Source organism: Rhinoderma darwinii, chromosome 4, assembly GCF_050947455.1.
Source record: "Rhinoderma darwinii isolate aRhiDar2 chromosome 4, aRhiDar2.hap1, whole genome shotgun sequence".
Lineage (NCBI taxonomy): Eukaryota > Metazoa > Chordata > Amphibia > Anura > Rhinodermatidae > Rhinoderma > Rhinoderma darwinii.
The window spans coordinates 360,473,541-360,545,629 of record NC_134690.1 but is presented as its reverse complement, the minus strand read 5'-3'; the positions used below and the strand labels follow the sequence as shown (position 1 = coordinate 360,545,629).

Below are 72,089 nucleotides of genomic sequence, written 5' to 3'. Positions count from 1 at the left end.
GTAGGTAATGCCACCCAGCCCCCTGTAGGTAATGCCACCCAGCCCCCTGCAGGTAATGCCACACAGCCCCCTGTAGGTAATGCCACCCAGCCCCCTGTAGGTAATGCCACCCAGCACCCTGGTAGGTAATGCCACACAGCCCCCCGTAGGTAATGCCACCCAGCCCCCTGTAGGTAATGCCACCCAGCCCCCTGCAGGTAATGCCACACAGCCCCCTGTAGGTAATGCCACACAGCCCCCTGTAGGCTGCACCCATCCACCCCCTTCCAGGAGAAGTCACTGACTTTAATGTCCATATATGGACAGTGTAGTCACTGACTTCTCCTGGAGAGGAATCCCCGGCCACAGGGTCGGGGATTCCGCTTCAGAAGTGAGTGACGTCACTGTGTCCATATATGGACAGTGTGGTCACTCACTTCTTCTGTAGTGGAATCTCCGCCCACAGGGTCGGGGATTCCGCTTCACAAGTGAGTGACGTCACTGTGTCCATATATGGACAGTGTAGTCACTCACTTCTCCTGTAGCGGAATCCCCGGCCACAGGGTCGGGGATTCTGCTTCAGAAGTGAGTGACATCGACATGTCCATATATGAACTCCTACAGGGAGCAAAAAAAGACCCTCCTCCTCACATGCACTCTGCACTGTGAGGAGGAGAAGGAGAGAGAGCGCGAGCGACGGAAGACACGGCCGTGACTTGGGACACATTCCGGTGATGGCCCAAGTCTATGGGAGACGGGCGGCCGGGTAAACGGCCGAAAATAGGGCATGTCCCATTTTTTTAGGTAAAAAAATCGGTCATGTGAATAGCCCCATTAGGGGTCTATTGTTCCTACTGCAGCCGTGTGACAGCCGTTTTATGAACGGCCGTCATCTGGCCGGGAAACCCTGTCGTGTGAATAAGGGCTTAGCCGGCCCTACTGCTGCCACTCTCCGCTCTGCTTTGACGTCACTCACCATCAGAAGAAGGCAGGAGTCCTGCAGCGGCGTTCTCACTGGTGTCGACGCCGGCCCGGGAGTGAACCAGTCCAGTCACGTGACCGGTGAGGTCAGATGACAGGTCAGGTGACAGGTCAGGTGACTGGACTGGTAGACTCACGGGCCGGCATCGATCCCAGTGAGAACACCGCCGCAAGACTCCTGCCTTCTTCTGATCGCTGCTGCAGTCAGCAGCGATCAGCTGTTCTGATGCAGCGCCCAGCGGGACATTTACAGACCGCCCGGGACGGTGAGACAGCGGTGAGAAACTGGGACTGTCCCACCGGATCCGGGACGGTTGGGAGGTATGGGTATCACCTGTATACAGCATCAGGGGAGAATTGTACATTTAACCCTGTATCCTAGGCCTTAGGGACAGAGAACACTCTCTGTATAGGGGGCATGGAATAACGCTGAAGATCTTTGTTTACATAGCCTTTAACTCATAACCACCATGAATAATGTACATCAATATTAACCCCTTCTTCACCTTAAACCACCAGAGATATTAGGTATTAACCACTAAACCATCACGAGTATGACAGGAGTACTATCACTAACCCTGAAACCACCCCGTGAAAAAGTGTATGATGTCATTTATGTAGAAAGTCGGCAAAGTCCAACAGTCGTGGGCATTTTGCTATCTCCATTCTGGGCATCAACGCAATTGAAATCCCCCACTTTAAAAATCCATATAGAGTTAATCATCCTGCTCTAGAAACAAGGAAGATAATCATTCTCCAATCTTTCTATAAATAATTATGTAAATTGTCCTTTTTATTCAGGGACGTAAACTATGAAACAGTATACCAGCTTCCAATTGATCTTCACACATAACCAGCAATACTCAATGCTTGATCTGTTCCAATACTAGACCCACTGACAAGACTTGACCCACATATTAATGAGGCTCTGGTTAAAACCTCATATTGATGTTATAGGATAGAACTTTTTTTCTGTAGTTTGAAATAAAAAAAATTCAACTAGAGCAATATGTTTATATAAAAACAACATAAATGTTTTTCATACTCCCCATTCATAGGAGAAACTAAAACAGACAGCAATAATGTCAGATATATCAGTTTAGAACCAGATGTAAGTTGACATATTTTTGAATATTTAAGTCTATGCATTTATTACATTTTATAGTCAATGCATATATTTTGTCATACCTCCAATGACACTAAATTAAATGTGAAAGCTGCAATTTAATATTTTCATGGGTAATGCTTTGGCAGGAATCAGATTTGAATTGTGAAAACAGTATTGTACAGAATTTACTGATGTAGCAGAGCTAAGGCTCTTTTCACATTGCATTTGAGGGATACAGTTGATGCACATACGTATACTTTGAAAAACATGTAATTTACCTTTTTCATAGCTGTATAGAATGGAATGCATTTGGGCAGGGGTATAGCCAAATGCTCATGGGCCCCGAAGCAAAGATTCTTCTTGGACCCCCACCCCCAAACTCTCATGGCCGATGGCCCGCAGCTTTCAGCTGCTCCGCTTGGTCTTCTAAGTGATCCAACAATGCAGCACTAGCAGCAGCCAGGGACGTCACTAAGGACTTAAAACATCAGGGGGAATAGCCCCAATACACATTCCCCCCCCCCCAAAAAAAATGTGTGCGTGTATGTATATGTGTGTACATATATATATATATATATATATATATATATATATATATGACAGTATATCTATAGCAATATGACCCTATAGTTATGGATAGGATTAGATACAGCAGCTCAGCAGACGGTATTACACATGGTAGGATTAGATATAGGGTCCAGCAGACTGTATCACACATGATAGGATTAGATACAGTGGTTCAGCAGACAGTATTACACATGATAGGATTAGATATGGGGTCCAGCTCGCTGATATTGCAGCTCCAGTACTGGACCCAGGGAAGGTAAGTATAAGATTTTTTTTCCTTTTTTATGTGTTACTAATTATTTTTGTGTGTTAGTGTTTTTTTACACGTTCGGTTGTTGGACTACTTCAGATTTGAGGACTACTTAGATAATGGTGTTTTTTTTATTCTCAATAAAATAGTTAATGAGGGTTGTGTGTAGGATTTTTATTTCAATAAACTATTTTATCTATGTCTTTGTATTTGTTTAAACTTTATTACTACCGCCTTATTAATAGTTGCTGCCTGATTGACAGTGTCCATTACTAAGGCGAGACTTAATGTTAGACGTGAAGAGGCTAACACTAACACACATTATTACCCTGGTACCCACCACCACCAGGTGTACCGGGAAGAGCCGGGTACGATCCAGTACCCGACCATCTGTAGTGACGGAGGGGCACGGAGGCGGCCACAGGCTGTTATTATTAGGCTGGGAAAGCCCAAAAACAGTGGCCCTTCCCACCGTGGTAATGCTAGCCTGCTGCTGTGTTGTATTTAGCTGGTTATAAAAATGGGGTAACCCCACATCGTGCTGTCCAATTATTAATTTTTTTTAAATGACGTGGGGTCCCCCCCATTTTCATAACCAGCCAGATACAGCGCAGCAGCAGCAGCCTAGCATTACCAGAGTGGGAAGGGCCATGGTTTTTTCACTACAGATGGTCGGGTACTGGATCGTACCCGACTCTTCCTGCCACCCCTTGGTAATAATGGGGGTTAGTGTTAGCCTTTTCACAGGCTAACACTAAGCCCCGCCTTTGTAATGAACCCTGCCAATCAGTCAGCGGCCATTAGTAAGGTGGTAGCGATAAAGTTTAAAAAAAATAGAAAAGACATAGAAAAAATAGATTTATTGAAATAAAACACCCCCACACAACCCTCATTAACCATTTTATTGGGAATAAAAAAAGCAGTCATCGAAGTAGTCATCGAATCCGACGTAGTCCAATGACCGAACCTGTAAAAAAACACAAAAAACATTAGTAAGGGCCTGTTCACATCACCGCTGCCCTTCCGTTGAGGGGTTCCGTCGGGTAACCCCTCAATAGAAAGGCAAACTGAAACCTCCGCTTCCGTTTCCCTCACCATTGATCTCAATGGTGACGGAAACGTTGATAAAGGTTTCCGTTTGTCACCATTGTGACAGGATTCAGTTGTTTTGCATTGTTGACTGTGCTATTGATTCCCCCAAAACAAAGGAACCTGTTCAGAATGGTGACAAACGGAAACCATTAGCAAAGTTTCCATCACCATTGAGATCAATGGTGATGCAAACGGAAGCTAAGGTTTCCGTTTGCTTTTTCGTTGAGGGGCTAACCCGACGGAAACCTCAGACGGAAACCCTCAACGGAAAAGCAGCGGTGATGTGAACAGGGCCTTAGATACAGGGCCATGTGCATGTGTGATACTGTTTGTTGGACCCTGTATCTAAGCCTAAGGTAGGCTTAGATACATGATCCAGGAGACAGTAATCCTAAACAGTATAAGATTACTGTCTGCTGGGGCCCTGTATCTAAGCCTAACACATGGTAGGCTTTAAATGGGTTGGGGTCCGACTCCCGGGACCCCCGCCAATCAGCTGTTTTGAAGGGGGTGCAGCACTTGTACGAGCACTACTTCCCCTTCATTTACTTTACTTGCTCACACTGTGAATCGCTCACACGTCCGTGTCGGCGATTCAGTGTGAGAAAGTGACCGAAATGAATGGGAAGTAGCGCTCGTATGAGCGGCTGCACCCCCTTCAAAACAGTTGATTGGCGGGGGTCCCGGGAGTCGGACCCCAACCCATCAGCTTCAGCAAGACAGTAATATTAAACTTACCCTCCTTTTCGGCCGCAGCAGAGGTCCTCACTCCAAGTGTCGGGATGTTGTGCGCAGCGCACAGTGTCGTGATGTTATCCGTTGCGCACAGCGCTGTGACGTCAGAACCTCCGCTGCGCTCTGGAAAGAGGAAGGGTAAGTACCGTCAGTTACTATAGTAACAGGAGCCCGTGTAGTTTATTAGATAGGCCCCAGTAAATAATAGTAACTTTTCATTAATGTAGTGCGGGGGGCCGTAGGCCCCACTGGATTCGGGGGCTCAGTCACAATTGCGACCGATGCGACCCCTATAGTTATTCCACTGCTTTTGGGCATTTAGGTGCTAGCTGCAGACAACTTTTGATTGTATCTTTTTATGATAGTGACATGGTGGTGAGGCATAATTTGAAACTCCTGGGCCCTATTGCAAAATCTATAACAGGCCCTCCGATTTACCAAGAGACATTTATAATACTGTTGCCTTTTTATATGTCAGAGGGGCCTTTGGACCCCTTCAAGCACCTGGTCCCGGGTGCGACTGCTACATCTGCACCACCCTCTATAGCAAACCCACTGGGTGTTGACTTATTATTTAAATAAGTGAAAATTTTGCTGGATTAATTTATATGGGTTGGAGTTCCATTTTTATGTAACAGAGCTGCAAAGTCCATGTTTCAATTCACACAGCCATATACCTAAATGATAATAATCTGGCCATCTTCATGACGTCACTACATTGCGCCTGTCTGCGCTGGGCCGGTCACGGCCGGCGTTACACAGTAAATGCTGCAGCAAGGAGTCGTTAGCTCCCTGCTCCAGCATTGGATTAAACTTTATCTGAATTTCTAGGATGCAGATATAGTTGAAACCGAGACATGCCAACGCTGGGAAACCGGCCCTGAGTCCCACCCCCTGCCCTCTTGCTAGCTACGCCTCTGGCAACCGCAGTCCTGCACAGCATATCGGCGAATAGCTCACAGAGTTCTTCACACGACCACAAGGGGGTCGCGACCCATAGTTTGGGAAACACTGCTCTTGAAGATGGATCTCTTCCAAAGTCCATGTGTCAAGCAAAAATCATTCTTATACTCAAGCCAGAAAAAGACGAGCTTGATAAAATCAAATTTTGTTCAATATCACTGATCAATAATGATGTTAAAATTCTTGCTAAGATATTGGCGAAGAGGTTGGGCAAGGTTGTATCGTTAGTAGTGGGGGAGGACCAATATTCATACTGGCGGAATTTGTTAAAACTGTTCGCCAATGAACAGACACAAGAAGGTGAGGGCCAGCTCTCAATACTGTCACTGGATACAGTTAGAGAATTCGACAGTGTGGTGTATAGGTATTTATTGGTGATATTGGAGACATTTGGGCACGAGTTGAGATTTATTAGATGGATTAGGGTATTGTATGATCATGCCAAGATATGAATCTGCATTACTGGCTGCAGTTAGGGATACTTTAATTTAAAACGCAGTACCAGACAGAGTTGTCTTCTTTCCCTCCTACTCTTCGCCCTCGATAAAACCTTTAGCAATTACTATCAGAAACTTTAACTTGATGGATGGGTTTGTAGTGGGGGTGGAAAGGACAAGACTGTGCTGTATGCAGAAGATCTATTACTGTTTATGAGTATCCCGCAGATAAGTTTTGATTATACTATTCAGTTCATACCGGAATTCAGCAGCTATTAAGGGCTAAGAATAAATTGGCAAAAATCAATATTACTTCCTCTCAATAATGAAATAATAATAAAAAAAAACAACAAACTGAAGATATTAGGACATATAGAGAGTTTCAAATACATATGGGTAATGGTATCAGCCGATACAAAGTGTAACAGCTGGCAGGTATGTGGACCCACTGGGCCACTGCGCAGTAACGAAGCAGCTGCTGATCAACAGAATCTGTGAGAGTCAGTAATGATAAAGTACCTGGAAGGTCAGAAGTTGGTATATGCAAGACAGTCAGGGGGGAAGCAGGCCTGTGCAGGATTATGAAGTTTGGCTAGAACAGCAGACTGGAGTAGTGTAGTCATCTCGGACACTAAACTTGGCAAGGAGACCGGACTGGGGTATTGCAGTAGTCTCGGACATGGGACTTGGCTAGAACACCGGACTGGAGTAGTGCAATCGTCTCGGACACTGGACCTGGCTAGGAGAGCGGACTGGATTAGTGCAGTTGTCTTGGACACTGGACTTGACTAGGACACTGGACTGGAGTAGTGCAATCATCTCGGACACTGGACTTGGCTAGGACACCAGACTGGAGTAGTGCAGTCGTCTCAGACACTGGACTTAGCTAGGACACCGGACTGGAGTAGTGCAATCGTCTCGGACACTGGACTTAGCTAGGACACCGGACTGGAGTAGTGCAGTCGTCTCAGACACCGGGCTTGGCACGGGTACCAGACAAAGATGGTGAAGTCGCCTCGGACACTCGGCTTGGCATTGGCACCAGACACAGATGGTGAAGTCATCTCGGACACTCGACTTAGGCACTAGTACAAGACACAGATACCAGAAATGGGATTCAGGATACGGGATACAGGATACAGCTAAGGAACATTTGCAAGACAAACATAGGAAAGACACAGCATTGCTCAGGCACTGGGGAAGAGGGCAGGCCAGATTATAATATATCCCAGGGTGTACAGGGATAGGCTAGGGAAACTTTTAGTGATGCACACGCTGGCCCCTTAAGAGACCACCAGAGCATAACCACACCCTACGGGAGCAGTGACCAGGGAGCAACAGACACCTGCGTCCCGGGGAGGAGGAAGACGCAGGCATTGAGGTGAGAAACTCGGGCGGCCGCCAAGGGAGGTAGGATGGAGGTGGTCGACGGCCGTCAGCATTACTTAAAGTGGTTTGGAAAACTGAATGTACAACCACTAATTGATAAACTAAAAAGAAAGGCCTCAATCTGGAAAGAATTTCCATCAACAAGTTCTGAATCTATGGAATTAATAAAAATGATCTTCTTACCATAATTTGCATACATAATGGGGAATTCACTGATATGGTTGGAGGACATTTGGTTCTCAATGATCGAAAAATACACCAATGAGTTCATTTGGGTGAACAACAAAGTACGGATAAAACCAATTTATCCAGCCATACTAGAAAGATTGGTGAGGATTAGCTTTCCACACGGGCATGTTTACTTCATGACCACACAGTTTGCTCCCTTATTGACTGAAGAAATATATAATTTATAGGAAAATAATTTTAAAAAAAGTCAAAGACCAACGGAGGACATTTTCCCTTTATTAGAATCAAAGCAAATAACACCTAAGAAAACTCCTGTTTTAGAACTATCGGTAAAGGTATGGTCTAGATCAGGGATCTCAAGCACGCGGCCCGCGGGCCGCATGCGACCCCTGGGGCTGTCATCTGCGGCCCGCGGGACACAGAGCCGCTAGTATCGGCTCTGCTCCGAGACTCTGGAATTCCCTGACATCGCTGTCCACATATGAACAGCGATGTCTGGGGCTTCCCCAGAGCCGGAGTCCCGAGCAGAGCGCTGGTGTCGGCTCTGCTCCGGGACTCTGTGGAATTCCCTGACATCGCTGCCCATATATGGACAGTGTGTCAGGGTCTTGCCCAGAGCGGAGCAGAGCGCTGGTGTCGGCTCTGCTCCTGGACTCTGTGGAATTCCCTGACATCGCTGTCCACATATGAACAGCGATGTCTGGTGCTTCCCCAGAGCCGGAGTCCCGAGCAGAGCGCTGGTATAGGCTCTGCTCCGGGACTCTGTGGAATTTCCTGACATTGCTGCCCATATATGGACAGTGTGTCAGGGTCTTCCCCAGAGCGGAGTCCCGGGCAGAGCGCTATTATCGGCTCTGCTCCGGGACTCTGGGGAAGCCTCTGACATCGCTGTCCATACATCGACAATGATGTCAGGGGCTTCCCCAGAGCAGGAGTCCCAGTGATGTCAGGAGCACAGCTGGAGTCCCAGGAAGAGCCTACTAGCGCTCTGCCTGGGACTCCAGCTCTGGGCAAGCCCCTGACATCACTGGGGCAGCCTCTACAGAGGGCACTGGGGCAGCCTCTACAGAGGGCACTGGGGCAGCCTCTACAGAGGGCACTGGGGCAGACTCTACAGAGGGCACTGGGGCAGACTCTACAGAGGGCACTTTGGCAGCCTCTACAGAGGGCACTTTGGCAGCCTCTACAGAGGGCACTGTGGCAGCCTCTACAGAGGGCACTGTGGCAGCCTTTACAGAGGGCACTGAGGCAGCCTCTACAGAGGGCACTGTGGCGTTATCTACAAGTGGGTGTGTGACAGTATCTGAAGAGAACACTGGCATTATCTAGGGGTGTGTTGCATTATCTACAGAGGGCACTGTGGCCTTATCTACAGAGGGCACTGTGGCCTTATCTACAGAGGGCACTGTGGCCTTATCTACAGAGGGCACTGTGGCCTTATCTACAGAGGGGAATGTGGCCTTATCTACAGAGGGCACTGTGGCCTTATCTACAGAGGGCACTGTAGCCTTATCTACAGAGGGCACTGTGGCCTTATCTAGGGGTGTGTTGCATTATCCACAGAGGGCACTGCGGCAGCATCCACAGAGGGCACTGCGGCAGCATCCACAGAGGGCACTGCGGCACTATCTAAAAAGGGGCTGCCCAATCTTGACATGTGTGCTAACTGAGCCGCCGGACTGCATTTAGCGACACTTAAACTGGAAAGCTGGATTGTTGAAATAAGCACGTGGAGAAATATCTCAAATTTTAAACCTAGCGCTATTATTATAGTAATGTAGTATTATTATTCTAGTAATATAGTATTATAGTAGTTCAAATAACTAATTGATTAACAATAATTTTGTATTGTATCAAATTTGAAAGTAATGCGGCCCGTCAACTTCCCATTTTTTCTATATGCGGCCCACTTACCCGGCCGAGTTTGAGACCCCTGGTCTAGATAAAAGAAGACATTAGGTATGGATGGCACTTTAGAATTCACACCACAGTTTTGTAATAAATATTTCATGAATTTAATTTAATTACAGATATTATATTCTGGAGAAATAAAGGTTTGACTGAAGGCACACGATTTTACACAGAAGGGAAACTTAGATCACTTGAAAATAAGATGTAAGCAGACACAATTAGAGATAACTATACATATATGCAATTCAAAAATGCAGATTGGTTCACTAAGGATAAAAGCTTTCTTTCTATTGAAACATCTGAAATTATAGCACAAAGAACTAACTCACAAGAGGAAAAAAAATAGTGTCAAAAAGTCTATCAAGCGATAATAAGGGATTATAGGTAGGAAAAATAAATTCAAAAGTATAGCACAGTGGGATAATAAGATAATGTATATACTAATGCTTCTAGGTACTTGAAAAAGCTTCACATAAGGTTTCACAGCTTTATAGGCCATAGGCTATAGTTATACCATACCACCTGGAGACTAAAACATTTTAGTATTAGATCTTCAGCAGAATGCCCAAGATGAAGGGGCAGGTTCACACCTGCAATGGTCTTTACGTTGTTGTTGTTCTTCTTCTTCTTCTTCTTCTTCTTCTTCTTCTTCTTCTTCTTCTTCTCTGTCAGAGAAGAACAATGAAAATACAACGGACACCATCAACGCCCGACAGAACCCGTTGTCTTTAATTGAAGTGAATAGGAGTTACGGAAACAGCATAGCATAGTGAGCTACGCTGTTTCTGTAGCTCCTGAGTTCTGGAAATAGAGTAGCTTGCCGCGATACGCTGCTGTCTTAACTCACATTAACTTCTATGGGAGTTCCCAGAAATAGCATAGTGAAACGCGCTCGGCTGTTTCCATAATCCCGGCCAGCTCATCAGACAGTGGCCGGAGAGTAGCGATGGCAGGGCTACGTAGGACTGGGGTCAGGGGTGGGACCCGCATCTATCGGAGATTTATGGCATATCCTGTGGACGCTGAACAAACCTTCCATGTGTTGTCTCTGCTACCTAGTCCATCAGAATAAACACCGGAATAAAAGAAAACGTAACCGGAGCACTTTATGGACTCTAGCGTACATGGGTGATATGCCTTTTTTTTGTATTCACTTTATAAAATGCTTTTAAATATGCTGTTTTACAAACGGAAAATACACATTACTCAACAACAAATTGCCTGTCATTTCTGATCCGTGCTTCACTATACATACAACGATATCCTGTGGATATGCCATAAATGTCCAAGATAAGAATACACCTTTAAGAAAATAATACATTTTGAAATAAATAAAACTTAGAGCAAACTCCCTTAATAGATCTGACATAGCTAATGGTGACATTTTCTAATGGAAATTGTCAAAATGTGAGAAACACTTCATGGAGGTCAATGTAACACTCAATAGGGAATCACATTTTTAGATTTTACACAGAGAGAAAGCAGCACTACTTGTACTAATGTTAAAAAGGATCAGTCATATATACATGCTGCACTATCTGAGATCAGCATAAAGTACTGACAGAAACGCTGATTTCAGCAGTCTGTCACCTATCAGGTAATTTGCCGTAAATTCTGAGAATTTAGCAGTTATACTTGCAGCTTGTGGTATATTCATATATTAATCCTGCCGCTGCCTCCCTCCACCTCCAGCCGCTAATTGACACTTTCTCCCAAGTACTGTACATATAGAGAAAATAGGCTAGAGGGCGGGGGGAGGCGGTGGCGGCATAAATATTTAAATATACTTGGAATAACGCTTTCAGCGGTAGTCGCAAGCCGCAAGAATAACTACTAAATTCTCAGAAACTACTTAACATTACCTAATAATTGACAGACCGCTGAAATCAGAATGTCTGTCACTACTTTATGCTGCCCTCAGACAGGACAGCATAAATATACTGTATGACAGATCTGCTTTAAAGGGAGTTCTTCACTACTTTTGTCACCGATAGATAGGTGTGGAGGATACAAGTTTTATCAGACCTATGTTGGCGATCATACTGCAAGCAGCTCTAGGACAATTAACTTTTAGTCCTCAAGCGCCATATACTAATGAATGTGAAGTTTCCCCAACCCCTTCCCTCTGCTCTTGAGTGACAGCTCTAGGGGATAGCACGTTATGAGTCAGGAGACCGCTAGAGCTGTCACTCCATAGCTGAGAGCATGGGTTGGGGAGCTGTTACCGTGGAGAAGTCGGACACTTCACATTCTTTAGTATACGGCGCATGAGGATTCAAATTAAATTTTCCTAGCGCTGCTTGCAGTATGATCGCCAACATAGGCATGACAAAACTTGTCGCCTCTATCCCTATCTAGCAGTGGGGGAGGGTAAAAGTGGTGACAAACTCTCTTTAATGTAATTTCAGTTTATTAAAAAAATAGCAATATTCTTGAACAATTCAACATTTTATGTCATGAAGGTAAGCAAAATCCGTAAACAATATCATGTATATGTTTTCAAAATAATTGTTGTTAATATTAATTAGATTACTATTAATAATCACAGCACTGATTAAGTACTTAAAATTTTTAGAAATAGAGTAAAACATTTTATTTCAGATGTCAGATTAAATGAAGTTCATTGTGTTATATTTACTAACATATTTACTAACATAGTAACATGATTTGTAAGGCTGATAAAAGACATAAATTTATCCAGCTCAGCCTATTATTCTGCAAAAGCCTCTAAGAGTCAAAAGCCAATTTTCCTCATCTCAGGGAAAAAATATCTTCCCGACTCCAAATATGAGATCAAAATAAATTCCTGGATTAACGTCCCATCTCCAGTAATCTAGTAACCAGAACTTGTCATATTATTACACTCCAAAAACTCTTTCAGTGAATTTACCATGACAACTTACTATGGCTGAATCTCACTGCTCTTACAGTGAAGAATCCCTCTCGATGTTGGTGTATCTTCCTCACCAATGGATGCAACGAATGCCTGCTTGCTAAAGTTACAGTTTTGTATATAAATAGGTCATGAGAGAGTTCTTTTTCTTGACCATTGATACAGTATATTTGTACATAGTTCTTAGGTTACCCCACAGCCATCTTTTTTTCTGAACTAAATAATAATATTTTGACAATTTTTTTGTGTACTGTAGTCCACCCATTCCATTCCGCCTTTGATCCCGCTCAATCTCTATTTCATTATTGTGTACTGGTACCCTATACTGTGCACAATATTCAATTTCGGTCTTATTAGAGATTTATAAAGTGGTAGAACTATGTTCTTGTCATGTGCATCTATGCTCCTTTTTATGCACCCCATGATCTCATTTGCCTTAGCAGCAGCTGCCTGACGCTTGTTGCTTTAGTGTGCTTTACTGTTAGCAAAAAAAAATTCTAATTCCTTTTCTATGTTAGTATGACCCAGTGTTTTCACATTTAGTATGTAATGGTGACATGTATTTTCCCTTCCGAAATATATAACCTCACATGTATCAGTATTAAACCTCTTTTGCCACTTCACTGCCCAGGCCCCCGGCATCCACAGATCAATTTGTAACAGAAAACTGTCCTCATTTGTGTTATTTACATTACACTGTTTAGTATCATCTGCAAACATTTATATTTTACTGTTCGATCCCGCTACATCAGTGATCCCCAACCACCGGGCCGTGGACCAATACCAGGCAGTGGATCATTTGGTACCGGGCAACGGTATCTGGTATCCGTCCCGGTGGCCCCAGGGAATTCCTGCTTAAAAAACGCCCCAAATTGTGGTGCAGTTTTTTGCCTGGAATGTCCGCTGCAGAAAACTGCTGAGCATTCAGCCAGCCTGCTAGCAGGCCAGTCTCCTGGGATGACGTTTTATCCCAGGAGACAGCTGCAGCCTGTGATTGGCTGCAGAAGTCATATGGGATGAATCATCATCCTAGGAGGCCGGCCTGGAGGAAGAAACAGACTTCTGAGTAAGTATAAGATTTATTTTTTTTGTATGAGTTGCATTTTTTGCAGCAGAATCGCTGCGATTCCGCCACAATAAACGCAACAACTGTTATTTGTTGTGGGTTTTACCTCCTTATTGAATTCAATGGGGAAAACCCGCAACAAATAAGAAGCGTTTTTATGCAAATACAATTGACATGCTGCGGAATAAAACTCTGCACAGCATGTCAATTTCTGAGCAGTTTTTCCGCTCACTATTTACGCAGCGTATTGATGAAATTTGTTCTATCACATTCACTTTGCTGCTACTGTATTATGCTGCTGAGTCTCCGCAACGAACTCCGTTGCGGAAAATCCCCAGTATTTAAATCCTAAACCCCGGTTCATGGAAAAATTGTACTGCATGAAACTGGTCCTTGGTTAAAAAAAGGTTGGGGATCCTGCTCTACATGATCATTATTAAATATATTAAACAGTGTAGGGCCCAATACTGACCGCTGTTGTACCCCACTAGTACCAGTGACTTAGTCTGAGTATAAACCGTTAATAACCACCCTCTGTTTTCTATTACGGAGTCAGTTACTTACCCACTTACATGCATTGAACTAGTCATTAGGCACTTGAATGTCATTTTTGTAACTGCTGAGGTAATGCCCCATCTCACCCATATTATATAGGTCTTGTGTCGTTTTCTTGCCTTTGCAACTTTATTTACTGTTGGGTATGTATACATACATTTTTTCTAAACTATTCTTATGTTGATATGTAGCTATCTAATAAAGATTGTAACAATTTTTTTAAAGTATGTTCCAAGTGCATTTTTCAAACTTTGTTTTTTGTATAGGTTGTAGTCATATGTTACACATGCCTGCTATTGAAATCATGTCAAGGGGTCCGTGGGGAGAGTCTTTTCTTGGCTATAAAGGGTCCTCCTTTTTCTATTCTCATTGCCAGACAATTTGGTTCTTCTAGTGTTCGCAGTGTTCCTAGAGTTCCCCGGCTTTCTCGTTTATTGGAGTGGGTAAGTATAGAGCGGGGAGAAGGGAACATTACAAATCATAGGACATCTGTTTTGACACCTCCTTGTACTACTCATGACTGTGTGGGTTTGCTGGCTTCTATATCTCTCTATGTCCTTCTTGTAAGTTACTGTATGTTCACTCAAGAATACTCAGCTGAGCAGCTGTTAGTTGTTCACTCATATGGGGTCCATTAACATCCCCATTCTTGGTCGCAGGTTGCATGTATCCCTTGATTCCCAGTTTCAGTTTACAGACATCCTTTTTCATAGCTGCTTATGTTCTACCACAGAGGTCTTAATCTATAATGTTGATGGGATGGTGGCATCATTACATGTGGACCAGTTCTGTTACTCAGTCCACATTTCCAGTGAGCTTAAACCTCAACCTCAGGCACAGACGGTTTACGCAGATGGAGGCAGCTTTATGGATATGCTGGCCGTTCCATTCTGAGGGGTTCTCCTAAAATCTTCCTTCCAGGGCAGGTTTCCCAACATAGATAGATAAAGTAGTAACATAGTAATGTAAAGTGTAATCTTTACATGCTTTTGTATTTCAGGCCCTCAATGGCATTGTAAATAGATTGCATTGTGCCTTTAACAATGCGATATTGTGTCCTCTTGTGTGCTTTTATTCCCCAGGTAAAGTATCCAGAGGGAGAGTGTAGTACTGTATATATATCTATATATATATATATATATAGATATATATATACGCAGTCGAGTCACATTAGTATGACTACCAGCTAATATCCAGAGCAACCGCCATGTGCAGCACGGACTTCAGCAAGACGGGCTGGGAGTAACTCAATAAGGTGCTGGTAGGTTGTCTGAGGTATCTGGAGCCATGCTGACGGCAGTGTATCCCACATTTGCTGAAGGGTGCCTGGCGGAGGATCCATAGAGCGAACATGACAATTGAGGTGGTCCCACAGATGCTCAATTGGGTTCAAGTCTGGCGAATTAGGGAATCAGGGAAGTACTTGGAAATCTTGGTCATGCTCTTCCAACCACTGTTGGACATTTATAGCCGTCTGACATGTCGCATTGTCTTGCTGGAAGATTCCATCTGCCCCAGGGAAGACAAACAGCATGTATGGGTGGACATGATATGCAACAATAGATTCATACCCAAGAAGTGACCATCCGCCTGCTTCGGAGCCCCATACACGGTAGGGTTTGCTGAACTGTTGTTTTAGACACAAGTCTGGTAGCCCCCTGGTTGATTTTCACGGTGAGCTGCACCAATGGAGCGTGTAGTTCGGCCCTCACACACCTCCATAGCCGACGTACACCTCTCACATGGCACGTGGCGCTCCACTGTTTCGACATCGATTATTTCCAATGGTGCCATTTGCCCACTCACGATACACTTTCACCACAGCAGCAAGTGAACAGTTCACAAACTGCGGTATTTGGGAAATACTGACAACCTTGGCTCGAAAGCCAATAATCATCCCTTTTTGCAACTCTGATAAATTGCCCCTTTTACCCATGGCAACAATGAGTGATATGTGTTCAAACAGCCTATAGCACAGCTTGTATAACCACCAGGCCAGCCCACAACACATCACTTCCTTAATGGGCTACATACTGCCAACGTCGAAAGTAGTAGGTGGTCAATCGACTGTGCATAATTATTCTCTGAGTTAGGTGATATAGACATGCACAATCTAAAGACTATAGTGGGGATGAGGAGCCAATATTTGTGTATGTTATGTTGTGCTTTTGTTATGCATTGTAATATTAATGTAAAGTATTGTACCTCCCATATTGGGAAGAACTGAGTAAACGCGTGACCATGTGCGCATCAGTGTTAACCTGAAAACACAATTTAAAGAGTAACAATGCTTTCGCAAAACTTTTATTATGTTGCGCTCTGCAACTTCGGCTGTGATCGGCACTCCTCATTAGGCTTATGACAGGCTCATAGCCTGTGTGAGCCAGTTTTGAGCCTGACAAGAAGCGCCGATCAAAGCCGAAGATGCAGAGCACTTAGTTTCTTCACCTTAGCTATAGCGACGGTGGGGGTCTCAGCACCTGGACACCCACCGATCTAAACTACTGATATGTTTCCAACATGATGCATTTCCATCATGTCGGCAGCATATATCCCTGTTTATAAACAATCCATCTACCTCAACCTATTATTATGTATTGTTATCCAGAGGAAGGCAAAAACAAACCCCTATGGAGTAGTTGTCAATTTCCCTTATGTAAGGAAAAAACCTTTCTAAGTTCCAATAATAGAAGATTAAATTCAATGATCAATGACCCAACTGAAGCATAAAATACAGGTAACTTATAATAGTACATATTTCCAGAAAGATATCCAAACTACACAACAACCTCTGTCCTATTGTGGAAAATGGCCCGTAATAGAACCCCCTTTATAAGCCAGAGGCACAAACAAGCAGCAATCATCATTCTGGTGGACTCAGGCCATCTATGTCTCACATGGACAGCCATTCAATACTAAATTTCTGTTGCGGCCACTTTAAGGGAAATATGCAGCCAACGTCCTTTTGCCGGTGGTCTCTGGGTCAGGGGTTGTATTTAATGGGTTGTCTGCCATTCTTAGCTCTAGTACCTGGTATTGCTGCTTTTGGCATAAAAAACTTAGATTTTTACCACAACTCCCAGTCGATTTTAGGGACTGGTAGACAGGTATAACTGATTACCAATCTCCATTGATTGGGAGTTGTGGTAAAAATGCAGGGTAAGCCACAGTAATGTCACAAGTTTCCCACGAATCGCAGGTGTCGCTGTGGGAAACTGAAAGAAAGGTGGTGTTCCAGGTACTCATCATATTTGCACTAGCCCTGAGAGGGACTGGACCCAATGTGGGGGAGGATTGAAAGTGGGCATCTCATTCATCATTGCAGCAAGATAGTGTGAAGAGCTCTCCTGCGCAATCGTCCTGTTTTTCTTTTAGTTAGTACATATTGATACCTAGTATACACGTCAACTAGCACTCTTGTTTATTTACATGATTTAAGTGGTGCCCGCTATTCTTTATGATACATTATTTTTACCTTTTTATGTATCAACTTTCAAAGAATAACTACGTGGAGAACTGGAAAAGGTCACCTTTCTGATTACCTGCCAAGTATACTTTTTTCTTTACAATTTAGTTATCCTCAAAAGACCATGGTGATTGATATTTCATATTTCCTGTCAAATGATCCCAATGTATTTTTTTATTGGAATGATTTATGTTCGGCAGGTCACACAGCTGGGTTTTTTGGAGGCTGCTTGAAGGAACTCAAAGTCAGATCTGTCATGGGAACAAAAAGGAAAGGTCACTAAAGTTAAACAAAATGAGTCAAAATGAAAATGCAAACGTTCTCATTAAAATAAATGATTTATTAATATTTTAGCAGTATCTCTAGTTACTTCCCTGAATAATAAACCAATGCATTACCCCTTAGGGTATGTGCACACGATAGCAGGCTTTTACGTCTGAAAAGACAGACTGTTTTCAGGAGAAAACAGCTGCCTCGTTTCAGACGTAAATGCTCCTCCTCGCATTTTGCGAGGCTTCTCTGACAGCCGTAAATTTTGAGCTGTGCTTCATTGAGTTCAATGAAGAACGGCTCAAATTACGTCTGAAAGAAGTGTCCTGCACTTCTTTTGACGAGGCTGTATTTTTACGCGTCGTCGTTTGACAGCTGTCAAACGACGACGCGTAAATGACAGGTTGTTTGCCGACTTATTGTAGCCCTATTTTCAGACGTAAAACGAGGCATAATACGCCTCGTTTACGTCTGAAAATAGGTCGTGTGAACCCAGCCTTAGTGAAAAGATTCAGTGCAGTTTTTCTGAATGTCAGTAATAACAATAATCTGTATATAAATTAGTTCATTTTACAAGGATTTTTCACAGTGTCAAGGGAAGAAATGGAGAGAGAGGTTAGGCACTATGTTGACATTCATTGTACTTTTAATTTTGTTATTATGGCATTTTAATTAGCATTGTATGATATTATTAGGGAGATTTATCAGAATTGGTGCAACACAAAATTGTAGCAGTTGCCCATAGCAAAAAATTAGCCTTTTTGAAAATGAAAGAAAGGATCTGATTGGTTGCTATGGGTAACTGCTTCACTTTTTCTTTGCACCAGTTTTGCACCAGTTTTGTTAAATCTTCCTCAATGCCTTCAGCCTGGTCTTAGAATCTCTACTGTGAAACCAGGCAGATGTTTAGACCTTTTTTACATGGCCGTATTTTGGTCAGTATTTGTAGGCCAAATCCAGGAGTGGAACCCACACAAAGAAAATGTGAAAAAGTAAAAGGCTGGGTTCCCAGAATTCTGTGCGGATATTCCGCGGAATTTACAGTAGCAGCAAAGTTAATGAGATCTAGAAACTCTCATGCCCACGCTGCGGGAAAAAAACTCAGAAAATTTATGTGGAATGTGTTCTGTGGTGCGACTTTCAAATCCGCAGCATGTCAATTTATGCTGCGGGTTCTCTTAGTCCTTAGACTTCAATGGCGATCATAAATTCTGCTACAGATTTGTTTGTTGCGGTTTTTACACCATGTACGCAGTAAAAAAACGCTGGAAATCCACAGGTGCACCTATACTTTGCTATAATCAATGTTTAACGCTAAATCCTCAGAGACATCAGGGGCTCCCTGATGTTGGCAACGCTCTGACCTGGAATTCCGCTCCTAGAGGGAGCTTCAGTGGCGCGATCTACAGCGGGTGTCGCTACCTACAGGGGGGTCGCTCTATCTACATGGGGGTTGGCGCTATCTACACGGGGGCGTGGTGCTATCTACAAGGGGGTGTGGCGCTATCTACATATGCACTGTGGTGCTATATGGGCACTATCTACATGGGACACTGTGGTGCTATCAACATGGGCACTGTGTGTGGCTATCTACAGTGGGCACTTTGGCACTATGTGGGCACTGTGGCACTATATAGAGTGGGCACTGTCGCACTATCTACAGGGGCACTGCGGCGCTATCTGCATGGGTACTGCAGTGTTTTTAGGGGGTTGGGACAAAAAAAACGAATGAAATTCATCCATTTTGTTTTTTTAATAGCGATGAAAAACGGATGGCAAACGGCGGTTAAAAACGGTCAGATGGCCAGTAAATGGTGAAAATTTTGAGACACATTGATGCAAAACGACCATGAAAAATTGAGAGTTGATCCGTTTTTAACATCTGTTTTTTTCCAGTCGTGTGAATAAAGCCTTGTAGCCTTCTTCATTATGCCCTCACAGTGAGTGATCCAGGCTGACAGAGAGAGAAGATGACTACTTGTTGCAACAGTGTATATATATTTATATACAAATAATATAGCTAAGGATATATATATATACAGTTACATACATACTAGTCCTTCTCAATGAATTAGAATATCATCAACAAGATAATTTATTTCAGCAATTCAATTTAAAAAGTGAAACTCATATATTATATAGATCCATTACACACAGAGTGATCTATTTCCAGCATTTTTTTTTTTTCTTTTAATGTTAATGATTATGGCTAACAGTTGATGAAAACCCAAAATTTAGTGTCTCAGAAAATTAGAATATTGGGTAAAAGTTGAAGATTGTCGTCTCATGGTGTCACACTCTAATCAGCTAATTAACACAAAACACCTGCAAAGGTTTCCTAAGCCTTTATAAGGACTGGTCAGTTGCTCAATGTCCAGCGTCCTGTTTTCAGATGAAAGTACATTTTGTACAATTGACAATTGACAGCTGCCTCATGGGGTTCTTGTTTTCCTCTAAATCAACACTGTAGGTTTATAGCAGGGGTCTCAAACTCGGCCGGGAAAGTGGGCCACATATAGAAAAAATGGGAAGTTGACGGGCCGCATTGCTTTCAAATTTGATACAATACAAAATTATTGTTAATCAATTAGTTATTTGAACTACTATAACACTATATTACTATAATAATAATTCTACATTACTATAATAATACCGCTAGGTTTAAAATTTGAGAGAATTCTACACGTGCTTATTCCAACAATCCAGAGTTGGAGTCCCGGAGCAGAGCCGCTTCTAGCACTCTACCTGGGATTCCAGCTCTGCTCCTGACATCACTGTCGATGTATGGACAGCGATGTCAGAGGCTTCCCCAGAGTCCCGGAGCAGAGCCTATACTAGCGCTCTGCCTGGGACTCCAGCTCTGGGGAAGCCCCAGATATCGCTGTCCATATGTGGACAGCAATGTCAAAAGATTCCACAGAGTCCCGGAGCAGAGCCGATACTAGCGCTCTGCCCTGGACTCCACTCTGGGGAAGACCCTGACAACACTGTCCATATATGGACAGCGATGTCAGGGAATTCCACAGAGTCCCGGAGCAGAGCCTATACCAGCACTCTGCACAGTACTCCAGCTCTGGGGAAGCCCCAGACATCGCTGTCCATATGTGGGCCGCGTGCTTGGGACCCCTGGTTTATAGGTTGGACTTGATTGATCTGTGTCTTTTTTCAACCTTATCAACTATGTAACTATGGACATACAGTTTTTTCCAAGCTCTCATATGCAATTCCATCCAGTACAGGTTAGGCACTGTTCACATTAAAATTGTAAGCCTCACTTGGTGGTTCTGTCAGCGTTTCTTTCAGATGTGACTGTAAAATCGTGCAGCATTGCGTTAAAAACCAAACTCTTAATGCATAATAAAACGTGTGGTGTTCAAAAGACTAATGATACATAATCCTAATTGTGTTATTAATTTGACTAATAACAAGGAAATTATAATTAAAGTAACATTTTGTCTTAAAGAAGAATAGTCCTCTGACTTTAAAATTCCGTATTCCAGAATTGCTTCTAGGGGACAATAACTTGATGATAAGCCATTCAGTGGAGCGTGTCAGAATTGTTTTTTTCTGTTGGATTCATATGAAATCCCCCAAAAAACTAGAACCTTTGTGTATTTCAGTATGAAATTGGAGGCTTAGTACAGGGGCTGTATTACAGCTCAGTGCAGAGGTTGCATAGAGTGGTAATACGTTTGTATGCGTGATCCCTTAGATACAGTGATTAGTGACATGATTGTCCTGATAATCCCATAACAAGTCATTTAAATTCACATTTAATATTACTTTTGTTTGCTTGACTCATGTAGATTAAACTTTGTTAAAAAAGAAATAAAATTAAGCTCATTTTAGCTATTTCCATGTGGAATGGATGAGGTAGCATAGAAAAGGAGATGTGTTCAGTTTGGGTATGCCTGCCGAGGGTTGTGGAACTGGCGTAGTCCCTGGGAAAATTTAAAACAGATTGGATTCTGTCCTTGAAAGGATTGGTTTCAGGAGCTATAGAACACGTTACAATGGAGTGATTGATCCAGGGAGCTAGCTTTCCTGGCAGACTTGGAGTATCCTTGAGGCTACATTGGCTGATATCTCATTTGTGTGTCACTATAACATATGCACACGGGTTGAACTTAATGGACCTTTGCCTTGTTCAGCCTTGTATATAACTATTTTTTAAATTAGTAATTCCATGAGCTGTATTGAATGTAAAACTTTCTCAAGTTTATCAGAAGGGCTGTACACCCTAGATGGGGCTCACAGAAATAACAATATTGTGACAATACGTACTATTAAACTGGATCTGTCATATATTTATCCTGCCCTGTCTGAGGGCAGTATAACGCAGAGGAGCTAACCTAGCTAGGTTCTCCAGCACAGATTCAGTTTGCCCCCCAACCCACAAACCGCTTTCCCGACATCTCCTTCCCCCTCACCATGTTTGTTTTCTCTACCAATCAATGAGGTGTCATTTTTTTTCCACCATTTTTTTATGTAACTTGAGCATGAAGCCATTTGTACATTTTACAAGCAATATAGTTCCACATACAACACCCGAACCAAGCTCATATACAACACCAGAACCAAGCTCAGTACATATATCTAGCACCAGAACAAAGCTCATTACATATATACAGCACCAGAACAAAGCTCAGTACATATATACAGCACCAGAACAAAGCTCAGTACATAAATGTTACACCAGAATTAAGCTCAGTACATAAATACAGAACCAGCACAAGCTCAATATATATACAGCATCAAAACCAAGCTCAATATATACACAACACCAGAACAAAGCTCAGTACATATATATATATATATATATATATATATATACAGTGCAAGAACCAAGCTCAGTACATATATACAGTGCCAGAACCAAGCTCAGTACATATATACAGTGCCAGAACCAAGATCAGTACATATATACAGCACCAGAACAAAGCTCAATACATATATACAGCACCAGCACAAATATAACTCAATTTAGTGCAACCCCTGCTGTATAGGTTTGCACTAAATTGTATACAGCTCCCAGCATGGTCCAAACAATGGTAAGGCTATGCTGGGAGATTCTGTCTCGCAAAAAAATCATGCCACCATCATCTCGCTGCAGACCATAAAGTGACTACAGTGCTGATTAGAGGCAGGATAAACATATACATTAAGGGACTCACAGGTGACAATCTCAGATTCTAGTTGTTCTTTTCGTCTTTTCTTCTCCATGCTGTCCAGAACTCTGTGACGACTTCTCCTGGCCACAGCCCATTTCTGCAGTTTGTAACTCAGATGTCTTCAGCTTCTCACTGTTTAAACATTTCTGTTTCTGTAAACAAAGATAAAGTTCTCTTGGTGCCAGACACTATGCCCCTAAATATAATAGCACCATACACTGTACCTCTAAATATAATAGCACCATACACTGTACCTCTAACTATAATAGCACCAAACACTGTCCCTGAGTATAATAGCACCATACACTGTGTCCCTGATTATAATAGTGCCATACACTGCACCTCTAATTATAATAGCACCATACACTGTGTCCCACACACACACTGTGCCCCCTGTAGATAGTGCTCCACATATAGCCCACCCCTGTATATAGTGTCCAACATATAGCCCACCCCTGTAGATAGTGCCCTACATATATCTCCCCCTATAAATAGTGCTACACATATAGCCCACCCCTGTATAGAGTGCCTCACATATAGCTCCCCCTATAGTGCTCCACATATAGCCCACCCCTGTATATAGTGCCTCACATATAGCTACTTCTATAGTGCTCCACATATAGCCCACCCCTGTATATAGTGCCTCAAATATAGCTCCCCTATAGTGCTCCACATATAGCCCACCCCTGTATATAGCCCACCCCTGTATATAGTGCCTCACATAGAGCTCCCCCTATAGTGCTCCACATATAGCCCACCCCTGTGTATAGCGCCCTGCTGTAGTAGAGCCAACCCCTGTAGATAGAGCCCCCCCTGTAGATAATGTCAGTCACATTTTTAGTAGTTGTTTTTAAAAAAAACTTTACATACTCACCTTAATCCCGTTCCTGCGCCGTCCGGTGGCAATGCAGACCTGCTCTCTTCTGTGCAAGTCTGCTGGGGTTGAACGACGCTTGAGTCATTGAAAGGCGCTGAATGACTGGGCACGGAACGTACCTGGCCATTCATCGGCTAGAGTGCAAGAGGGGGTGGCTGGTTTCAGTGGCACCGGCGCCCCCTCAGAGAGGCAGCAGGCCGCCATCATGGACGGTGCGGCGCTGGCGCCACCCCACCTTCTCACTTAGTTCCGCCTGGGGCACATGCCCAGCTTGCCCACACCCTAGCTACTCCCCTGCATAAAGTAGAGACAGACATGCTGATTTCAGCGGTCTGTCACTTATTTAGGTAATGTTAAGTAGTTTCTGAAAATGTAGCAGTTACACTTGGGACGCATGGCACTGCAAACTTGATTCCAAGTACATTCCTTAATTAACGCTCCCCCCGCCCTCCACTTGCTGATTAAGGCCGTGTTCCCATGGGACGGACATGCTGCGTAAAAATGACGCAGCTTGTGTTCAACTGCAGGACATTCTACCCGAAAAATCACAGCACATTGTGGTGCGATTTTTCGGACGGAAATTCTGCTGCCGTAGAAAGCTGTACATACTTACCCCCTCCCTCCTCTGACGTCCGCTCTGGCTTCCCTGGATGACGTTGCAGGCCATGTGACGTTTCAGCCTGTGATTGGCTACAGCGATCACATGGGTTGCAACATCATCCCAGGAGGTCGGACTGCAGGAAGGAGGAGGGCATTCTGGGTAAGTATGATTTTTTTTTTTACTTCCGGTGTTGCGATTATTGCGGCGTTAACGCTGCATTGAATTCAATGTGGAAAACCCTCAACGGAAAACCAACAATTACTCACCATAAATTGAAATGCTGCGGAATTAAATTCTGCACCGCAGGTTATGTTATTAACGTGTACGCTGTGCTATTTTTCCACAGCGTGGGCGTGAGATTTACTAAATCTCAACCACTTTGCTGCTACTGTAAATGCTATGGACTTTCCGCACACAATTCCGTTGCGGAAATTCTGCAGCGTTTACTCTACGTGGGAACCCGGCCTAACACTTTTCTCCCTATTACTGGGCATAGGGGAAAAAAGTGTCAATCAGCTGCTGAAGGGTTCAAAGGCGGCGACTAGATTATTAAATGAGATTGGATGTCTCTCTTATAATGAGATGATCAGGCTTGTTCGGCTAGGAAAAAAGACGTCTTGGAGGTGATGTTATTAACATGTATAAGTATATGTGTGGTCAATACAAAAAACACTGAAGGAAAGTTATACAGACTTCAATATGGAAAAGGGTTCTTTACAGTTAAAGAGTTTAGACTTGACAGTTTAGTAGTTAAACTGTAGAATGCCCTACCCCACGAGGCAGTAATGTCAGATACAATCACAGCATATTTAATGATAAAAGGCATTGAGGGATATAATTAATTTAGCATTCAATAATGTATAGTTGATCTCAGAAAGGTTGAACTTGATGAAAATTTGAATTTTTTTCAATCTAAGTAACTATGTCATCTAAAATTGTTACTGACTACAGCCATGGCTAGATTAACTCCTTCACGACCGCCCACTGTCTTTTGATGGCAGATGGTGCAGGCCATCAGTCTACAGCGACATCTTTTGGCGTCACTGTAGAAGAAACTAATGAGTGCAACAGTTAGTGCTACAGCTAGCATTACTAACAGCTCCTGTTTTCAGAGAAGTCTCCTGATCCGATCCCAGGCGGTTAACCCTTTGTTCACCACAGTCACGATTGCGGCATGATCAAAGAGGCATCCCGGTGATCCGATCGGAGACTGGAGAACCGGTCTGCAGGCAGCACTGCTGTCAATCCATAAAGCAAAAAATATATAGAAATTACGCAGTAATTTATTTGTATCCCTAAACTGCACCGAAAAAAATAATAATTCTCCCACATAAAATAATGCCTCATAAATAAAAAAAACGTTATGGGTGCTGAAATGCATTTATTAAAAAACTAAAACCTTTAACTGGCCATTAAGACTCTTTCAGGCCTGGTCATTTATGGGTTAGGTATATGAAGCTGTTGTTTTGGGGGCCCTCAAAGAACCCAGGTATGTATGTAGATTTCCAATATATGGTTGGAAATGTCACAAATTGTAATGACGTAGCATGGCCTGGGGACGTAAATCAATGTAGGAAGGGCTTGTTTAGGGACCGGACTGTTACACCCAGATGACTCTTCACATGCAATTTGCATACAGTGCATGCTGTTTTATAAGTGGGTGGTCCCAGTGGCGGATTAAGTAGACCATGGGCCCTGGGCTGTTACCCAAACTTGGGCCCCCCTTCCTCACCGCCGCCCTGCCGCACCGTAACTATTTTTAACACTACTTTTTGGTGCAAGCATTAACAGTGTTACGATTTCCCTTGTCACAGGGCTGTGTCCCTACATACTGACAGTATCACACTGTGCTAGGACACATCCTCCTGACAAGGGGAATTGTCTATCAGTCCTGGACTGCAGAAAGACTTTTTGTGAAATACAAGGATTTCCTATAATAAACATGTCAGGAGAGGTGACAGATTCTCTATAAAGCTAGTGACTCACAGGTGACGACGTAGTTTTTTTCCTCTTCTCCATCCAGTCCAGACTTCATGACGACTTTTCCCGGCCATGACCCATTTCTGCAGAATTTGCCACTCAGATGTCTTTGGCTCCTCACTTTTCCAACATTTCCACACCTATAAACAAAGATAATATTATCATGGTGCCACACACTGTGCCCCTAAATATAATAGCACCAAACACTGCGCCCCTGAATAAAATAGTACAAACACTGTGCCCCTAAATATTATAGCACCATAGACTGCGCCCCTGAATATAATTGTGCCAAACACTGTAGATAGCACCACACACAGCCCCCTGTAAATAGCGCTACACAGTCCTCCCCCTCTGTAAATAGCATCACATAGCCCTCCCCCTCTTGTATATAGTGCTAGCATTAACAGTGTTACGATTTCCCTTGTCACAGGGCTGTGTCCCTACATACTGACAGTATCACACTGTGCTAGGACACATCCTCCTGACAAGGGGAATTGTCTATCAGTCCTGGACTGCAGAAAGACTTTTTGTGAAATACAAGGATTTCCTATAATAAACATGTCAGGAGAGGTGACAGATTCTCTATAAATCTAGTGACTCACAGGTGACGACGTAGTTTTTTTCCTCTTCTCCATCCAGTCCAGACTTCATGACGACTTTTCCCGGCCATGACCCATTTCTGCAGAATTTGCCACTCAGATGTCTTTGGCTCCTCACTTTTCCAACATTTCCACACCTATAAACAAAGATAATATTATCATGGTGCCACACACTGTGCCCCTAAATATAATAGCACCAAACACTGCGCCCCTGAATAAAATAGTACAAACACTGTGCCCCTAAAAATTATAGCACCATAGACTGCGCCCCTGAATATAATTGTGCCAAACACTGTAGATAGCACCACACACAGCCCCCTGTAAATAGCGCTACACAGTCCTCCCCCTCTGTAAATAGCGTCACATAGCCCTCCCCCTCTTGTATATAGTGCTACACAGCAATCCCCCTTAGATATAGTGATACACAGCGCTCCCTTCTATATAGTGCTATACAACAATCCCCCCTTGTGTATTGTGCTACACAGCGTCTCCCCCCTTGGACCTGCAGCTCTTGTAATTGCTCAGTATAATGTCCCCCATAGCTGCCCCCACAGTATATTGCCACCCATAGCTGCCCCCACAGTATAATGCCCAATAGATGTGACACAGTATAATGCCCCCATACCTGCGACACAGTATAATGCCCCCATAACTGCGACACAGTATAATGCCCCCATAACTGCGACACAGTATAATGCCTCCATAACTGCGACACAGCATAATGCCCCATAGCTGACGCAGCATAATGCCCCATAGCTGACGCAGCATAATGCCCCATAGCTGACGCAGCATAATGCCCCATAGCTGACGCAGCATAATGCCCCATAGCTGACGCAGCATAATGCCCCATAGCTGACGCAGCATAATGCCCCATAGATGACACAGCATAATGCCCCATAGCTGACACAGTATAATGCCCCATAGAGGTGACACAGTATAATGCCCCATAGCTGACACAGCATAATGCCCCATAGCTGACACAGTATAATGCCCGATAGCTGACACAGCATAATGCCCCATAGCTGACACAGTATAATGCCCCATAGCTGACATAGTATAATGCCCCATAGAGGTGACACAGTATAATGCCCCATAGCTGACACAGCATAATGCCCCATAGCTGACACAGTATAATGCCCCATAGAGGTGACACAGTATAATGCCCCATAGCTGACACAGCATAATGCCCCATAGCTGACACAGTATAATGCCCCATAGCTGACACAGTATAATGCCTCCATAGCTGACACAGTATAATGCCCCATATGTACGTACCTAATAAAAAAAGAAAACATAATTGCTTACCTATCCCGGTTCCCACGTGGGGGATGCGATGCTTCTCCTCCTCTGCACTGTGCTGTGCTGTGAGTGACTCCGTGCAGACAGGCGCGATGACGTCACTACATCGCGCCTGCCTGCACCGAGCCGCTCACGGCAGAGTGAATGCTGGAGCGAGGCTCCAGCATTCAACCCAACTGAATCTGCGTCCTGCGGATGCAGATTCAGTCGGAAGCAGGCAGCGCGGTAGCGCTGCATAGTTTTTTAAGTTTGTGTGCGGTTCGGGCCGCGATGGGCCCCCTGGCAGCCTCGGGCCGCGATGAGCCCCCTGGCAGCCTCGGGCCCCGATGGGCCCCCTGGCAGCCTCGGGCCCCGATGGGCCCCCTGGCAGCCTCGGGCCCCGGGCGACCGCCCGAAACGCCCACATTATAATCCGCCATTGGGTGGTCCTACACAGTGATTGACAGCTGTTTCTGTATGCACACTTATACAGGGAAGGCTGTCAATCACTCAGTAGGGCCGCCCACTGGACTCTTTATTCCGTGATGAGCAGGAATATAGATCATCATATAATTATAGGATATACTGAATCGTTTCCCACAAAACAATATATCAATCCGCTGAGCTCCTTCTGCTCCATAAAATGCTGCATGCAGATAGGATAGCATTTTCAATGTGACAGGTTTCCTTTAAGCATAATCAGTAATGGGATTGTGGATATTCAAAGGAAGCATCTGGGCATGCTTCCTAAACATAACGCTTTGGCCTCATCCACATGGCCGTATTACGGCTCTGTTTTGTATGGAGCCGTAACAGGGTACATGTAAAGGTGCATGGGACCCTACTGCACATCTGTGGTGCCTACAATTTTATATGGATGCATACAATGTGTTTCTTCTGTCTGAACGAATCCAACAGAAAACAAATTGGCACATGCCATATTGCGGAGTTCTTGTAGCTTCGTTCTATGGAGCCGCAGGAGACTCTATGTGCCGCCATAAAGCCTGAGGCTCTAATGATAAGTATGAGTTCTCATGGACACATTTAATGTTTATGTTAGATATATTGTTTGCCAAAAACTCGAGTGTTTAACATCAGGCGAAAGCAGTAGCACCCTTTCCCATATGTCCTGAGGCAAGTTTCATACGGCCATAACATAACAGCATTATAACATCCATATTACCAATGCAGATCAACTGAACTTACATCACCATAGAATCCTATGATGATCTAAGTTTGGTTTAGTAGAGCTGCCGTGGTCTATGCCTTGTGGCCATAATACGGATGCTAAATGTGACAGTTTTACAGCCGTATAAAACCGGCCTCACTGAAAAATTGTCAATTTTTCCATTTACCAAAGTTGTACTTGGGTTTTTCTCCTAATTTGATACTAGTCTTAGCCTACAGTCATAACTGATCTATTGCACATTATGCATGTCAAATTCTGTCTTTATATGGCATACCATAGAGTGTAGATTGAATCAGCAGAGAGCAGGTGGCATTTATTTGTGGTCATCACTCAGATTTGTCATATTCATATCAGTATCTACTGATCAAAAATAATTGACTTTCAAGGTGCAGATGAAACATATTATTTTACTCATTTGTTTATGTTGATTTCCAGAAATATAAAGCAAGCGTCAGCCACATGGGCTCCTGTTGTGAGGACAAGTTCATGTGATTATTGCTGTTGCTATATATAAATAATTGTGTTATTTTTGTTATGAAGCATACTGCTTGGATTATGTTATACATTCCCTAATGGCACTTAGGATACAGATACAAAATTATATATTTTTTCAAGCTTATTACTATGGGGAAATGTCTCCACTCCCAGGGAACATCTACTACCATTCCTATCTCAGAAAAGCTTGGTATAGGGGCAAATAAAGCAATCTACAATTCTTGTCTAGCGCTATATTCTCCCTGGGATGTGTTGACTGTCTGGCTAAGCATCTTTCAGCAGGTTGAAATAATAGTATCATTCCTACTGTAAAAGTGACAGATCTTGTGGCTATCTTCTGAGGAATCACTGACTAGGATATAAGGATTATTAGGCTGGGTTCACACAACCTATTTTCAGGCGTAAACGAGGCGTATTATGCCTCAATTTACACCTGAAAATACGGCTCCAATACGTCGGCAAACATCTGCCCATTCATTCAATGTAGTGACGTCATTGCGCCTGTCTGCGCCGAGTCACTCACAGCACAGTGCAGAGGAGGATAAGGATCTCCTCCACCCATCGTGGGAATGGGGATAGGTAAGTAATTATGTTATTATTTTTCTATAAGGTACATACATATGGGGGCATTATACTGAGTATGGGGGGGCTCATATGGTAGCTGCTGAGGGGATATTATACTGTATGGGGACATTATACTGGGTATAGGACTGCTAAAGGCACTATTATACTATATGGGGGCATTATACTGTATGGGACAGCTATGGGGGCATTATACTGTATGGGGGCATTATGCTGTATGGGGCAGCTATGGGGGCATTATACTGCGTGGGGCATTATACTGTATGTGGCAGCTATGGAGGGCATTATACTGTATGGGGCAGCTATGGAGGGCATTATACTGTATGGGGCAGCTGTGGGTGGCAATATACTGTAAGTGGCAGCTATGGAGGGCATTATACTGTATGGGGGCATTATAATGTATGGGGCAGCTATTGGGGCGTTATACTGTATGGGGCATTATACTCTATGGGGCAGCTATGGGGGCATTATACTGCGTGGGGCATTATACTGTATGTGGCAGCTATGGAGGGCATTATACTGTATGGGGCAGCTATGGAGGTCATTATACTCTATGGGGTAGCTATGGGGGCATTATACTGCGTGGGGCATTATACTGTATGTGGCAGCTATGGAGGGCATTATACTGTATGGGGCAGCTATGGAGGGCATTATACTGTATGGGGCATTATAATGTATGGGGGCATTATACTGTATGGGGCAGCAATGGGGGGCATTATACTGTTGGGGGGCATTATACTGTATGGGGCAGCTATGGAGGTATTATACTGTATGGGGCATTGTAGTGTATGGGGCAGCTATGGGGCATTATACTGTATGGGGGCATTATACTGTATGTGACAGCTATACCGTGTTCCAAATTATTATGCACATTGGATTTAAGTGTCATAAACATTTAATTATTAGTTTTTCAATTAAACTCATGGATGTTATTGTGTCTTAGGCTGGGTTCACACGACCATGTTACGTCCGTAATGTACGGAACGTATTTCGGCCGGAAGACCCGGACCGAACACAGTACAGGGAGCCGGGCACCTAGCATCATAGTGATGTACGATGCTAGGAGTCCCTGCCTCGCTGCAGGACAGCTGTCCCGTACTGCAATCATGGTTACAGTACGGGACAGTAGTTCCACGCAGAGGCAGGGACTCCTAGCGTCGTACATCACTATGATGCTAGGAGCCCGGCTCCCTGCACTGTGCTCGGTCCGGGTCTTCCGGCCGAAATACGTTCCGTACATTACGGACATAACATGGTCGTGTGAACCCAGCCTTAGGGCTCTTTGGATCATTGTAATCAATCTCAGACACCTGTGATAATTAGTTTGCCAGGTGTGCCCAATCAAAGGAAAACTACTTAAGAAGGACGTTCCACATTATTAAGCAGGCCACAGGTTTCAAGCAATATGGGAAAGAAAAAGGATCTCTCTGCTGCCGAAAAGCGAGAAATAGTGCAATACCTTGGACAAGGTATGAAAACATTGGATATTTCAAGAAAACTTAATTGTGATCATCGTACTGTGAAAAGATTTGTGGCTGATTCAGAGCACAGATGGGTTCGTTCAGATAAAGGCATAATGAGGAAGGTTTCTGCCAGACAAATTAATAGGATTAGGAGAGCAGCTGCTAAAATGCCATTGCAAAGCAGCAAACAGGGATTTGAAGCCGTTGGTGCCTCTGGAGTCCCGCGAACCTCAAGGTGTAGGATCCTCCAGAGGTTTGCAAGTGTGCATAAAGCTATTATTCGGCCACTCCTAAACAATGCTCACAAGCAGAAACGGTTGCAGTGGGCTCAGAAATACATGAAGACTAATTTTCAAATCGTGTTGTTTACTCATGAGTGCCGTGCAACCCTGGATGGTCCAGATGGATGGAGTAATGGATGGTTGGTGAATGACCACCATGTCCCAACAAGCCTGCGACGTCAGCAAGGAGGTGGTGAAGTCATGTTTTGGGCTGGAATCATGGGGAGAGAGCTGGTAGGCCTCTTTAGTGTCCCTGACAGTGTAAAAATGACCTCTGCAAAGTACGAAGTTTATGAGTTTATGACTGACCACTTTCTTCCGTGGTACAAAAAGAAGAACCGTGCCTTCCGTAGCAAAATTATCTTCATGCATGACAATGCACCATCTCATGCTGCAAAGAATACCTCTGTGTCTTTGGCTGCTATGGGCATAAAAGGAGAGAAACTCAAGGTGTGGCCCCCATGTTCCCCTGACCTCAACCCTATTGAGAACCTTTGGAGCATCCTCAAGCAAAATATCTATGAGGGTGGGAGGCAGTTCACATCAAAACAGAAGCTCTGGGAGGCTATTCTGACATCCTGCAAAGATATTCAAGCAGAAACTGTCCAAATACTCACAAATTCAATGGATGCAAGAATTGTGAAGGTGATATCAAAGAAGGGGTCCTATGTTAACATGTAACTTGGCCTGTTAATTTTTTTTTGATTGAAAGAGCTTTTGATTTCTGTAAATATATCCTCCTGATGCTGCAAATTCAACAAATTACCATTTTAGTTCTCTTTACAACCTTTAAAATGTTTTGATCTCTGTTGTGCATAATAATTTGAAACAGCGCATTTTGAGTTTTTTACTTCTAAAAAAAAATCTGTTATCATTAGGAGATTTGTTCAATAAAATTCGCATTATACTCCAACGGTTGATGGCTTGAAGATTATACTGACTGTCATTTGCATCGACTATTTAGGAAAATCAGCGAAAAATAACATTTGCATAATAATTTGGAATGCAGTGTATGGGTGGCAATATACTGTGGGGGTAGCTATAGGGGTATTATATTGTGGGGCAGCTATGGGGGGCATTAGACTGTGGGCGTGCAGCTATGGTGGGCATTATACTGTGGGGCAGCTATGGGGCATTATACTGTGGTGGTCAACTATGGGGGGGCATTATACTATGTGGGGGCAGCATACTGTGTGGTATCATTATACTGTGGGGTCAGCTATGGGGGGCATTATACTGTGTGGGCATTCATGGGGTCTGTCAGACAAGGCAGCTGGGCTTAGGCGTGCGCAGGGATCTGGTGGTGTTGGCCAGAGATAGGGGGCCCAAGCTGCATTCTTGCACTAGGGTCCATGAGCCTTTAGCTACACCCGTGCGTGCGTGCGTGCGTGCGCGTGTGTGTGTGTGTGTGTGTGTGTGTGTGTGTGTGGGTGTGTGTGATCCTGGCCATAAATAGCCAATTAGTAACTCCTCTTTTTGGCCCTATTTACACATGCAGTTTAAATGCAGTTTTTAATCCAGTTTTTGGAGCCAAAGACAGGAGTGGGTACAAAAGGAAGAAAAAGTATAGAGGACAGACTGATATATCTCCTACGTTTTGTATCCACTGCTGAGTTGTAATAAGTATACAGACGGATTGTGTTTCCTATTAGGGTATGTTCACACAGGTCGGATACGCTGCGTAAAAGTACACAATGTATCCTACCTAGAATCCGCTGAAAATTCCCGGCCAATAGAAAAGCACTAAATTGTGGTGCCGATTTTCGCTTGGAATCGTCGCTGTGGAAAGAGGAGCAGGGAAAAAAAGGCGAGTACTTACACAGCGAAAAGCTCCTCTGGCCTCCGTGCAGCCCAGGATCCTGTGATAACGCTGCAGCCCATGTGACCACTACAGTCTGTAATTGGCTGCATCAGTCACATGGGATGAAACGTCATAACAAGAGGCCAGGTTGCACGGAAGAACGGAGAAGCCGGGGTACAAGGAGCTGTCGCTATTTTAGTTTTTAAATAAATTTAAACCAAAATAAAGGTGTTTTTTTAATATAATTTGCGATTTCAGTGGTGGAATTGCAACTTTTTCTACGCAAAAATTGCAACATTTGCTATTTGCTTTACCTCTCCTTTTAATTCAATGGAGAAAAACCGCAAATCAAAAATGCAATGATTCTGCAGCATGATGCGAATTAAAAAAACTCAGTGGAATTTTTCTGTTTTGTTCATTTCATTTGTACAAATCTCATCCATTTTGCTGCTTCTGTAATACACTGTGGATTTTGTTCAATTAAATTAGTTGCGTAAAATTCCCAGTTACTTCGCCCAGTGTGAATATACCTTTAAACTTATATAGTTTCTAGCTACAAACAGTGCTTATCCTTTTGCCATTTTCAGCACAGTTATTAGTGATTAGTGATTAGCCTACCAATTTAGCAGGATAAAAATGAATACTGACATGAACTTTTCTTTCCATGAGTATGGCTTTATTAAAGGCTCACCATGACAACCTATTTTTTATATTGGTGGAATGTGCAGCTAGCAGTGGAAATGTAGTATTACATGCCAACCATTTAAATGAATGGCTGTCCACATTTCCCAATTTACAAATATGACTTTACCATACTATTTAGTCCCACCTGTCCTTGGAGTTCTGCCCGAACGCAAATGTCACCACCAATAACGGGCTTCCCAACAGCTGTGACTTTGGCATCCATCTAATGGCAAACATAGAAGAAGAGGGACTTCATAGACAAGATTGACATGGGCATATTATGGGGAGGGCCTGGTCTTTGGTAACCCCCCATGCCATGGTTCTTGGGTCAACAGCCCACCTCCTTGTTTGCTAGAAATGCAGTCCTTCTTGAGAATGGGGGTCCTTCACATGTTCTCAAAACCCAGAAGCAACAAGACCAGAGCCGGACCCTTCTCTCCAAGAGCTAATAGCAACCGCATAGCTTGTCACCATGGAATCTATGTACTTGCATCTAACTAAAAAAGTCCATAACAGGAAATGTGTTGTTTTTTTACAAAAGCTGCTTTAGACCCCGGCCACCCTCAACCCTAAGATCACGACAGAGATGACAAACCAAGCCAACTATAGAGGATTATGCACAAAAGCACATGAATAGAGACAAATACGGATGACTGTGCGCAGACCACTAATCTGTAAATGCAAAAAAATTATTGATGTTATAAAAAAAAAATCCAATTTTTTAGATATTCCATAAAGAAAGAAGTATAATGCGGCTTTCATGGCTGCAGCTACTGTGTGCTCAGCTGTAGTGTCACTTTGTGTTATATACAAGGTTATGGGGAATGAAGGTCAGGTCTTTTAAATCTTGTGGGCAGTAATTTGTTTTGCTCGGTTGTACGACACACGATCACGACAATGCAGGATTGCTTTCATTTCAAGTCAAAGAAAAAAAACATTTCAGACCCACGTTTTGCACAAAGATGATTCTTCAGACAGGGAAAAGTGCATGACTTTTGCTTTACTCTTATGCATAGTCCTTACAAAAAGGGTTCAGGCTGCTTTTCTGTTCTAGTCGTATTTGGCAGCCCCTTAACTTTCTGCTATCACTAAAGTACAGACGTTTTATGAACCCGGGCATCTTTTGCCATTTCTGTTTGTCATAAATGACATTTCTGGTTTCCTGATGTTTTCATTAATTGTCCAAAAATGTTTTTCGGTCATATAAAATACAAGTCATATTTGATGTTTTTGTTTTTTTTGCAGAAGCAATCTTTTAGAGAAATTAAACTTTTTTTCTTCATATACACATATACAAGATATGGTGGTCAGGATGAGTGCAGTTGGCAAGGAAATGTTTTGCTCAAGGCTAGTAACACTAATTTGATGTCAAATTTAGTCGGTTATTGGCCATTCCACTGATTTCTGTAAAGCAGCTGAGAAAATTTGCGTGCACAGATTAGTGTGGTCATGTAGGAAATTTATATACACTGTCTATGGCACAATACTACACAGCTAAATCGGCACTGCACTTTGAACACTCTTTGTATAAATCAATAGTACAAGCGAATGTAGGAAACTTTGTAATATATGTTATTAGAAGAAAAAAAAGCCTCTTTCTCCACTTATCAGCCTCTTTCCCCCTCCTAACTGTTCACTTACTCTGAATTTACTGCTGTCTTGATGAGTGCCCATAGGTATGCCCAAAGAGAGACCACATTATAAATGATAAATGTACACAATCAAAAAGGATCACACCCCTTCTTTACTTTCAACATTTCATGTGTGTAAGTATGTGATGTGTATATGTGGGGACTTTGTACATGTTCAGATTTTCAGTTAATTCATATGATCTACTAATTTTATTATGGAATCTAATGGAGCAAAACTCCTATTAATCCACGGAGGCATCATTACTGCACTGGGCCCTATTATAATTTATTTACAGAATTTTATAACAGATTTTATACATGACAATGACGTTCTTCTTAGCTCTGTGTTCTAGTTTTCTGCTCACATAAATGTCGTTTTTTTCGGCTGCAATTTCTTAGTATTATGCTGCACAGTTGAGTGATACCAGACGGTCACATACTTGGCTTCCTTGATTTGTGATTATCATTATAGAGACACTTTGGGGCTAATAGAAATCTTTTTGTCCTTAACACAGACCTCAGATGAAATAAGCTGACCAGTGCTTGAGAGCATCCATGTTCATCAATTGTATTTCTGCCATTGCTAACAAGACTACTAAAGAAAAGGACAAGTCTGAGTTCAATACATGTCACAGTCCATTATGCTGTTTTATAACTTAGTAAATGTTATTTAAAGGGAACCTGTCATGTTGCATTTGCTTTCTAATCTGAGGTCAGCAAGTTATAGAGCAGGATTTGCTGAGTAGAGTGATATAAGATTCATTACTTGTTATTTGATTTATTTAAATCACTGCTCATTCTGGGCTTAGGAGTCCAGTGGGTGGTCCTTTTTAATGATTGACAGTTATTTCTGCATGCACACTCATACAGGGAAGGCCGCCAATCACTAGGACCACCTACTGGATTCCTGTCCAGAGTGAGCAGTGATATAAATCAGTAAATAACAAGTTACTATGAATCTTTTCCCACAAACTATACATCAATCTACTCAACAAATCCTACTCTATAACATACTGACCACAGATTAGAACGCATATTTAGTGTAACAGGTTCCATTTAACTCTTGCTTGTTCAGCTGATTACCCCCAGCAGTCACGAGGATCTTGTGTCCCACGTTTGAATGGAGTGATGGACACCTAAGCACACTACCGCTCCATTCAGTGGCGTAACTACCGCGGTAGCAGCAGTAGCGGCTGCTACGGGGCCCGGGGCTTGAGGGGGCCCGGTGGCGCCGCTAGCAGCCGTTATGGCTACTACAGCGGTAGCGTCGCTACTGTGGGGCCCGCGACGCCGAGCCTTACACAGGCCCTCTCATGCCTGTAGGTGTCGCTAGCACAGGAGGGGGCCCCAGTGCTAGCGGCAGCCAAATACATGTATTCGCACTGAATGGCCGGGCATGTTCCGTGCCTGACCATCCAGTGCCTTACAATGACACTGATTGGCTAGCGGCGCGATGACATCATCGCGCCGCTTCCATGCTTAGAAGGTGCTGATTGGCGGGGCAAGTCATTCTGCCCCGCCAATCAGCGTCATTGGAGGACGCTCGTTCAGCTCCTGCAGACATGCTCAGAAGAGAGCATGTCTGCATCGCCAGTGAACAGCGTGGGAACCGGAGAATGTGAGTATGTCAAGTTTTTGTTTTTTTCCCCTCATAAAAATGTGAATGGCATTATCTATAGTGGGGGGGGGGGGGGTCATCTTTATGTGGGCTATTATATATAGGGTTCTATATGTGGGGCAGTAGCTACAGGGGGGTCTATATGTGGGGCAGTAGCTACAGGGGGGGTCTATATGTGGGGGTGTGGGCCACTATATACAGGGGGCTCTATATGTGGGCCATTATATACAGGGGGCTCTATATGTGGGCCACTATATACAGGGGGGGTCTATATGTGGGCCACTATATACAGGGGGGTCTATATGTGGGCCACTATATACAGGGGTGGGTTACCTGTGGGGCACTAGCAACAGGGTGGCTATATGTAGTGCACAGTCTACAGGGGTGGGCTATATGTGGGACACTATATACAGGGGGAGCTATATGTGAGACACTATGTACAGAGGTGGGCTATACGTGGAGCAAGAACTATAGGGGAAGCTATATGTAGGGCAGCACCGTGGCTCAGTGGTTAGCACTATTGCCTTGCAGCTCTGGAGTCCATATGTGGGCACTATCTATAGGGGCTTCTATGTAGGTCACTATCTACAGGGGCCACGTTGTGTGTTTGTGACAGTTATATTTAGATGTGTTGAGAATTTTAACTTTGTTTACAGGTGCAGAAATGTTTTAAAAGTGAGAAGCTGAAGACATCTGAACGGAAAACTGCAGAAATGGGTCATGCCCGGGAGAAATCCATCATAGATGTCTGAACCGGAGGGAGAAGAAAAGAACTAGAATCTGAGACGTCACCGGTGAGTCACTTAATGTAAATGTTTATTCTGCCTCTAATCAGTAATGTAGTCACTGTATGATCTGCAGCGAGATGATGGTGATAGGATTTTTTTTGTGAAACCGCATCTCCCAGCATATCCTTATCATTGTTCAGGCCATGCTGGGAGCTGTAGTTTTACGCCGTACAAACCTATACGCAGTGGCGTAACTACCGCTATAGCAGCCGTAGCGACTTCTACAGGGCCTGCAGCATGAGGGGGCCCGTGCCACCCGCCGGCACGGCCCCCTCCCATGGCAGCAGGCTCCGCTAGCAGCCGCTATGGCTGCTACAGCACGACGCCACTGAAGGGGTTGTTCCTACATAAGACATGTATCCCCTAATCACAGGATAGGGGATACATGTGTGATCGCTGGCAGCGATGAGGAGAACGGGGGACCGAAAGTCCCCCCTAAGTTCTCCATGACAAACCTCGGACTTCCGGGGTCTGTGTCGGCAGCTCCGTAGAAATGAATGGAGCGCCGGTCACGCTTGTGCGCATGCGTGACTAGCGCTCCTTTCATTTTTATTGAACTGCGCAGACGCCGGAAGTCCGAGGTTAGTCATGGAGAACTTCGGGGGACTTTCGGTCCCCCATTCTCCTTATCGCTGCCAGCGATCACACATGTATCCCCTATCCTGTGGATAGGGGATGCATGTCTTTTGTAGGACAAACTATAGGCCGTTTTTTTTGGGGGGGGGGGGGTACATTGCGTTATCTACAGAGGGGTTCTGTAAGGCATTTTCTAAAGGGGGGGCTGTATGGCATTCTCTATAGGGGGGACTGTATGGCGTTATCTACAGGGGGGCTGTATGGCGTTATCTACAGAGGGGGTCTGTATGGCGTTATCTACAGGGGGGCTGTATGGCGTTATCTGCAGGGGGCTGTGTATGGTGCTATCTATAGGGGGGCGCTGTGTGGTGGAATCTATAGGGAGGCACTATCTACAAAGGGGGGGGGTTGCGTGATACCCAGCAGAGGGGGGGCCCTAGTCAAAAGTTTGCTATGGGGCCCAGTCTTTCCTAGTTACGCCCCTGGCTCCATTCATTCTGTATGCGACTGACGGAGATGTCTGAGCTCTGTACTCGGCTATTTCCATCTGTTCCATAAAGAAATAATGGAGCGGTAGTACGCACAAGTGTCCACCACTCCATTCAAACTGGGGACACTGGATACTTGTTCTTGTGATCGCTGGGTGTCCCAGCAGTGGGACCCGCAGCAATCATAAATGTATCACCTATATTGTGGATAGGTGATATATGCTAAAGATTTAATTATAGACCGCTATGTATTGGATTTATTCAAGTAACAGCCCAAAAAAATTACCTTCCCCACTCCTAGGCTCCTCTCAGCTCCAGGAGCCGTTGCACTGGGTCCTGACACTGTCTAGTATCAGTACATAGTGTGTGGCAGCGTACAGAACATCCTGACGGTGCCAGCATTAGAACAATGTGAGAAACGCCGCCTTGAGCTGAAGAGGAGTTCTGAAGCCCTAGGGTCTGAAATTAGGGGTCTGGTCTGGGCTCTGAAATTAGCGGTTTGGGTTTTGAAATATGGGGTCTGGTTTGAGGTCTGAATTTATACATGGGTCTGGGATCTAGATTTATATAGGGGTCTGGAGTATGAATTTATACAGGTTCCTAGTCTGGGATCTGAATTCATTTAGGGGTCTGTCTGAGGTCTGAATGAATTTAGGGGATTGTTCAGGGGTCTGAATTTAGGGCTGTAGTCTGGAATCTGAATTTATTTAGGGGTCTGGTCTGGTGTCTAAATTTATACAGTAGTCTAAACTTATATAGTTGTCTGGTTTGGGGTCTAAATAAATTTTGGGGTCTAGTGTTAAATTATTAATTAAATTAGGGATCTGGTCACGGGCATAACTATAGCAACTGCGATGGATTCCAGAGGTTGAGGAGGTCTACTCAAGGACAAGAAAATTATTTCATTTTGTGGGGAATAACAAGTTGGTGGCTTTCTGCTATCTAGCACTATTATCCATACATTTTAATTATTGGCACTTATAATACTGTTTCAGATTCCTGTCACTAGGTAAAGGGGGACCATGTCATTTTCATATGGGTCCTGATGAATTCTAGTTACGCCCCTGAATTCAGTCTAGGGTCTGAATTAATTTAGCCATCTGCTCTGGGGTTTGAATTTATTTTTGCTGCTATAGAGGCTGGAAATGGCTGCAGAAGCCAGGGGCCAAAGATGTCTCATCAGCAAACTCAGCAGTCGGCAGGAGAAGTCATCATAACGGTCTGGGCCAGATAGAGAAGAAAGAGAACGTCTTCATTCAGAGAAGATTATATTAGTGCTTGTATAATGGTAGCGTACTGTTGGGCCTTACCGAAGAAGCAATGCCTGTCCTTGACTATGTGATCAGGTGTTTCTATGTGCCACTTTTATGTTTCTTCTTGTGCTGATGGTGTGGTTTACATAATTAATGGAGTAGCGAGGGGGCGTAACACAATAAATCGGAATTCTGAGCCGCGTACTGTTGTTCTGCCACCACTATATTTCAAGAACAGGTCTCAAAAACATGTTCTGATTGGAATGCACAAGAAGACTGTCGAGCAATAACCAAGTATAAACTGAACCAGTGAATGAACGGAGGTTGCCTTAGACCAATGGTACCAAACCAGGGGCTCGGTAGCCACATGTGGCTCGAGACCTCCAGTTGTGTGGCTCGCAATAGGATCCCTGGGTTATGACCATAAGTTTTGGGTACGATAATATTTCAAAATTGACTATATTGAAAACATATCCTAACCTCTGAACTGTGCCAATTTGGATTGTATAATACATATTTTCTTCTGTATGTACAACTCCAAACATGCAATACCACTTATACCACTTGGCACGAGTGCCACGGCCCCAACAAAATAACTGATTGACGGGGGTGCTGTGAGTCGGACCCCCACTGATCAGATATTAATGGTCTATCCTGAGGATAAAGAACAAAAAGGACGGCGCCACCTTGTGTAGATCAGTAGATCGGGGTGAGGAGACAATGACAAGAGTATGCTCACCAGAATACGGAGGTTTCAAAGCGTATAGTATCCACAGTGCTGCTGCCAGATCCGAGTCGGTGTCCAAGATGGGACCGCTTAGGTAGAGACAAATTGCAGGTAAAAGTAGATCTTTTGATGGCGCTGCTGTGTGGTGAGAATGATGTGGAACGAAGTCTCGAGGTATTAGTAATAAGTTCAATTTATTGAGAGTGGCTACGCGTAATCCTTAACCCCTTAAGGACGCAGCCTAGTTTTGGCCTTAAGGCTCAGAGCCCATTTTTCAAATCTGACATATTTCACTTTATGTGGTAATAACGTCGGAATGCTTAAACCTACCCAAGCGATTCTGAGATTGTTTTCTCGTGACACATTGGGCTTCATGTTCGTGGTAAAATTTGGTCGATATATTCAGTGTTTATTGGTGAAAAATTGCAAAATTTAGAGAAAATTTTGAAAAAATTGCATTTTTCAGAATTTAAATGCATCTGCTTGTAAAACAGACGGTTATACCACCCAAAATAGTTACTAGTTCACATTTCCCATATGTCTACTTTAGTTTGGCATCGTTTTTTGAACATTATTTTATTTTTCTTGGACGTTACAAGGCTTAGAACATAAACAGCAATTTCTCATATTTTTAAGAAAATTTCAAAAGCCTTTTTTTTAAGGTACCTCTTGAGTTCTGAAGTGGCTTTGTGGGGCCTATGTATTAGAAACCCTGATAAAACACCCCATTTTAAAAACTAGACCCCTCAAAGTATTCAAAACAGCAGTTATAAAGTTTTTTAACCCTTCAGGCATTTCACAGGAATTAAAGCAAAGTGGAGGTGAAATTTGCAAATTTCATTTTTCTTGCTGAATTTCAATTTTATTCATTTTTTTTTCTGTAACACAGAAGGTTTTACCAGAGAAACACTACTAAATATGTATTTTCCAGATTCTGCAGTTTTTAGAAATGTCCCACATGTGGCCCTACTGCGCTCGTGGACTAAAAGACAAGCCCTAGAAGCAAAGAAGCACCTAGTGCATTTTGAGTCCTCTTTTTTATTAGAATATATTTTAGGCAGCATGCCAGGTTTGAAGAGGTGTTGAGGTGTCAAAACAGTAGGAATCCCCCAATAGTGACCCCATTTTGTAAACTACACCCCTCAAGGAATTCATTTAGGGTTGTTGTTACCATTTTCACCGCACATTTTTTTCACAGCACGTATTTGAATTGGGCTCTGAAATGAAAAAAATGACATTTTTTCCAATAAAATGTCATTTGTGATCAAAATTTCTTATTTTCACAGGGAACAAAATACCCCATTTTGTTGCCCAATTTGTCCTTAGTGTGGCAGTACCCCATTTGTGGTGATAAACTGCCGTTTGGGCCCATGGGAGGGCTCAGAAGGAAAGGAGCGCTATATGTTTGTTGGAGTCCAGATTTTGTTGGATTGGTTTTCGGGTGCCATGTCGCATTTTCAGAGCCTCAGAGGTATCAAAGCAATGGAAACCCACCAAAAGTGACCCCATTTTGGAAACTACACCCCTCAAGGAATTCATTTATGGTTGTTGTTAGCATTTTGACCGCACAGTTTTTTCACAGCACCTATTTCAATTGGGCTGTGACATTAAAAAAATGTCATTTTTTCCAATAAGATGTAATTTTTTACCAAAATTTCTTATTTTCACAGGGAACAAAATACTCAATTTTGTTGCCCAATTTCTCCTGAGTGCATCAATACCCCATTTGTGGCAATAAACTGCCGTTTGGGCCCATGGGAGGCCTCAGAAGGGAAGGAGCGCTGTGTGTTCTTTGGAGTACAGATTTTGCTGGTTTGGTTTTCGTGTGCCATGTCGCATTTGCAGAGCCCCAGAGGTATCAAAGCAATGGAAACCCACCAGAAGTGACCCCATTTTGGAAACTACACCCCTCAAGGAATTCATTTATGGGTAATGTGACCATTTAGACCCCATAGTTTCTTCACAGAACTTATTTGAATTGGGCTGGGAATTTAAAAAAAATATATTTTTTCCAATAATATGTCATTTTAGCTCAAAAATTCTTATTTTCACAAGAAATAAAATACTCAATTTTGTTGCCCAATTTGTCCTGAGTGCGGCAATACCCCATTTGTGGTGATAAACTGCCGTTTGGGCCCATGGGAGGCCTCAGAAGGGAAGGAGCGCTGTGTGTTCTTTGGAGTACAGATTTTGTTGGATTGGTTTTCGGGTGCCATGTCACATTTGCAGAGCCCCAGAGGTATCAAAGCAATGGAAACCCACCAGAAGTGACCCCATTTTGGAAACTACACCCCTCAAGGAATTCATTTATGGGTAATGTGACCATTTAGACCCCATAGTTTTTTCACAGAACTTATTTGAATTGGGCTGGGAATGAAAACAAAATTATTTTTGTCAAATAATATGTAGTTTTGGCTGAAAATTTCTTATTTTCACAAGAAACAAAATACCCCATTCTGTTGCGCAATTTGTTCTGAGTGCCGCAATACCCCATTTGTTGTGATAAACTGCCATTTGGGCCCATGGGAGGGCTCAGAAGGAAAGGACCACCATTTGGCCTACTCGGGATTTTCTAGTGCGAAGTCATGTATGCAGAAGCCCCTGAGGTACCAGTACAGTTGAAACCCGCAAGAAGTGACCCCGTTTTAAAAACTACACCCTTAAGGCATTCATCTAGAGGTGTAGTGACCATTTTGACCGGAGACCTACACCCCATAAACTGTAATGTGGGTTCTCCCGGATATGGCAATACCCTACATGTGGCTGTTATCAGCTGCCTGGACACACAGCAGGGCCCAGAGGGGAAAGACGAGGGGGGATAAGCTGTGCGGAGTGCATCAGGGTAAGTAAAATTGGAGTAAATTATAAACCAAGGGATGTATGATAAATTTTAAAACACTTTCATACAGAGCTCTGGTTATTCGGGACACGTGTCACATTGATATATTGTGTCCTCCCTTATCCCCCTCTTATAGCAGACTTTGCACCTCTTTTGACTTTTTCCCTTCTTGCCAGTTTGGGGAACTTCCCCTGGAAAGTGTTGCCCTGGTACGATGCGTGTGGGCTCGCTTCCAGAAGTACTGGGTGCCCCCCCTTCTTGGTCCCTAAAGATTAGGTTCTTGATAATCACCTCTTGAAATTCCAGGAAAGTTCCCCTCTGGCCTGCACATCGACGTAGCACGTACGCATTGTACAAAGCCATCTATATGATGTTCCCGGCCAGCTTCTTATACCACACCGCATGGCGCTGTAGGGCTTCAGGGCTTGATCTTACAAGTCCATCACTCCCATGTACCTATTGTAGTCCAGGATGCAGTCTGGTTTGGGGGTGGCCTTTCCTTCATATATCCTAAACCTGTAGGTATACCCTGATGCACTCTCACAGCTTATACATCTTCACGCCATACCTTGCCCTCTTACCCGGCAGGTACTCGCGGAATTGAACCCTCCCTTTAAAATGTACCAGGGACTCATCAATAGAAATACACTTCTCGGGGGTGTATGCTTGGGAAAACCGGGCACTGGAACGGTCTAATAGGGGTCTCCGTTTAGACAAACGGTCAAAACTGGGGTAATCTCGGGGTGGGCACGGCTCATTATCAGTATAATGTAAGAAGCGAAGTATTGCCTCATTTATTTATTTTTTTAGGTTCCAGTTCAGTTCTGAAGTTGCTTTGAGGGGCCCATATATTAGAAACCCCTATCAAATACCCCATTTTAGAAACTAGACCCCTCAAAGTATTCACAACAGCATGTAGAAAGTTTATGAACCCTTTAGGTGTTTCACAAAAATTTAGAGCAAAGTAGAGGTGAAATTTACATATTTTTTTTGTCAGAAAATCCTCTTTTATACCATTTTTTTTATAACACAAAAGGATTTATCAGAGAAACGCAACTCAATACTTATTGCCCAGATTCTGCAGTTTAGAGAAATATCCCACATGTGGCCCTTGGGCGGTAATGGACTGAAGCACCGGCCTCCGAAGCAAAGGAGCACCCAGTGGATTTTGAGGCCTCTTTTTTATTAGGCACCATGTCCGGTTTGAAGAGGTCTTGTGGTGCCAAAACATTGGGAACCCCCCAAAAGTGACCCCAATTTGGAAACTAGACCCCTTGAGGAATCCATTGTAGTTTTCTTGGGGTGCATGCAGCTTTTTGATCAGTTTTTATTCTATTTTTAGGTGGCGTGGTGACTAAAAAACAGCAATTCTACTGTTGTTTTTTTTTTCGTTTTTTTTTACAGCGTTCACCGTGCGCTATAAATGACATATTCACTTTATTCTGCGGGGCGATACGATTACGGCGATACCAGATGTTTATAGATTTTTTTTATGTCTTATGGCGTTTGCACAATAAAATACGTTTTGTAAACAATCATTCACTTTTTGTGTTATCATATTCTAAGAGCCATAACGTTTTTATTTTTCAATCAATAAAGCCGTGCGAGGACTTATTTTTTGCGTAACGAACTGTAGTTTTGATCAGTACCATTTTTAGGTACATGCGACTTTTTGATCTCTTTTTATTCCATTTTTTGGGAGGTGAAGTGACCAAAGAATTGTGATTGTGGTTCGGTTTATTATTATTTTATTTGACGGCGTTCACCGTGCGGGATAAATAATGAAATAATTTTGTAGTTCAGGCCGTTACGGACGCGGCGATACCAATTATGTATAGTTTATTTGTTTGTTTATATATTTTTATTAATAATAAAGGACTGATAAGGGAAAAGGTGGGATTTTTACTTTTATTACTTTTAAATCTTTTATTTTCTAATTTTTACACATCTTTTTTTAACTTTTTTTTCACTTTATTACTTTGTCCCACTAGGGGACATGAGGGCAGGAGGCCCTGATCGCTATTCTAATACACTGCACTACATGCGTAGTGCAGTGTATTAGAACTGTCAGCTACTCACTGACAGCAAGCATAGTGGGTCCTGACGTTGTCAGGACCCACTAGGCTTCCGTCTATGGCATAGCCGGACGCCATTGTTTGGTGTCCGGTTGCCATAGTCACCATCGCCGGCCGCTATCGCGTAGCAGGCCGGCGATGGCAGCTTAACCCCTAAAAAGCCGCGATCTCTATAGAACGCGGCTTTTAAGGGGTTAATCAGCGGGGACACAGCGATCGGTCCCCGCTGTAGGAGCTGTGACAGCTGCTGAACAAGACAGCAGCGTCACAGCTCCTGTATGTGTCGAGAGGACGGCCGAAACGGCCGTTACTCCCGAGACGTACTATTACGGCATGGAGCGCGAACGATACAGCTGCCATGACGTAATAGTACGTCAAGGAGCGGGAAGGGGTTAAACTACATGTTATATAAGATGTGTCCTCTCTGATATGTGCATGGCCTGAGGAAGACGATTGTTCATCGTTGAAACGCGTAGCCACTCTCAATAAATTGAACTTATTACTAATACCTCAAGACTTCGTTCCACATCATTCTCACCACACAGCAGCGCCATCAAAAGATCTACTTTTACCTGCAATTTGTCTCTATCCTGAGGATAGGCCATCAATTTTCTCTCTCCGGGAAACCCCTTTAGGTGATTTTCTGTTTAAGGCTCTGATCACATGTGCGTTGTGGCTTCTGTTCATCCATTACACAATTGATACATGTGGTTCTGTTGAGGTGGCCCTCATTATAACAGAAACAATAGCGCTGCATGCAGCACTATTTTTCCTGTCAAATTTGATGGAATCTGTGACGGAGGCTCTGAATCGAGCCTCCGACACAGATGTGAACAGAGCCGAACACTGAGCAAGTTTTGGATCAAAATTAAGGGTGGTTTAGAGAGAAGATGTGTCTCCAGTTACATGTTAGATAGTAATTACAACTTGGCGACAGAAAAAATACATTCTATTTACAAAAGTAATTTTATTGTGCAAAAAGTTGTAAAACATAAAAAAGTTCTATAAATTTGGTATCGCCAGAATCGTACTGGCCCGCAGAATAAAGTTAACATGTAATTCATAATGCATGGTAAACGGCGTAAAAAAACAACGTAAAAAACTATGCCAGAATTGCTGGTTTTTAGTCACCTTGCCTCCCAAAAAAAAGGATAAAAAGTGATCAAAAAGTCGCATGTACCCCAAAATGGTACCAAAAATAACTACAGCATGTCCCGCAAAAAACAGCCCTCATGCCACTACAACTATAAAAAAAAAAAATTAGTTAAGGCTCCAATTAGTCAGGAAAGAAAAATATGCAATTGTGCTTGCTGGTTCGAGGGGAACATTTCTTCTGTTTCAAAAGGCGATTTATCAAGACCCTAAAATTAGGGAACCAGGAAGGGTAGGCCCCAAACATATCTGCTGGAAGCGAGGGTGCCCGTATTATAGCAGGACAAGGCTTTACCAGCAAAATTCTCCAAACTGCAAAAGTGTGGCGTGTGGACCAAAAGGGGGATAAGAAAGGACACCATTTATCAGTGCGACACTGGCCTGTGCATAAAGGATTGCTTCACAGCGTAACATACATCTATGGATTATTTTACCCCATCATTATACCACCTGACTATGCCCCTGATGTACTCTGCCCAGCTTACATATACCCCCACATTATAAACTAAAATACCAGTAAAACTCCAAACAAAACTACTACCAAGCAAAAGCTCCACGCTCCACGCTCCAAAAGCCAAATGGTGCTTCATCCATTCTGAGCCCTACAGTGTAATTAGACAAAAGAGTCTCACAGGAATCAAGTGTATAAGGGTGGGATGCAAAGAATCTCAACCACGCGCAATATTTCAGAGATACGAACTCTAAACAATAATATATAAACTTGAGAAAAAGAGTCCAGAGATATCAAGTATTAAGAAAATACAAAATCTTTATTGATCAAACACATGAGAATCTAAAACAAGTTATTTACTGGATCAAAAATGAATATACATTAAATAAGAATTGAGTACAGGCAATATATGGCATAAATAGAAGTTATGTACAAGCAATATATGACATGAAAAGATCACTCATTTGTTGTATCCCATCTTAGGGATATACTCATATAGGTCGGTATATGTCAGGACAGATAAAAGAAAAGAGAAAGTGAAGAGCTGAGAATAGTGATTGTCATCTAGTGAACACAATCGGTACACTAGCTATGTGTTGGACCTGACAAGGCCTTTGTCATCTGCCTAACCATATTCAGTACGTAGTAATATGACCCAGTGGATAAAGTGGCGCCCCGACGCGCGTTTCGCGTATAGCTTCTTCAGGGGGGAACGCTACTGAATATGGGTAAGCAGATGACAACGGCCTTGTCAGGTCCTACACATAGCTAGTGTACCGTTTGTGTTCACTAGATGACAATCGCTATTCTCAGCTCTTCACTTTCTTTTTTCTGTCCTGACATATACCGACCTATATGAGTATATCCCTAAGATGGGATACAACAAATGAGTGATCTTTTCATGTCATATATTGCTTGTACTTAACTTCTATTTATGCCATATATTGCCTGTACTCAATTCTTATTTAATGTACAGTATATTCATTTTTGATCCAGTAAATAACTTGTTTTAGATTCTCATGTGTTTGATCAATAAAGATTTTGTATTTTCTTAATACTTGATATCTCTGGACTCTTTTTCTCAAGTTTATATATGAGCCCTACAGTGTGCCTAAACAGCAGTTTACTTCCACATATATGGCATTGCCATACCCGGGAGAACCCTTTTAACAATTTTGGGGGTGTGTCTCCAGGGCATGAGCTGGGCACAACATATTTGCCACTGAAATGGCATATCTAGGGAAAAGAATTTACATTTTCACTTTGCACCATCCGCAGCGCAATCACTTATAGAAAAGACCTGTTCGGTGAAAATGCTCAATACACCCCTTAATAAATGCCTTGAGGGGTGTAGTTTCCAAAATGGTGTCACTTCTCAAGGGCTTCTTTTATTATTTCACATCAAAGCCTCTGCAATTGTGGACCAATACTTTGTAAATCACCAAATTAGGCCTCAACTTCGCATTGTACTCTTTCACTCCTGAGCCTGGTCGAATGTCCAGGCAAAAGATTAGGGCCACGTGTAGGGTGTTTCTAAAACCTCTAAACACAGCATAATAATTAGAGAGCTGTCTTGTTATGGTGGCACAAGCTGGGCACCACATATTGGCATATCTATGGAAAAAATCCCATTTTCACTCTCCAACATTGAGAGCACACTAACTTCTGAAAAATTTCTGTGGGGTTAACATGCTCACTACACAACTAGGTGAATACCTTGAGGGGTGTAATTTCCAAAATGGGGTCACTTCTGGGGGGTTTCCATTGTTTTGCTCCGCAGGGGCTCTGCAAATGCGACATAGCGCCCAGAAACCAATCCAGCAAAATCTGCACTCCAAAAGCCAAATGGCACTCCTTCCCTTCTGAGCCTTGCCATGTGCCCAAACAGCAGTTTATGACCACAAATGAGGTATTGCCGTACTTAGTTGAGAAAATTAATTTTTTTTTTAGCTAAAGCTACATCTTATTGAAGAAAATGATTTTTTTTTATTTTCACTGCCCAATTCTAATAAAGTCTGGGGGTCTGTGGGGTCAAAATGCTCATTACACTCCTAGATTAATTCTTCACATGGTGTCTTGTGAATGGAGTCACTTTTGGGTAGTTTCCACTGTACTGGTACCTTTGGGGCTTTGCAAAAGCGACATGGTGCCAAGAAATCAATCCAGAAAAATCTGTGCTCCACAGAATCCCTGTACAGGGATTCTGCTTCAGGAGTTGCCCCTGATGTCACTGTCCATATATGGGCAGAGACATCAAGCGGAGCACTCCAAGAGAGGAATCCCCTGGCCACAGGGGGATTCCGCTCCTTCAGGGAGCTACAGTGGCGCTATCTACAGGAAGGGGGGTGTGCTATCTAGAAGGGGGGTTTGGGCTGTGTGGCACTACCGAGAAGGAGGCTGTGTGGCACTTCCTACAAGGGAGCTGTGTGGCACTACCTACAAGGGGGCTGTGTGGCACTACCTACAAGGGGGCTGTGTGGCACTACCTACAAGAGGGCTGTGAGGCACTACCTACCAGGGGGCTGTGTGGCACTACCTACAGGGTGCTGTGTGTCACTACCTACAAGGGGGCTGTGTGGCACAACCAACAGGGGACTGTGTGGTACTACCTACAAGGGCCTGTGTGGCACTACCTACAAGGGGGCTGTGTGGCACTACCTACAAGGTGGCTGTGTGGCACTACCTACAAGGGGGCTGTGTGGCACTACCTACAGGGAGCTGTGTGGCACTACCTACAGGGGGCTTTGTGGCACTACCCACTAGGGGCTGTTTGGCACTACCTACAAAGTGGGCTGTGTGGCACTACCTACAAGGGGGCTGTGTGGCACTACCTACAAGGTGGCTGTGTGGCACTACCAACAAGGGGGCTGTGTGGCACTACCTACAGGGGGCTGTGTGGCACTACCTACAGGGAGCTGTGTGGCACTACCCACTAGGGGCTGTTTGGCACTATGTACAAGGGTCTGTGTGGCACTACATACAAGGGGGCTGTGTAGCACTATCTACAGGGGGAATCTGTGAGTGGCGGGGCTGATGGTCATTTTACTGTGAGTGGGGGCTGATAGTCATTTTACTGTGAGTGGCGGGCTGATGGTTATTTTACTATGGGTGGGGGGGCTGATGGTTATTTTACTGTGAGTGGGGGGCTGATGTTCATTTTACTGTGAGTAGGGGGCTGATAGTCTTCAAGTGGTTTCCACCTCTGAGCTCCAATTGAAATTAATAGGAGGCAGAAAATACCTGCAGCGCTCGTGTGGTACTTTTTTGCCTGCACCTTTTGTATTAGCTTCAATGGCTTAAAAAAAACACAAAAAAGGTCAAACAACGCTGTCAATTCAAAATCTGCTTCAAAATTCCTGAGGCAATGTTGATGCATATTTTTTTTTGCCTTACAAAAACGCTGTGTGAACATACCCTAAGGGTGTAGCGTTTTTTGTCTTTCTGAAAACAATTTTTGGTAGGGGTGCCCTGAGGAAATTTTATTTTTCCGGTGGTGCCTCGAGTCCGAAAAGGTTGGGAAACTCTGTACTAGGCTACAGGATCACGCTGGTCTACGCACGGATCCTGTCGTGGAGCAGCTCAGTTCGTCGCGGGAACGGGGCCTAGGTGAGTACAATTTTTTTTTGTTTGGGGGCATTGTCTACAAGAGGGAGGTGGGGGCTTATGGTACTATCTACATGGGGGAGGGGGGTGGCTGTATGACATGATCTACAGGGAGGCTGTATGGCACAATCTACAGGTGGGCACTATCTACAAGGGGGGCTGTGTGTGTGGCAGCCAGGGGAGGGGGGCATAATACTGTGTGGGGGCCACTAAGCGGACATTATACTGTGTAGGCGTACTACAGGGGGCAATATACTGTGTGGGCACAATTAGGGGACAAAATACTGTGTCCTTGAAGGGGTTATAATATAGTATATTATTAAATATTATTATTATTGTAACATCTATGGCCGCGGTCCGTCGTTCTAACTTACGCCTCGATGACCGCGGCCATGGACATCCTGCTGCTGTGCTGCGTCGTCCCCCTGTGAGGCGCCGGCACTCACTTCCGGGCATCGAGACTGTCTCCCGGAGGGGGCGCGCGCGCACTCGTGCCCACTCAAAGAGCCAGCGCACGCACATGAAAATCATCATCATTAACTCACATGATTTCCTGGACTATAAGAAGGCCACCGCCCTTCTGATCCTCACCTGAGCATTGTTGTTGTTTCACAAAGTCTGTCTTGCAAATGGTCTCCTAAGTGTCTTCCAGTTCCCAATGTTCCCCGTACCTGTATCCTGTACCCTGTATCCCGTGTTATCCAGTACTATCCTGGTCTACTGCCATGCTGAGCTGTTGTCGTGTTGTGCTGCATTCCACACCTGTTCTGCTACTCCACGCCTGACGTCTACCCGCTGCCTGGTCCCAGCTGAGCCTGCCTTGCTACTGTCTACATTGCCTCAGGTACTCTTTCTGGACTATAGACTCTGTATCATACCTATTTGGCCAGTTGCCATCCAGCTACGCGGTACGGCCCAGTGAGTCCACACCCCGCATTGTGACAATTATGCTGTATGGGGGGCACTATATAGAGCATTATACTGGGGGGGCATTATACGTTTTTTCTGGGGCATTTTTTTTAATGATAAGGGTGGGGCGCCGAAAGATAATTTTGCACAGGGCGCAATCTATCCTAAAGCCGGCCCTGTGTATGTGTGTGTTTTATACCTATAGGCTCAGAACTCGATAGGTGGTGGCAGCGAGTTCTGTATCTGAGGTGAGTGCACTGTGCTTGAAAAAAGTCCAGTTGGACTGAAACGTCGCATGGGTGAATAAATAGCTCTTGCTCTTTTTGGAAGTGCTGCCTCTGTCCATTCTTTGTCTCACTGTGTTGCAGTGTGATTTATGCTGAATTTAAAAACCAAATGTAAGTGAAAGGGAAGTACAAAATGTATATAATGGAAATAGATTAACCCCTTAAAGTTCCACCCACATCATGTGCTGGGAAAGTGTGTATGTGCTCTAATCTGTGACATCATTGTGTGTAATGATGCTGGGGCATCAATATTTTCCTTAGCATTTCATTGTGGCATCACAGTGTTTACTATCCCTGTTCTGTGACATCACTATGTGCAATAAGCCTTTCCTATGGCTTTTTAATGTTTATTATTCCTGCAGTGTGACATCACTGTTTGTTTTTCCTCTTTTGCGACATTACTTAGTCCAATATCCTTGTACTTTACTTTGACATCAATGTGGTGTGGTGAGGATCCATGTTCTGTGTCATCACTATCTTTATGAGCCCCCTGCAGAGTTATCACTGCTTATTAAACCTGTATTGCGACATCACTGGGTTTATAATATCTGTATTGTGACATCATTGTGTTTATTATTCCTGTACTGTGGTGGGATATCATTGTGTGCATTAGTCATGTTCTGTGACATTGTAAATCAAAAGCGAAAAAAACGGAATGTTCTCGGGCGCAGCCGTATGAGTGTTCTCAACGAGTGTATCTATTCGGTCATCACAGTATGACAGACGAAATCGGATGAAGTAAAAGAGAATTAATTTTGTACAAAAGAACGAAGCGTTTCAAAGCCGAACTGGCTTCTTCCTCAGGTAAAGTACAAATGATGAGACCGAAAGAGAAAATGCTGAGAGACAAAAAAGTAATGAAAATACAAAAATACTTTATTGACATATAATAAGACATGTAAAAAGAATCCATAAACCCACAGTAAAAACACGGATCCTTGACTGGAGCATTAGCCACAACATATAACTATACATGAGTGGTAAATGAGACACATGTGCATTCCTTGATTGAAATTAATTCGGCGCTAATGCCTGGTGGACCCCCAGACGAAGGCATTAGCGCCGAAACGCGCGTTGGGGTGGACATTGGCTGCACTTATTCTGTTCATTCATCATGGGTATGTGAGACCTTATCTATTTTGTGTAACTTTACTTACCTTATTACGGAATTTTTGCATGTTTGATCCCATTGCATTTATAACGACATATGTGTTGATACGATCATTGTACCATGACTACAACCTCAGCATTGTTAAATCATCTAGTTGACTATTGGGTGTGATTCTATCTAGTCTGCAGTACTCTGCATTCACATATGCACATAGTTGACCTATTTACTTAAATAGATTATACTTTCAAAGACGTTCACACACATTGGTCATATTCATTTCAATCAAGGGATGCACATGTGTCTCATTTACCACTCATGTATAGTATAATGCTCCAGTCAAGGATCCGTGTTTTTACTGTGGGTTTATGGATTCTTTTTATATGTCTTATTATATGTCAATAAAGTATTTTTGTATTTTCATTACTTCTTTGTCTCTCAGCATTTTCTCTTTCGGTCTCATGTTTAATTGTGATGCTGCTTGGGTGTAACACCCTGAAATCAACCTATAGCGCTACACATATATTTCATGTGTGATATGCTCTATATTTGGTTATGTAGATTCCTGTTGCTTTTTTGGATCGGTTAAAAGTACAAATGATGTATATGTTCACAGTACACGTTATTTTATAACCGAAGCTCGGGTCGGTGGAAGTAACGACTACCGGGTCAGGGTTATAGGTCATATCGATGTTAATCATAACAAAGAGAAAAAGAAGGGAAGTAAATTTAGATTACTTATAAAGAATAAAAACATATAATATTACAAAAGCATCATAAAAAATATAATATAAATACACGTTTCATTTCAAAGGGAGAAGACATATTTTTGTGTTTCAACTATATTGGATTGTGCTTATGGCAATTAGATTAAAAAGTATATTTGACTAGAATTAGTATTTAAATAAAAATTAAATTTAAAATGTAGAGGCATTATAAAGAAATTATCCTCGGTGTATTTTCAAAATAGGTAAGTATTACGTTGTCATGGTGACATGACGCTATGATTCTACGGAAGCCTAATGGACTCATTTCAAGTCGTAGTCAAAGTGAACAAGGATGGGCGAGACGTGTTGTGGTAATCGCTCAGAGAACGGAAAAATTGGGGACGTCAAAACTATCCCTATAGGCTCCGGAGGTAAATATAAAACTACGTATATAGATGTATGACATTATATGGAAAAGTAGAGATATAATTCTATAGCAAATTATAAAAGCTATTTAAATCTCATAAATAGTGTGACTTATTTGGTTTTACCATGTACCAATAGATGGAATATTTTGGTGTTCTTATTGTACTGAAAGCTATTTGAGTAAAGTCAAAAGAGTATAATTGTTTTTATCTTTTATTTTTATAATTGTAATCTCCATTTTTATGTATGTTTGGAGAATATACGAGATATGTTGTATATGTAGGGGTCATTCCCTTTTTGATTTGCAAAGGAGATGTTGGCGGATTCTAAAGGATAGTTTCCATAATTTCATTTCGACCTGGTATCAAGGTCTTTAATTTGTAGATCCAAAATATCTCACGTTTGCAAAGGGAATCATACCGATCTACTTGGTTTTCATCTATTTGCTCAATTGGTATGATGGAGAAGCAGTCAAAATTATTATTGTTTGCAAAAGTACAATGTTTGGAGATACTGTGCAGAAGGAATTTATTTTTACAATTCGATCTGTGTTTATTCAGCTGACAATGAAGGGGCTGAATTGTCCTTCCCACATATTGGAGTCTGCACTTACAATTAATTAGATATATCACAAATTGTGATTGACAATTCAGTTTCTTCTCTATTTTAAATTTATTACCAGTTTGTTGGGATTGAAAGGAGTCTGTACTAGTGATGGTTAAACAGCACAGGCATCTCGTCTTTCCGCATTTGGAACTGCCAGTCTTGCATATAGATGTATTTTCATACTTATCTCGCCTGAAATTGTTTGGTTTTTCAGGGAAATTCACACAGCTGGGAGCCAAAATGTTTTTAATTGTCTTTGCTCTTTTGAACGTAATTACTGGTTTAAAAGGTAAAATAGTTCAAACAGAAGGATCAATTTGTAAAATGTGCCAGTGTTTATTCAAAATGTCCCTGATGTTTTTATGTGCGGAATTGTATTTAGTAACAAAATTAAAAGTGAAATAAGGATTGTTTTTCACCAGAGGGCTTTGTTGTGCTGTTTTGCTCTTTTTTTACCACTAGTGATCACGCTTGCTGTCACTTACTCACACATTAACGTTACTGAAGTGCCTGGAGAGTGAATAGACATCGCTTCCAGCCAGGACGCGATGTCTATTGACAATACCGACACTTCTGTAATGTTTGTGTGGGACTTAACGACAGCAAGTGTGATCTCCCGAGATCACTCTGTAAATGACAGCACAGCGTGATCACGATGTGCTGTGCTGTAAGTCCCACACAAACGTTACCGAAGTGTCGGGATTGTGAATAGACATCGCGCCCTGGCTGGAAACGATGTCTATTCACTCTCAAGACACTTCAGTAAAGTTAATGTGAGAGTAAGTGACAGCACATCGTGCTATCGCGAGATCACGATGTCTGAGTACATGAATGTAGAGAAGTGTATGACGCTGATTGGTCAGCGTCATACACTTCTCTTTACAACGCCCACTTGGTCAAAAAGTAAAAACACGATCAGTTGTCTATTAAGAAAGTCGTTAGCATAAATGTAAAATAGGTCATAACTCTGTCAAAATTTATCATTTTTCTAAATAAAAAACACTGCTGTGATCTACATTACAGCGCCGATCATATTATGTAGGCGATAGGGCACTTATAATGTGGTGACAGAGCCTCTTTAATTTCTGAAGTGGCTTTGAGGGGCCTATATATCAGAAACCCTATATAAATCACCCCATTTTAAACACTGCACCCCTCAATGTATTTAAAACAGTTTCTTAACCCTTAGACGTTTCACCTGAATTAAAGAAAGTGGAGGTGAAATTATTATCAAATTATTTTATATTTTACTAGGAGTACCTAGTGGATTTTGGGGCCTCCTTTTTATGAGAATATATTTTAGGTACCATGTCAGGTTTGAAGAGGTCTTGTGTTGCAAAAACAGTGGAAACCCCCAAAAATGACCCCATTTTGGAAACTACACAACTAAGAGAATTTATTTAGTGGTATATTGAGCATTTTTACACCACAGGTGTTTTGCAGAAATTATTGGAAGTAGGCCGTGAAAATGAAAATCTACATTTTTTTCAATAAAATGTAGGTTTACCTAATTTTTTTTAATTTCCACAAGAACTAAAGGAGAAAAACCACCCCAACATTTGTAGAGTAGTTTCTCCTGAGTAAAACACTACCCCATATGTGGTCATAAACGGCTGTTTGGACACACGGCAGGGCTCAGAAGGGAAAGAGCGCCAATTGACTTTTGGAGCTTAAATTTAGCTGGAATAGTTTGCGGAGGCCATGTCGCATTTTGGAAACCCCCAAAAGTGACTGGATTTAGGAAACTACACCCCTCAGGGAATTTATGTAAGGGTATAGTTAGCATTTTGACCACCCCACAGGTTTTTTGCAGAAGTTATTGGAAGGAGGCCGTGAAAATTAAAATCTAATTGCTTTTCATTTCCACAAGAACTAAAGGAAAAAAAGCACCCCAACATTTGTAGAGCAGTTTCTCCTGAGTAAAACAATACCCCATGTGTGGTCATTAAAGGCTGTTTGGACACACGGCAGGGCTCAGAAGGGAAAGAGCACCATTTGACTTTTGGAGCTTAAAGGGAATGTGTCGCTAGAAATTTATTTTTTTTAGTTAAACAATTATTATTTGAGTGATTACACATTGTTTTTATTTTTTTATTTTTTCACAAGTCAGGAAATATTATAAATTAGATTCTAATTTATAACATTTCCATGTGCTGGCCACTAGAGGGAGCAGTTCCCAAAATTGCAGCATGGTCAATGTGGTAAAGCAACCTCATTGCTTTATGCTGCAAATTTGGGGTAGACACACTCTCTCTAGTGTCCTCACACAATCCCCCTCCCTTATTCTGTGCCAGGAGAAGGAGGGGTTTGAATCTTCAAACCTCCTACACTGTGTGCCGCCATTTTCTGAGCGACTGCACAGTGTAGGAGGATTAGATACAGTGCTCAGCAGACAGTATGACACGAACATACACGATCATAATACACACATCACATTCACGAACATAAATTACCTGCTCCTGCCGCCGCTGCCGCCTCCGCTCCTATTCCTTGCGTCTTCGCTTCCTTGAACATATGGTCGGAAGCCGCAGCCGGAAGTCGTCATCTTACTGTCCGGCAGCGGCTTCCGGTCCACATCAAAATGGCGCCGGATTTCGCTCTGCGAAACGAGCTTCGTTTTGGTCTGCGCCGTTCCCACACAGATGGCATACGCTGCAGAGAATGGAACGGCTCCCGTTCGCATCCTCCATGGGGTTGTATGTGCCGTATTCCATCTCTGTATGTGTCGTTAATCGACACATACAGAGATGGAAAAAAAATGGCAGCCCCCATAGAGAAGTAAAAGTAAGAAAAAAGTAAAAAGTAGAACACGAGAACACAAATAAATAAAATTTATGTTAATATCATACTAAAAGCAATATGATGAAAAAAAATAATCATTTCATGACACCTTCCCTTTAAAGGGGTTTTCCCATGAGAGACATTTATGACACATCCACAGGATATGTCATAAATGTCAGATAGATGCGGGTCCCAGCTCTGGGACCCGCACCTATCTCCAGAACGGGGGTCCCTAAACCACCGTTCAGCCGCTGTGTGTTGCGGTTGAAAAAGGTGTTTTCCGACCATGAAAAACGTTATATGGTCGTGAGTTACGTAAACAGCTTAACTCGCGGAGCTACACTGTTTACGTAAGTCTCATAGAACTTAATGGTAGTTACGGAAACAGCGTAGCTCGCATGCTACGCTGCTTCTGTAACTACCATTCACTACTATTGTCACATATACTCCAAAATGGTATCAGTGAAAACTACAGCTCGCCCCGCAAAATTTAAGCCCTCACATCACTAAATTGATGGAAAAATAAAAAAATTATGGCTCTCAGAATATGGCGACACAAAAGATATAACTTTGGTATCACCGTAATCGTATCAACCCGTAGAATAAGGTGAATATGTAGGTTTTACCACCTGATGGATTCCGTAAAAACAAAACCCCCATAAAAAATGACGTAATCGTTGTTCTTTGCCCATTTCACCTCACAAATAATTTTTGTACAGCTTCCCAATACATTATGCGATAGAATAAATGGTGCCATGAAAAACTACAACTTGTCCGGCAAAAAACAAGCCTTCGTATGGCTATACACCGCATTCCAAATTATTATGCAAATGTTATTTTTCGCTGATTTTCCTAAATAGTCGATGCAAATGACAGTCAGTATAATCTTCAAGCCATCAACCGTTGGAATATAATGCAAATTTTTTTAGAAGTAAAAAACTCAAAATGCACTGTTTCAAATTATTATGCACAACAGAGATCAAAACATTTTAAAGGTTGTAAAGAGAACTAAAATGGTAATTTGTTGAATTTGCAGCATCAGGAGGTCATATTTACAGAAATCAAAAGCTCTTTCAATCAAAAAAAACTTAACAGGCCAAGTTACATGTTAACATAGGACCCCTTCTTTGATATCACCTTCACAATTCTTGCATCCATTGAATTTGTGAGTATTTGGACAGTTTCTGCTTGAATATCTTTGCAGGATGTCAGAATAGCCTCCCAGAGCTTCTGTTTTGATGTGAACTGCCTCCCACCCTCATAGATATTTTGCTTGAGGATGCTCCAAAGGTTCTCAATAGGGTTGACGTCAGGGGAACATGGGGGCCACACTATGAGTTTCTCTCCTTTTATCCCCATAGCAGCCAATGACACAGAGGTATTCTTTGCAGCATGAGATGGTGCATTGTCATGCATCAAGATAATATTGCTACGGAAGGCACGGTTCTTCTTTTTGTACCACAGAAGAAAGTGGTCAGTCATAAACTCTACATACTTTGCAGAGGTCATTTTCACACCGTCAGGGACCCTAAAGGGGCCTACCAGCTCTCTCCCCATGATTACAGCCCAAAACATAACTCCGCCACCTCCTTGCTGACGTCGCAGCCTTGTTGGGACATGGTGGCCATTCACCAACCATCCACTACTCTGTCCATCTGGACCATCCAGGGTTGCACGGCACTCATGAGTAAACAACATGGTTTGAAAATTAGTCTTCATGTATTTCTGAGCCCACTGCAACCGTTTCTGCTTGTGAGCATTGTTTAGGGGTAGCCGAATAATAGCTTTATGCACACTTGCAAACCTCTGGAGGATCCTACACCTTGAGGTTCGCGGGACTCCAGAGGCACCAGCGGCTTCAAATACCTGTTTGCTGCTTTACAATGGCATTTTAGCAGCTGCTCTCCTAATCCTAATAATTTGTCTGGCAGAAACCTTCCTTATTATGCCTTTATCTGAAGGAACCCGTCTGTGCTCTGAATCAGCCACAAATCTTTTCACAGTACGATGATCACGCCTAAGTTTTCTTGAAATATCCAATGTTTTCATACCTTGTCCAAGGTATTGCCCTATTTCACGCTTTTTGGCAGCAGAGAGATCCTTTTTCTTTCCCATATTGCTTGAAACCTGTGGCCTGCTTAATAATGTGGAACGTCCTTCTTAAGTAGTTTTCCTTTGATTGGGCACACCTGGCAAACTAATTATCACAGTTGTCTGAGATTGATTACAATGATCCAAAGAGCCCTAAGACACAATACATCCATGAGTTTAATTGAAAAACTAATAATTAATTGTTTATGACACTTAAATCCAATGTGCATAATAATTTGGAACACGGTGTATAGATGGAAAAATAAAAAAATTATAGATTTTGGGAGGTGGGGAGGAAAAAAATGTAAGTGAAAATCCGAAAAATGGCTGAGGAGGGAAGGGGTTAATAGATGTAAGGTCTATATTAAGCTGGAGGTAGGGCTGGGCAATTTTGCCCAAAATAAAAAAAAACTAGATTTTTTTCAACACTTTGGCCGATTTTTTATTTGAATCTCGATTTTTCTTAATTTTTTCTGTTTATTTAACAGTAATACCAAGAGATAATTTAATAAATTTTCTTTATATAAATAACTTTTTAACATATATTGCTATAATTATTGTACTTAACTTCACAACTTTTAACCTTTGCAAATACTTTATTTTATCATAAATACAATTGGAAAAATGTCTATCTAATTGATTATAAATTCTGTGTTCCCCGGCAGGGAACAGGTTAACAGAATCTATAATCAATTATATATTGCGTGCACTAACATCCCCTCTGCCTGTCACCACATTAGCCGGTCTCCGACATTGCAGATGAGAGCAGTGTAAATTGCAGCAGGGCCAGGTAGATGGTGCCGAGCAGGCACTCTGGGGAGAGATAACATTATAGTGTCTGAAGTCTGAGCAGGACCCTGTCAGTACCGGCCCCACGATGGTGTTGTAAATAAATGACATTAAGGCCAGATTCACACGACCGTGATGGGAAAACGATCCGTGTCCGCCGGATTTCCCAGTCTGATCACTATACATCTGAACGGGACTCCTGGCATCGTAGACATTTAGTCTGCAGTCACACGACAGTGAAAAAAGATGGCCATTAAAAACGTATCAATTGTCAGTTTTTCATGTCCATTTTGCATCAGTGTCTCTAAATTCTCATCCATTTCCAGTCTGTCTGTCCGTTTTTCATGGCCGTTAAAGAAAAAGAAAAAAAAAAAAAGATGGATTTAATTTGTCATGGTTTTTTGTCCCAATCCCCTGAAAACACCACAGTTCCCATGTAGATAGTGCCGCAATGTCCCTGTAGATAGTGGCCACATAGTGCCACACTGCCCACATACAGAGTGCCCACATATAGTGACATAGGGCCATAGTGCCCGCATGCCATGCCACACTGCCCACATATGGTGATGCAGTGCCCAAATACAGTGACATAGTGCCACAGTACCCACATATAGTGCCACACTGCTCACATATAGTGACATAGTGCCACTGTGCCCACATCAGTGCCACAGTGATAGTGCCAGTGCCCACATGCAATGACAGTGCCCACATAATGCCACCCCCAATATAGTGCCAGGTGCCCATGTAGATAATGCTACACCCCCTAGCAGATAGCATCCCCCCCGGAGTAGATTGCAGCACCCCCTCCCTTGTAGATCGCAACCCCCCTCCCTTGTAGATCGCAACCCCCCTCCCTTGTAGATCACACCACCACCAGCCTATTCGTCTGGTAGATTGAGCCACTGTAGCTCACACTAGGAGCTGAATCCCCGGCCAGATTGCGGACGCTGAACCCGGGGATTCAGCTCCTAGCGGGAGCTACAGCGGCGCGATCTACAAGGAAGGGGGGTGTGACCTACAAGGGAGGGAGTGCGATCTACAGGGGAGGGAGCTGCGATCTACAAGGGAGGGGGTTTGCGGTCTATAAGGAAGGGTGGGTGCGATCTACAATGGGGGTGGGATATGCAAGGGGGGTGGGATCTACAAGGAGGGGTGCTATCTACAGCGGGGAGCTATGGCTATATACTAAGAGTCTCTGCTTAGCCACGAAACAGCTGTTCCGTACTGTATCATTTTGTTCATTACAGAACAGTAGCTCCATGGGGAAGCAAAGACAGAACGGGGCAGACCAGGCAATGATGAGGCGACGGGGCGGAGCTTCCCCTTGCAGCACGCGCCACTAAAGAATCGATTCTACGACTTTGTTAAAAAATAGAATCAAGAGAGTCCTTGAGGGCGAATAAATCAAATTAGTTTGAGTAATCGCCCAGCCTGACCTGGAGGAAATGCACAATAAAATAAACAATCAGCCAGATGTTTCTTTTAATTTGCTAATAAACTACCCTAGTGGCAAAGCTACCATTACTATCAGCACCACAATTTCCTTTTTATGTTTCTGTGTCTCGGTGTGGCACAGTGTGTCACAGCCAATAACAAATTTAACTTAAATGGAATATATGTTTCATTAATTAGATGTAAGTCTGTAGTAGAGGAATAATGGGGCAGATTTACTATTCAAATTGAGCCAAAATGTAAACACTTTTTGTTCTTCGTTCAACGAGTGGCGTGGCTTGTACGAAAAAAGGTGGGGTTTAAATGTGCCAAAGTGCTCCAAAATTGTGCCAAAATTTGGGCACAAAAAAATGACATAAACGAAGCTAACCAAGAGGTAGTATAAGGAAGAGAAAATTGTCTAACATGTCTAGCAAGATGCAGCAAATTTATCATACAACATGAACCACTGTGATAAATTTGACACATCATCTGACTGTCTGGTCTAAGTTTACGCTGTCTAAATCTTTGACAGTATTAGTAAATTTGCCGACGCTCAGGCCGGGAATTCTGCTTCTGGAGCAGCCCCTGGTGTCACTATCCATATATGAACAGTGATGTCAGGGGCTACTTCTGGAGCAGAATCATCAGCCAGAGCGCTGCCGACACTCTGGCAGGGGATTCCGCTCCTAGTGGGAACCCCTTACGTTACTGTCCATATATGGACAAAGATGTCAGTGGCTCCCTCTAGGAGCGGAATCCCGCTCTGGCCGGGGATTCCACTCCTATAGGGAGCTCCAGAAGCGCTATCTACAGGGGGATGCTATCTATGGGGGCATGCTATCTACAGAGGGGTGTTGCTATCTACAAGGGGTGGTGCTATCTACAGGGGGTGGTACTATCTACAGGGGGATGCTATCTACTGGGGGGGTGCTCTCTACAGGAGGATGGTGCTATCTATAGGGGTGCTATCTACAGGGGAGTGGCGCTATCTACATGGGCATGGTGGCACTATATCGAGGGTGTGGCACTATCTACAGGGGACACTGTGGCGCTATCTACTTGGGCACTGTGGCACTATCTATGTGGGCTTTAGCACTTTGTATGTGGGCACTATGTCACCATATGTGGGCACTGCTATGTGGTCACTGTGGCACTCTGTGGGCACTGGCACTTTATATGTGCTCACTATGGCACTATGGCACTTTATATGTTGTCACTCTGGTACTATGTGGACACTGTGGTACTACAGTGGGCACTGTGGCACTTTGTGGGCACTGGCACTTTTTATGTGGGCACTATGTCACTTTATATGTGGGCACTGTCGTGTGAATGTAACCTAATGCAGCCTCCAGGAGGTGATGGAGTAGTCGGACATTCCAGTCTATACAGCAGAGCTGAAAAGTGAGCTGCAGAAAACAGGAAATGTCAGCTTATTGTGTCTGCTCCAGTGGCCAGTGCAAAAACTGGAATACTATTTTGCAAGCATAGCTACATAAAAATACAGAAAGAAGAAAGCAAGAAATTATAAAAACCTGATTTCAATTATATGCAATCGAAGAAAGGAACTGCAGCAATCAAGATAATCCAAAGAAGTGTTTTTGATTTATTTACCAAGCATAAAAACACTTGCAACGTTTCAACCCAAATGCTTATCAAGCATTTGGGCATAATGGGTTGAAACGTTGCAAGTGTTTTTATGCTTGGTAAATAAATCAAAAACACTTCTTTGGATTATCTTGATTGCTGCAGTTCCTTTCTTTGATTGTCTCCCTTGGACCTGGGATTCTTTGCTGCGTGCACCACCCATGTTTGGGGAGTTGTCCTTTCACACTGAAGATTTTTTTGTGGCTGTGCTGCTGTTTTACCTGAATATCTACTACTTGATTTCAATTACATGCCATTTCTGATGATATATTCCCCAAACAAGAGACAAATTACCTTAACTTTTTTACAAATCTTGTATTTCAGTTGTTACTGCATAGAAATCTTGCATAAAGCATTTGAATTTTTAATAGCCTCTCTCTTTATAGTTCATGCAAAAAAAGCTTAACAAGGTCCTGGACTGCTTTGCATTTGCAGAACACTCCTTGGCCAGGGATAATTGTATTTTTTTCCATTTCAGTTACTTAAGAGTCGTGGATCATATGAGTCAGAGGCAGCAGCTGGATTCCCCACCAGTGAGAGGAAGAGTACAGCAGAAATTATCTTTTTACACAGGAGCATATGTTTGAGCAGAGATTGCTTTTGCAATTTTACAAAAGTCACTGAGGAAACAAGTCAAATAAAAAATAATAGAATTAATAGAATTTAGCAACAGAAAAAAGCTGGTGCATATAACCTGCTCATTACATTACCATATTTATTATTTATTATTCTCAGGCTCAATAATACATAACCTCGATGAATTATCACTGTTTGCTGTGCCTATCTTCCTGTTTCAGCCAGTTATACTCCTCTTGACTACATTATCCGTTATCCAGTAGCTAATTAAATCAGCCATTTTGGACAGCTTATGGAGCTATCATTTAGTCACAGAGTCAACCAGTCTTCCAAAATTGATGCATTGTCCTTACTTTCTTTTCGTTTATTTGCCATACCCTCTACTCTCTGTGAATCCTCTGGTTATGGCTCACACTTTAGTATGGTAAAAAGCTTCAAGTAAAAAGCTGCATAATCTGATCAATCATTAGGTTTTTGAGTAATAACCAATAATGGCTGTGTCACGAAGGGTCTGTGGACCCACTGGGCCGTACCGCCTTGGCAGTAAGGCAGCTGGCCAACAGGGCGCATGTGAATGTCTATAGTTTGTATAGGTACCTGTGGCAACTCAGACAGCAGCAGGGCAGGCTCGGCTAGGACTAGGCAGCAGGTAGACGTCAGGTGAGGTGAAGCAGGTCAGACGTGGAATACAGCACGACACGACTTTGGCACAGCACAGTGCTCGACCAGGATGGTATGGAATGCAAGGAACAGGAACTGGAACAGGTACATGTACAGGAACAGGAAACTGGAAACACACTAGGAGGCCATCACAAAGACAAACTAGAAAACATCAACAATGCTCAGGCATAGAAGCAGGGGGCTGGACCCCTCTTATAGTCCAGGGTACTCACGGGTCAAAGTTCATCAAAAGTCCGGTACGCATGCTGCCCCTTTAAGAGCGAGCATGAGCGTGCCCGCGCATCCTACAGGATCCAGCTGAGGTGAGTGGAAGCGAGCGCTGGCATCTCCTGAGGAGGAGGCTGAGGCCAGCGCTTGCCGACTCGTGACTGCGGCTGTCAGGAGGGGATTGGAGCTGACAGCCCGCAGCCACGGACATTACAGGCTGCTATGACATCACCAACAGGGATTGACATCCAGAATTTTCTTGAACTCAACCCCATCAAAAACCATTAAAATGTTGTAAATTGTAGTTCCACAACAACAGGATAGCCACAGGTGGAAGGCCTCTGCTGTAGAGTATATGACGTGTCTGAGGTAGCTGTCATCAGAGCAATAACCTACCTTAAAGGCAAGGCACGTGACGGTTATTGAGCTCATTGTGGGAGGGAGTCCAGCTGTGGTTTGCTTTCCCTGCTTGCCACCATGTTGTCATAGCGGCCACCTATAGCCACCATTAGGAGGGCTCATAGAGATTCTGCATACACATATATAAAGCTCCTATGGAGTTTAACCCTAGCTGCATAAATCCATAAGTAGTTAGCTCCTCCGAGTGGCTACATGCAGCCAGAGATATATAATTTATCAAATCGGAGAAACAGAGGTCCCCTATCCTATACAGGTATAATATGAAATTAGCCAGGACAGAATTTTGGACCTTAAAACATAATGGTGGACATTACCTTTAATAAAGTCATAGTATATTTGGCAGAGCTCTCTGTGGGGCTTATTCTGAGTATTGCTAAGGGGCCTTATGATTTTTTTTTTATGCCTTTGTTGCCAAACTCTTTTGTCTCTTTTTCTGGACAGCAGAAATACTTTTGAATAAATTGTGCATCTTCCCTTTCTCCATGTATACATGTGTAAGCCTACTTGTATTTGTAGTTGTCTCTCCTGTCCTGCATTTGTGTGTGGCTGCTTCTTCCCCCGTGTGGCTTTCAGTGCTCTGTTCGGCAAGCCGAGAGTAAAGCTGTACCGCGTACATACAGAGCACCTGCTTGTTGCTAAGATGAGTCTCCCTGCAACCAGCCAGGAGGAGGAAAAAAATGTGGCGCCAACAGGGGAGTGGGCAGAGGAAGAAGTGATAGGAGGGAGGAAGCGGTTGGGAGGAGCAGTGGGCAGCGAGACTGCGTGTTAGCAAGGAGCCCCTGTGGTGTGCCCTGGAGCATTCTAGGCCACAAGTTGTGGCCTTAAAGGGAATGTGTCACTAGAAATTATTCTTTTTTTTCTTTCAGTTAAACAATTAGTATTTAAGTGATTACACGTTTTTTTAATTTTTTTAATTTTTTCACAAGTCAGGAAATATTGTAAATTAGATTCTAATTTATAACATTTCCATGTGCTGGCCACTAGAGGGAGTAGTTCCCAAAATTGCAGCATGGTCACTGTGGTAAAGCAACCTCATTGATGTATGCTGCAAATTTGGGGTAGACACACTCTCCTCTAGTGTCCTCACACAATACCCCCTCCCTTCTTCTGACTAGTGCCAGGAGAAGGAAGGGTTTGAATGTCTTCAAACCTCCTACACTGTGTGCCGCTATTTTCTGAGCGACTGCACAGTGTAGGAGGATTAGATACAGAGCTCAGCAGACAGTAATACACGAACATAATACACACGAACATAATACACAAGAACATAAATTACCTGCTCCTGCCGCCGCCTCCACTGGTCTACGCTCCTCTTCCTTGCGCCTTCGCTTCGTTGAACATATGGCAGGAAGCCGCTGCCAGAAGTCGTCATCTTACTGTCCGGCAGCGGCTTCCGGTCCACATGAAAATGGCGCCAGATTTCGCTCTACGAACGAGATTCGTTTTGGTCTGTGTGGGAGTGGCGCATGCGCCATTCCCACACAGACGGCACACGCAACTGCGAATGGAACGGCTCCCGTTCGCATTCTCTATGGGGTTGTATGTGCCGTATTCCATCTCTGTATGTGTCGTTAATCGACACATAGAGAGATTAAAAAAATGGCAGCCCCCATAGAGAAGTAAAAGTCAGAAAACATAAAAACGTAAAACATGAGAACACAATTTAATAACATTTTTGAAAATATTGCATTAAAAGCAATATTATAAAAAAAATTAAATAATTAATGACACCTTCCCTTTAAAGTACCAATTTCAGTAAGGGGGGGTGACAGAGAGTATACGTCTACATGCCTATTTCTGGGGAGAAGGATTCATCCTGATTCAAGCATGTGAGAGAATAGAGAGACCACCTGAGAGGGTGTGCTGGTAAAAAGGAGCTAGGGGAGTTAGTGTATCATATGTTAAAAACTTACAAAGTATTGTTACAACTGTAACCGGTTGGTTACTTCTCAATTACTTAAGTGCTGCAGTCTTTAAGGAGACGGGACCCTATCATTAGTGGTTATAGACGCCACCCAGAACAAAGAAAGCCAGACATTACGGGGAGTAGGGACCATACTCATTAATTAAGAGTGAGTTTGGTGAAGGGGCCCATACACTTCCACCTTTGAGTGTAGTAGGGGCCGTGAAAGGTAGTGGCCTACCAGCAACGAGAACCCACGGAGACGCAATATGTCCTGCGACTGGGTCAACCCCGCCGTAAGATACAGGTTTTGGAAGTAGGCTGTGTAGTAGACGGTGGCCCCTCCATGACCCACAGCGGCACATGCTGGAGTAGGCTGCATAGCCATTGGTCACTTTGTCACCCTAAGACAGTGGGACTCCCACGTTGGTTACGGTCCTCAACCTCGGAGTAAGGGCTTCTCAAGTTTTATGTCTGCTACACTGTGATTAAAGCTACCCGTTAAGTATCTTCTTGGGCATCCAAGTAATACCATTAGCTTCATTGTATAAGATATTCATAAATAAAAATTAACTCCAACAATGATTACACATCCAGCCATTACATAGCCACTTGTCAAATATGCACTACGCTATCTCGTTGCTGTATGACTTATTAATTTTTTTCCTTTCCCAACTACTGCAAACTTCTGCCTGGCCACCTTTGTCCTTCTTGCCTACATTTCTTTACTGATTTTCTAGATCTTTGTTTGACCCTTTAATAAACACATTTTTGGCTGAAGATAAGCACCTTACACTGTAGGCAGCATCCTGTTAGCTGTATTATGTAATGATTGCGAGTACAAAGATTAAGAGCACAACCTGCTGGTTATTTGTGGTACCATAATTCCAGGTTAGTGAAATAAAAGACAATGTATAGGGCATCGTATAAAAACTGATTTTGAAATACCCTTTAGTACACTGAATCTGCACACATTTAGAACAACCATTTAAAAATATATAACATAAAAATAATAACAAATCAAATAATTATCTCTTTCAGCAAGACAAACATAATTACCATTCTTTGGCTGCTCTTATTTAAGATTTACTAATATATGGCAAATGATCCATTATCAGTGGAAATTCACTTTAAAGGGATTTTCCAGGAATACACATTGATGACCTATCCTCAGTATAGACCATCAATGGGGATCCCATGACCACTATCGATTAGTAGAACGAATAGTCAGTGAGGTTACACCTCCACTTAAATAAATCCCGAGGTCGGAACCCCACTGATCACACATAAGATATTAATGCATATCTTATGGTCATCAATTTCCAGAACCCCATATGCCAATGAACTAAATGATTATAACACAAAAATAACATGTTGATATTCTCAAGTATGAGTGCGTCAGGGTATTACAAGATCGGCACTGAACAGATTTTTATTTTCTGCATTTATTGTTGTATTATTAGGGGAGATTTCTATGCTTTGTGATAGATGAGATGATTGTCACAAGGGCATGGGTAGCAGAATGAAAGGTTTCCTCCAGCAGATGATTATCAGATTATCAGGTAAAGTAGAAAACATGCTAATTCAACTAGTGACAGGTTATTTGTACTATTTATATGTAAAAACACGGATGTTAGAAAACACGTGCATATCAATTGAGATGAAGTTCGCTTTCCCACTAAAATGTTTTGTGTAATAAACAACTGCAGGAGGGCCAGCTCAGCCATAAAAACTTTGGGCCCCATTTATCAAAATTGGCTAACAAAAAAACTCTGTTGTTTCCCATGCCAACCAATCTGTGATGTACTTATTTTGCCCTGTTCCTGCGTTGTCCTCCTCAGATAGCAGCTGGCAGGAGAGTCACCGTATGTGAACAGAGCATGGCCACCCAATTATTAGTAAAATTATAGGCCGCTTAGTCAATCAGGGAGCCCAGTCTGGTAAATCAAAGAGTAAGGCGCTCTATTTAAACTGCTCTGTGTTTTGGCTTCTGTGCCAGTTAATAGTTGTACTATCCTGGCTCCTGTATGAAATTCTATGGTTAAAGAGATTCTGTCACCAGATTATAAATGCCCTATCTCCTACATAATCTGATCGGCGCTGTAATGTAGATAACAGCAGTGGTTTTTATTTAGAAAAACTATAATTTTTGAGCAAGTTATGAGCAATTTAAATTTATGCTAATTCGTTTCTTAAAGACCAACGTGTTTTTACTTTTGACCAAGTGGGCGTTGTACAGAGAAGTGTATGAGGCTGACCAATCAGTGACTAATCAGCGTCATACACTTCTCATTATTCCAGACCAGCTTCTTTCACTGCACAATCACACTGTGCTGTGGATCATGCTGGGCTGGAAGAATGAGAAGTGTATGACACTGATTGGTCACTGATTGGTCAGCTTCATACACTCCTCTGTACAACGCCCAGTTGGTAAAAAGTAAAAACACGCCCAGTTGGTCATTAAGAAACAAATTAGCATAAATCTAAAATTGCTCATAACTTGCAAAAGATGATCGTTTTTCAAAATAAAAACCACTGCTGTTATCTACATTACAGCGCCGATCAGACTATGTAGGAGACAGGGCACTTATAATCTGGTGACAGAGTCTCTTTAAGTTTACGCTCTTGCCCGGCCTGTTTGACTATGTTTCTTAGATTTTTCTTCTGCTTGCCATTGCTATTGGTTACTGAAACCTGGACTGTATGACTACTCTGCTTCTCTACGTTTTTGTACTAGTTGTTCTCCTCCTGCCATTTGATCTTTTTTTTCTTCCCCATAGAAAATCTTTGTATGGGTTGGAATAATTAAAAACGTTTAATATACTGTACTTTAAAATCCACCAGACTTGATCTGCAAACTGTCCAAATTTTCGTTCAAAATGGATTGAAAAAAAGCAGAGTTTGTTTAGATTTTTGGATGTTTTGTGTCCTTTGGGATTTAAATTATGTAAAATATGCATCACTATGGACAAAACATCACCACATCATGCAATATGCAGTAGTGCTGGATGACGCACTGTAGGGGACTTCATTACCTGTTTACTTTCCAAAATGTAAAGATTATTATGTTATTACGTTTTTTTGTTTTTTTTCTTGTGTCAAAAACCCCTTTAAGATGAAGGAATGGTACGTGGGGTTTCTCATTATAAAAAAAAATGTGAGTATTATTGGAAGATAAATCGTCAGTTCTGTGTCGACGCCCGTGGGCAATCAGTCTGCACCTGCTCCTATGTCTGTGAGACTGACTCCATCTTCCACCACTCAGGATGGCAGGCTTAGGAGTGGGAGAGCCTATCACAGCCTGGCCAGACGGAGCTAGTTCCCGCCCACTGTCTATTTATACCTGCCTTTCCTGTTCCTCCTTTGCCTGTGATTCTTCTATGCTTGTTTCCTGGCTTGCTGCTGCTGCTTGTACTACTGATCCTCTGCTTGTTATTGATCTTGGCTTTCTGACCACTCTCCTGCTC

The 72,089-nt window shown here is 43.0% G+C and overlaps 1 long non-coding RNA gene across 1 annotated transcript; it reads left to right on the top strand.

Annotated features, from left to right (window-relative positions):
- Positions 1–38,023: 38,023 nt before the first annotated feature.
- Positions 38,024–65,576, top strand: LOC142761329 (uncharacterized). The gene is made up of 3 exons (XR_012883612.1): positions 38,024–38,101; positions 38,758–38,895; positions 65,314–65,576. It is a non-coding gene; the product is annotated as an uncharacterized LOC142761329 (long non-coding RNA).
- The last annotated feature ends 6,513 nt before the right edge of the window (positions 65,577–72,089 follow it).